Here is a 72,089-nt window from a genome sequence, read left to right on the forward strand (position 1 = left end):
CAACTTGAACCTTATTGTACAGTTACCATGCTTTTTAAATGTACATTTATTTGTGGCTATGGTGCCCATGGCTGGTCCATCACTTACTTGAGAGGGAAAAATAAAAAAATAAAAACTGATAAGAGAAGGGCTCTGCATGCAATGAACTTAGCTTACTGCAGCTGCTGTTTTCAGCTGACATGAAGAGATAATCACAGAGATCTAGGAGAGCTGAGATGAAAGACAAGACAAGGAGACTGAAGCCCTCCTACATAGTGTTTAAATTGCCCACTTTTATGGCACTTGTTTGACAGCCCTTGGTTACCGTCTACTTTGGTTGTTTGGAATAGAGAAACTTGAGCTTTCTGCTAAATAACTGCAGAGGTGCAAAGAAAAACAAATATTGTTTTGGGCCAAATATACTGTACTAGGCAGTGTGCCAGTTTTACTCGGTAAATAGTTAAAGTTGCCAAAAACATTGAGTTAAATGGAGTGAAATTTCCAAATGTAATTGTACTGAAGTATTTAAAAATATTTTTACTTGCGTTTAGAAATAGACTAGTACAGAGCCTCTAAGGGGAAACCTTGAGGTCAGACATTTCTTACATTGACTGTCTGGATTAGATACTGCTTTGTAAATGTCTTAGGCCCAATCATAAGTTGACGAGGGAGATACGTTCCCGTTTACACCTGTTTTTTTTAATCCATCTCTTTTGTCCACTTTCAACCACTTCTGTCCTGATTTCTTCAAGGGGAGGATCTATGGGCGGGTAAATGTAAGACTGTACGAGTTAATGACTTTTCAGATCTTTTGTTCTAATGGACGAAATAAGCTCATTCAATTAACATAGAAAAACACACGGAGAGCAGCAGCTTTTGTTTCTGATCTGGCAGCCGCAAGATCACGCCGAACACTTGAGTGCGTCTTAGAAATAAGGAATGGTTAACATTGTGCTTGGTACGTTTTTCATCTTCAAACCAAACTTGGGTCTCTAGCCAAAGTTTAAATCCCATTTGGCTAGCGCGCTTCCCATAATGTATACGCATTCCGTAGGCGGAGAGTAGGCCATCTTTTGTGGCTATTTGAACGCTTTTGAACACATCTACACTATGAAAGCAATCCGGTCGGATGCGTTTTCGATTACCTCTGGAAATGGTCGAAAGTGGACTAGCTCAAGACGTTTTAGACCATGTTTACACCTGTATTTAGCATCGTCCACTTGTGATCCGATCGACCAAAAACAAATCTTAATACCAGGTGTAAACGGGGCCATAGTGCCCATGATGCTAACATACTAAAGCAATAAGTCCTAAAGCATTTTCTTTTGTTCACAGCGATTTCAGGCAGTGGTGTCCCAGAATGGATTGAGTTCATTGCTGTGTGGTTACCAACCTCCAATGGCTTCCTCAATTGTATCTTCTACTTCTGGATCAACCATAGCTTTAGAAGGAAATTCCATCTGGTTCTTCAGAGACTATGTCTTGGACTTTGTCCAGGTTCTGACAGTGACTCTAGTTGCTTCAACTCTGTAGAATCCTCTGCGATTCCTGGATGGAACGGTAACAACTCTCTCCATGAGCGGTTTTCTAGCGTGTCGTCCACCTTCGCTCTGCTAATGCTCATGCCACATCAGACCAACATGCGTGAACCAGAGCCGGCTTGAGAATCCTTTTATTCTTGTGATCTGATGAAGTTTTAAAAGCCCTGGTCAAGACGTCATGAGCGCAACTGATATGTTATTAACCGTCTCGGACAGAGTTTTCTCCAATAAGTGTCTTTTTTAATCACAAGTTAGCATTCGGAAACGCTCATATTTCCATAGCTTCATGCTCTTTTAGTTTAATGCTATTTGTGCCTTTTAACTTCTTGATGGCACCTTCTCATGTTCACTCAGACCTGGTTTCTTAGCCTCATTGAAGTCTTGTATCTTAACTGAAATGGTTTTGCGTTGTTATTTACCATTTCAGGTTAAACACACAAGAGCCTTTGAAACATTTGCACACATTTCCTTATCTTTTTGTAAACCCAATATAAAGCAGCTGTGGAAGTTTAACCTTTAAATCTCAGATATGCAGTTTATGCAGAAGGGGAAGTAATTAGCCAGGTACGTAATGTAAAGGTCAGATCAAATATGCCTTTTGGCTTTAACCTTTTCTGTTTCATGACATTTCCATTGCATCTCTGAAGCAAACATTACTTTTTATGTTCAACTAAGTTGGCTTTTTGGTCAGGGTCAGACATAGGGAACATTGTACGGCCAGCATTACCGAACTGTAAATAAACCATATGGAGCTGGAGTGAATGCTGAATAAAGTGGTCGTGCTTCAAGGGCGAAGCTTTATGCATCTTTTTGTAATAGCATAACTGTAAATCTGGATTTTAAGTTAGTTTTATCATAAGCACTTGTTACAGAATGATGAATTTAAATTGGGGAAAAAAAACACATCCTGTGGTGGAGGGTGCATATGAAGAGCTGTTAATGACCTGGGAGTGTTTTGAACCCAGAAAGGATGATTTATTACAAAAAGTTGAAAAGTTTTTGATGTGTAAATAATTTTTTATATGCTTTATAAGTGTTTGTGAAATGTTAAGACTTCATTGTTGTAAAATAAAGCGTCAAAGCCTATTTACTATCTAAAGCGTCACTGTTTGTTTTGGTTTTATGATTGACTTAAAAAAAAATCAGGTGTTGCTAAAAAAAGGCATATATCATCTTTTTAATTGGCTGGTAGTATAGTGATTGTGCTTTGTGGAACATTAAGGTGTTGTAGAGCAAGTAGTTGAGGAAATATACCTGTTACTGTGAGAAAAAAAAAAGAAGAAAAAAAACACACAGATGAGCACTCAGACATGTAACTTGATATGAGGAGTGAGGTTCTCCATTCTACTCTGCTCATATATAATTCATGGACATTATATTTATAGTGGTTCATTTTGACCATAAACCTCATATGTGGGATGTGCCAAAGTTTGCCGCAGATGTTCCTGCACCCCAATAAACTATAGGCTATGCTGCATTTTTGTGGGCTGTTTACTGTACAGCTCAGGGGCATGAATGGGTATTTTATTGATCAAATATGTGAAAAAAATAGATATCTAGATTTCTAATTCTGATTAATCATTGTGGTCATTTTTGTATGATTGTGAAATGATAAACAAAACAAGGGGTCATGGCATAGTCTAAAAGCTCGTTCACATAAAGAACAATAACTATAAAGATACCATAACTACATGCACTAGTGGACAATTTCCTTATGTTTATTAAAAGTGAGCTGTAGTTTTGTCATCTGTCGCTTTAAATGCTCGAGCTCTTTAAAGCAGGATGGATTCTGATTGGCTGTCAATGTTTTTATCTTTCATCAGAATCATTTTGAAAGGGATTCCAACATTTATCTGTGCTTGGTGTGGAATCTGCCATTATTTTAGATTTAAAACTATTTTTAGAACTACATCTTTATTGTTATCTTCATTGGTGTGACCGGGCCTTAATTCAGGTGTTTTCAGCAGGAGGTTTTGCAAAATGTAAAAATGTTTTTTTTTTGTTTTTTTTTTGGGGTCCTCAAAATATGTAGGCTATGTATCGAGTTACTCAAGTGCAAATATCCTGCCTTGTTGGCAAAGTACACTAACTCCACCCAGAGTCTGTTGGGCCAGACAAAATGACTAAAGAAACCCAGGACCAGTGGTGGGGAGAATAACTTTTAACATGATCGACGCGATTTCGAATCCTCCTTTTTCTGAACTCATTCTTCTCCTTTTTCGCATATCAGATCGTAAAGGCATTTATAAAAAATTAGCAAATATTTGAAAAGTGGAAATAACCAACGGGTGCCTGCCTACCGGGTAGAAATAAAGTGTTTATTGGGTAGGGTTAGGTGTAGGGAGGGCTTTTGTCCCAATAAGTCGGCATCCATTTCATGATTTTTTTATAATAATTTACAAGTTGTTATTGCATACTGTGTTTATAATGTACTACAGTACACTGAGGTGCAAATAGGGTCCGGCACTATTTGCACTAAATATAAATAGCATCTAACAACTATTTGCACTATAATTGAACACTATTTGCACTTAAAGCAAATAGACTCTTCCAAATATGTATTAATTTATTAATTAATTTTTTTTTTTAAACATTTAATGAATGTGATATTATTGGTTTTATTTAATTTGCTTTCTAAATAAATAAATCATAAATAAATGTAGATTTATTGTAGATTGTAGTTTTTATATGAAAAAGTATTTTATCTGAAACAGTATTTTACTGAAGGTTTTATGGCAAATTTCTCTGAAAAGCTGCTTAGTAACCGAATGGTTGCATTATACAATTATATTTCTGTTGAAAATATTTCAGTTGTATACATCTAACATTAAGAATGAGTTGAATATAAATTTGAATATAGTTATGGTAAACAGCACATAAAAGCTGCAGCATATGCGCAGTGAACTTTCTTTTTTTGGGATGTGGGAACATCAGCTGTGAATCTCAGTGCTGGCTCAGCAACTTCTGTAGATCTGCTGCAGCACCATCATAGAGTTGCAGAAGATGAGATCAATTCAGCTCTTCTCCTATACGTTTCTATAATGCAGAAAATGGTGCAATGCTGTACCGCGGAGATGTTTATGTGATGCTAACTTGTATTAGCGCACAAATCATCCACTGTGGTAAAAATGTTGAGGTCATAGTATTGTAGGCTACAAGGAATCATGTGAAAAAGTCTTTATTTATCAAGAATCTGCTTTTGTAATCAGTCTATGTAAAAAGTGATTTAATGCAGAAATGTCTGCTCTCTGAAGGCTAATGGTGAAAAAGTAAGAGGATAAAGTCTTACATAAATCCTATTATCGTGGTCATATCAAATCAGCTTCCAGCGTCCTTGAAGGTCAGTTTAACGTTGAAAGAGAGTAAGGTAAGAAGCGAAACATTTAATACATCTCAAAGGTTTTGCTAAAGAAATGTCAAACGATTTACAGTATCATCCAGTGATGCAAACTACTTGACTTTTTTCCTTGAAGGGGTGGTTGATGATGATTTCACTTTTCTACCTTTAGTTAGTGTGTAATGTTGCTGTTTGAGCATAAACAATATCTGCAAAGTTGCAATGCTCAAAGTTCAAAGTAAAGGGAGATATTTGCTTTTAAAGAAATTGCTTTTTAAGGACGACAACCAACAGCTGGTAGGGACTACACGACATTCCTCCCGGGTTAGTGACATCAACCCTAAAATTGACATAAGGTTAAAACCTCCCAAGGTTTTTTTTCTCCATTAGGTCACCTGATGGAGTTTTAGGACACCATTAGGTCACTTGATGGAGTTTTTCGGTTCCTTGCCACTGTTGCCTTTGGCTTGCTCAGTTGGGGATATTTTGGGGATACTTAATTTAATTTTATCAATCAATAAATTCCTCTTGAAACAAACTTTGTTGTATTATTTAAATTTAATACTGTGAAGCTGCTTTGATACAATCTGTATTGTGAAAAGCGCTATACAAATAAACTTGACTTGACTTGACTTGACATAAACCCCGCCCCCGGGAACGCGATTTACAGATTATCATGATAGAATATGCTAATCAATGACTAGAAGATAACTACACATCAGCTACATAAAATTCATCAACTAACCATTCAGAAATGTCCTGTTGCATTCTACATGTTGTCACTTCTTCTTGAGTCTCTCCATCTTTGTTTGACTCCGGTTTGAACATAAAAGGCTAAAAGTTTTCGAAGTTTTCAGGACACAGACTGTTGTAGCTCCGCCCTCTGTGCTGGGAGAAGCAGCTTATTTGCATTTAAAGGGTCAGACACAAAAACTGTGCGATTATTGTAATGCTATTATGGGTGGTTGCCCTGCACGCTTGTAACAAACTACAGCTGGTCCAAAATGCAGCAGCCTCAGAACCAGGAAGTATGACCATATTAGCCCCGTTCTGTCAACACTGCATTGGCTCCCTATTAAACATCATATAACTTTTAAAATATTGCTGATTACTTACAAAGCACTAAATGGTTTAGCTCCGCAGTACTTGAGCGAGCTCTTAACGCATTATAGTCCTTCACGTCTATTGCGATCTCAAAATTCCGGCCAGTTGATAATACCTAGAATATCAAAATCGACTGCTGGCGGTAGATCCTTTTCCTATTCAGCACCAAAACTTTGGAACAATCTTCCTAACATTGTCTGGGAAGCAGACACACTCGGTCAGTTGAAATCTAGACTAAAAACACATCTCTTTGACCTAGCATACACATAACACATTATAGACTTCTATAATTCAATGTTAGGCTCCATAGTTTAGGTCAGCCGGAACCGGGAACACTTCCCATAAATCCTGATGTACTTGTTACATCATAAGAAGGATGACGTCTACACTAATATTAGTCTCTCTGTTTATCCGAGGTTTACCGCAGTCCGTCGGATCCCGGCCGTAACCAGATCTGATGATGGACCTGCGCCTGGACACGATGACAACGCAGTCCTCAAGTGTCAACCAGTCCCTCCCTTGTGAAGGCCTCATCGACACGACAGCCATCGGCACTGATCCTCAACAAACTCGTCTCCATACCGGCGTGATGACTTCGACTTCCAACCAGATGGAACTGGATAGATATTCTGAATGTTCTGATCCAATCTGACTTCTGACCTGTAATGCTGCCTGGATCATAATCATACACTGTTCGCTCGTTGGCCTGAGGAGAACTGGCCCCGAATGAGCCTGGGTTCTCCCAAGGTTTTTTTCTCCATTCTGTCACCTGATGGAGTTTTGGTTCCTTGCCACTGTCGCCTTGGCTTTTGGCTTGCTTAGTTGGGGACATTTAATATCCAACAATATTATTGATCTGCCTTACTTAAGGCGGACGATGACGCAATTTTCTTCTAGAAACAAACTTGTATTATTTTCATGTTATCACTGTGAAGCTGCTTTGATACAATCTGTATTGTAAAAAGCGCTATATAAATAAAGGTGACTTGACTTGACATTATACCACCCCTTTAAATATGGCTGTTTTGAATTGAAGATATGCATTTACGTGACTCATGGAATTAGAGTGTAAGAGACAAGTTTTACATTTTCGACAGGCATACAAATAAAAGCATATTTTAATGCAAATATAATTAGCAAATACTTCAAAATGATTATTTCCCAACTTGAATTAGACCTAGAGTTCCCCCTCCAATGTTCAAGACATGGTTTCGGGCTTGGGTTGTGTACAGTTGAAGCTGCAAGTTGTGTGGTATATACTTGAGTACTGCTAGTTAGTATTCATATTCAGACACAAGAAAAGTGATTTAAAAAGAATCTGTTTACCACCATTCCCATTGCCAAAATATCGGCTGAAAATTAAACCAGCTTATTAACAGCAAATCTGGAGACATTATTGCACAAGTATAGGAAGCTACAGCGACACCTTGGGGGGCTGCTAATGTGGAACTGATTGTTAAATCCTCCTTGTGTGGTTGAGGTTCAGCTGCTAGCTGGGCAGTGACTTTGTAGCTGTTTGTTGTCATGGTGATGCAATTAGGATGAGTGTAGGAGACTATTTTAGATCACGTGGAAGCCCTCATGCCATTTAGAGGGGCAGCAGAGCACCAAATAGAAACACTGGAAGGATGCTGTCTCCCCCTAATCAGCAAGAAGTACAGTGAAGGAAATTAAGCAAATTTACTCGTGTTTAGAGAATTGATCATAGCCTACTAGAACTCACATTAGACAGCATTCATAACCCACTTTTCTTGTTTTAATAGTTTTAATAAACAAAAACAAAAAAAGAATTGAACTGTCAACGTTAACGCATACTATTCATTTTAAAATCCCTAAAATAATTTAACGCAAATAAAACACTGAAGCACGTGAAATTGCGCCATTAACGTAATTTACGTCACGCAGTTACAGTTACATGATCTTCGAAGTCGGGAGCATCTACAATGATCAGAGATGGCAGAGAGAACAGAGACTCACGTTACGTTTGCAGCGAATGTTTCGCTTTAAAACAGGAGCTCTGTGGTTGTTTCTGAAGAGCGCGAGTCCGTGTTTTAAATACAGACTGAATGAAATGATAAAACATATCCCACCGCTTTATGGCCAGATGATAGCAAACTACTTTTCTCTGTGCTGGATAAAGCAAACCAGCGTCTTGCTAGTAAAGTTTTGATGCATGATAATTGCGATCAAAGTAAAGACGATTGTGGTGACGTAGCCTAGGCTACATTAAGCACGTGATTAACCGCGATTAAAATACTTATACTAATAAAATGGGCTACTAAAGTTCTAATCTATTGACAGACCTAATTAAAACATGTTTTAAAAAAAAAAGTAGATTGAGAGTGCTTCTGTTGTCTCTATATGACAGGTGGCTGGAGGAGAGAGTTGATCTTGGTGTCATTAGCTGAAAAGAAAATTAATTCCAGACGAGGGTAAATTACATTTTGAGTAACAGTCCACCCACAAATGTAAATTATGTCATCATTTACTCACCCTGATGTTCCAAACTTGTATAACTTAGGTTACTTTCTTTCATGGAACAAAAGATCATTTAAACGACATGAAGGTGAAGTGATCACATAATTCTCATTTCTGGCTGAACTCAGTTGTTCAGTGTGTTGACATTTCTACAAAATTATATTTAATTGTTTTTGAGCATTTCACAACACTTTCACAGTGGTGCTAAAAGGTTAATGCTCTATCACATTTGAAAATGAAGCCTACCACCTACAATAATATTGTCAGTGTTAACAAGAGATAAAAAAACGCATTTGCTGAAGCAACCATTTTAGTTTGCCTTACAAGTCTTTGAGCTCTTTTATTGTTACTTGTACCCAAGTGCAATGCTTTACCAGGTGAGCTACTGAGCAAGTTTACAAGCCATACATATGGAGCTATTGCAATTGCAAATGTCGAAATGTATTCGTTTAGAAATCCTGCACAATGGTGAAAATGTTTCGAGATCATAACATAGTGTATTGTGCAACTAATTTAACTGCGTGGGAAAAAAGGTTTATTAATCGATACTCTGCCCCAGTAATCATAATTTCTGTGAAAGGGATTAAGTTATTTTACTGCCACTAGTGTTCATTTCAGCTGGAAACAGCAGTGAATTTTATGTCTAAGGCTCATTTTTGGAGCTTTGCAAAAATGTAGATAGCCACTGAAATGACAAAGAACACTTCATAGCACATAATGGCCGTGAGAGCTCATCATAATTCAGGATTATTTGAGATTTAGCCATGTGTAGTGACATCTGATATCTTCATCTGTGCCAGCTGGACCTGCTTACGCAGCATTCTAATTATACTGATTGTAATGATAGCAATTCAGAGCCTCTTTTTACATTCTCATTATACATCTCTATCAAACATGGCCATTACTTCACCTTATTTAGGGAGGCTTCATCTGTCCTTTCTTTTATCTCAACTCTCCTAAAAAAATCTATGATTCTGTATTATTTCTTAATGAAAACGGTTGTTGTAGCAGCTTTTAGGGTATTTCACAATAAATATACCCCCCCACCCCCACCCCCACCCACCCCCACCCCACCAACTGTTGATAAACTACATGTTTACATACTGTATTATTATTCTCTTTTTGATATCAGATGCTAGTCTGTATATGATTTTGTCTTTCCTGCTCTCTAGTATAGTGAAATCACACACAAAAATGCACCCCCTTTATCATTATTACATTAAACTGGAATTTTAAAAGATTTTATTAAATAATAACAATAATAATTGTAAATTTGTAAAGCTCTGGAACAACTGATTTAATAACTGAGACTAAATACTAGAATCATACTTTTGAAAGCTGTGTAAAGCATAACCAACAAAGGTTCACTCATTTAAAATATATATAATTATATTAAATAATATATTTGTTTATGTTTTACTGAACTATACAGCGGTCATGCTGACACAGTGACACCTAGTGGCGTGAATGTAATATCACACAAAAGTTTTAAAGGGGTGGTATAATTCCCTCTTCAAAAGATGTAAAATAAGTCTCTGGTGTCCCCAGAGTGTGTATGTGAAGTTTTAGCTCAAAACACCCCACAGATATTTTTATATAGCATGTTAAAATTGTCACTTTTTGAGGGTGAGCAAAAACACACCGTTTTTGTGTTTGACCCTTTAAATGCAAATAATATGATGCTGTTCCCGGCACAGAGGGCGGAGCTTCAAGAGCTTGTGTCCTTTTACCTCACAGAGACATGCACTGAAAATTTAGAATGTAGAAACATGTAGAATGCAACAGAACATTTCCAAATGGTTAGTTGATGAATTTATGTAGCTTATGTGTTTGTTATCTTCTAGTCTTTGATTAGCATATTCTGTCATGATAATCTATAAATCGAGTTCTCGGGGGTGGATTTTATGTACATTTTTAGGGTTTGTGATGTCACTAACCCAGGAGAAATGTTGTGTAGTTCCTACCAGCCGTTAGTTGTAGTCCTTAAAAAGCTATTTCTTTATAAGAAAATATCTCCCTTTACTTTGAACTTTGAGCGTTGTAACTTTTCAGATTATGCTCAAACAGCAACATTACACACTAACTAAAGTTAGAAAAGTGAAATAATAATCAACCACCCCTTTAAGTAATTGATGCCATTGCGTTGTTCACAAAGAGACATTATTCAATTCCAAGAGCCATATCTAATAACTGGGAGGTTACTAAGAAAATGTGAGTATTAATTCAGCTGGTCATGTGATGTCAACAAGGCGGCCCCCATGAGGGGACTATAAATCAGCTTTTATTAGCCTTCTAATATGAATATCAGTATGTTAATTTCATGTGAATGTACATAATTTTAAACATTTTCTTTTCCAAAAGTGCCATTCATTTCTTTATATGTCAAACTTTTTTCATTGAGGAAATATTGAGTGACCTGTGGCTCTCAACCGGGGGGTCGGGTCCACTAAGTGCTCATTTCACAAGGTTTTTTTTATTCTTGTACCTCCATGCATCATTGATCTACTGAGGTCTGTCGGATTCAACAGCACTATTCCATCACGACAGAACGAACAAAACCTTGACAGCCTAGAAAAGCAAGAAGCGTTTAATAGCACTATCCAGCTCGCTGCTACAAAAGATGCTGTATTAAAGACCGTGGGTGGATTTAATTATCAATGCTGTCACGCCTCTGCAGTGAGCTTTGACCTTGGGTGTTTTTTTTCAGGCCTGTGTTCCTATGATGTTCTCTGACCCGCCAGGCTGTGGAGACGACGATCCGTTGCTGTGGTGACATATCGAGTCACGCCACATTTCGAGATGAGATTTCACAGTTTGTACGGAGTTCAATAAAACCCCTAAACATCTCACATCTTATCTTTGCACACTCTGCTGCCATTGACCATAAGGAACAGATGATGGTAGAAAAGGAGAGGATAAAGCGTTAAAGACCTGGACATGGCATAGGGTCTACAATGACTTATATTGTCTAATTCAGATAAAGATTCACAGGTTTTTACTACGAGATAGCACTCTAATGAACAAGAAACCACATCCGTGGCTGCATCATAACAGAATGGATTTTTATGCATCTTAATAAAATTCATAGAGGCATTGACTTGTGATTCATCTCTTGAATTATCATAATGCATCACTCCATATGGCACAAGGGGGAACAGAAAGTGAAGATCACCATCCAATTTCCTGTGTAAACATTACCAGCTGTTTAGTAGCGCTAATCAGAGATCCCAAACGCTCATTTCCTTAAAATAATAAATAATAATAATAATTCTCGGACGGAAATAAAGAGGGTCATTGAAGACCGGGACCACCTTTCTTCTGTTCTGATACTCCATTGTCAGCTTGGCTCCAACTCAATTGTTTTTGTCTGCATGTGCCATTATGCAGATTATGTACGTATCATTAGGTTTTACTAGGTTTTGCCCACGTCCTTCTGCCAGAGAAAGACATGCAAATATTTACAGGAATGAAGGACAAACGGTTGTGTGTTGCCATAAAGCACATAGAGGCAGCTGGGTTAGTGCTCACAAAAAGTGTTCAGTGTTTAATATATAATACAAATAAGAGAAGTTGGCCTTGGAGTTAAAAAGCTTGAGAACCACTGCAATAAGTAAATGTGTGACATTGATCATGTGACTCTTTGCACAGATTGTCAGGTCCTGAAGCTCAAGATACTCTTTAGATGATGCTCAAATCATGCTGGACAACATGATCATCAGGTTTGACAAACTTGTGTAGTTCATGTAGTTCAAGTGATGCTGCCATTTAAGCAAAAGAGTTAGGTAGATCTATTATATTTTAGATCTATTATATTTTAAACACTTGTCTGAGCAGACTGGTGGTGTACATAACACGTCCGTTTGTGTTTGTTCCCATGACAAATGAGTGTAAAGATGCATACTAAATGTATTTATTGCCACCTTGTGGCCAATTTTAATACTTTCAAGACTTTAGATTTTTAGACAAGGTCTCCTATTGTACAAACCCCATTGTATGGGATCACATTTTAGGACTCCCCATGTAATATTAGAAAAAGCCTAACCAATTCAATGCAGTGCCAGATGGTTTGTTCATGATATAAGTAAAAAACGCTGCATGACATCAAAACCACAGCCAATCAGAACAAATTTGATGTTTAATGTGCATCTGTAGATGAATTAGATTTCGTCCACATGAATTAAAAACAAAGCGACAAAAAAAAAATATGAAAGTTATGTACCAGAAGAGCTGGACGTCACCTTATGTATTGTTTGGTTAGGTCTCAGATTGGTGTAATTGTTAACCAGAAAGAATTAGTACACTTTGTCCAAGGTCCCAAGTATACATTTAAGTTGCTATAAAAATTAATGCACAAAACCCCTTTACTTACATAAGGTCAGCCAAGGTGGCTTGGCAAGGCCACTACACATAACAGAATGCAATGTTTTAGTTTATTAGGGTTTATACAAATACTCAACATGACAGCCACTTCCTCAAGAGCTATACCCAGTTTAGGTAAAGGTTGTTTATTGCAATTAATTGTTCCATTAAGACCACTTAATGAATCCTTTACTGGCTAAATGTTTAAATTTAGCCATTCACACAGACAATTAACCAGTCACTAAAAGCTTTTTTGGAAACCCAAAATGGATTTATGGCATCAATTGCAAATCCCATTTCATAGCTTTAAAAGTGTACTGCTTTTAGAAAAGGCTGGAACTAGCAAGTATACTAGTACAAGACATCATTGTGCAACATGAGGGGAGGAGGAAGAAAAAGGGCAGAATTTAACAGCTATAATAAAGACAACTTGAAACCATTTGTAATTTTTTTTTTTATTATTCTGTGAAGTGACTTTAGTGTTTCAAACAAAATCTGCGACGCACTGGACTGTGAAAAGTGATAAAGGTGGTTGGTTGAGGAAAGGACTAAACAGGTGCAAAGTTAAAGGATTTGTTGGTATATTAAAATGTTAAGTAACCTGGTTGCCTTAATTTTCAGGTCCTTAAGTTAATAAAGAAAGAGCAATCTTTCCTTGTATTCACTCTTGTTAAATTAACTCAATTAAGGAAACCAGGTTACATCAAGTTAAACCAACAAATCATCTGTTGAAATCTAAAAGCCATTACATAGATACAAGTCAAAGTACACTGAAGGATTAAGGCATGCTCTCCTTGGAACACTCATGAATCATTCACAGTGACACAGAACATGAAAAATAAGGGTAAACTTTGATCATGACCAAAACACACTGCAGATAGGTCTTTCACATGTCCTCAGTGTGGAAACAACTGTACACAGTGAACAGTCTGGTTAAAACAATTCAAAACAGTGACAGTATCTGTGACATGTAGGTGATTTAAAAATATAAAAACTAATGTGAAAGTTCACATTACCATTTATAATCATTTTTATTCTGTGAAGTGACTTAAGTGTAACAAACAAATCTGGGATGTACTGGACTGTGAAAGGTGGTTGGAGGGAAAGGACTGAACAGGTGCAAATGTTAAAATGATTTGTTGGTGTAACTTAAATGTTAAGTAACCTGGTTGCCTTAATTGTCAGGTCCTTCAAATTAATACAAAGAAAGATTGCCATTTCTTTGTATTAACTTGTTTTTGTTAAATGAACTCCATTAAGGAAACCAGGTTACATCAAGTTAAAATACAATTAAAAGCAATTGTGACAGTATCTGTGACGTGTAGGTGATGTGAACATGTAAAAACTACAGTAAAAGTTCACTTTGAACAGATATTAACCCACTGTGGCAACCCAAAACTTCACTCTTGTAGTCTGAGTGAGATAGCAATCAAATCCATACTGAAGTCAAGCCCAACTCCATACTGAAGTCAAGCCCAACTCCATACTGAAGTCAAGCCCAACTCCATACTGAAGTCAAGCCCAACTCCATACTGAAGTCAAGCCCAACTCCATACTGAAGTCAAGCCCAACTCCATACTGAAGTCAAGCCCAACTCCATACTGAAGTCAAGCCCAACTCCATACTGAAGTCAAGCCCAACTCCATACTGAAGTCAAGCCCAACTCCATACTGAAGTCAAGCCCAACTCCATACTGAAGTCAAGCCCAACTCCATACTGAAGTCAAGCCCAACTCCATACTGAAGTCAAGCCCAACTCCATACTGAAGTCAAGCCCAACTCCATACTGAAGTCAAGCCCAACTCCATACTGAAGTCAAGCCCAACTCCATACTGAAGTCAAGCCCAACTCCATACTGAAGTCAAGCCCAACTCCATACTGAAGTCAAGCCCAACTCCATACTGAAGTCAAGCCCAACTCCATACTGAAGTCAAGCCCAACTCCATACTGAAGTCAAGCCCAACAAGTGTTCACATTATGAAAGAGTCATTGTTTCTGCATCTCTGAGAGAGAGAGAGAGAGATATGGAAACAACCACAAGAAAATGCACAGTCATTGTTTCTGCATCTCTGAGAGAGAGAGAGAGAGAGATATGGAAACAACCACAAGAAAATGCACACTGGAGAGAAACCGAACACCACCCTGTCCAAAACAAACAATTACCGGTAAGTCAATACACACAAAAAAAGAGAGTTTTAAAAGGGGGGGGGGGAGGGCACAGAGTAAGCAAGTGTGGGACACAATTTTACCATCTGATACAATGCATTAAATGCTTGCAGTAGCCTAGTGAAAGAGAAGAAAATTGTGTCCATGTCAAAACCGTGATAACAGAAGCCATGTCCTAGCCGTGATGGTTGGGAACCGGTGTAGCTGGTTCAGGCTGGTCCAGGAAAGGCTTGAGGTGGTCCAGTCTGGGGCTCATTCAAAACACCTTAGCTTCAATAATGGCCTGGATGGCTTTCATCCAGAAGTGAAGCAGCTTAAGCTTTGTGCCGGTGTCAGAGAGAAGATCATCCCTCAAGAGTCAACTAAGTACACACAAACGACACTAATTTAGAATGCATGCGCCCACAAAACAAATTGTCATTGGAATCTTTCACTTGCATAATCTGCAGGGTCCCAGTGTAGACAACTGTGACTGAGGTCACTTTATACAACATTTAAGTAAACACAATGGAGTAACTTAAACTTCACAATTTCTACTTACGGTTTTTGCTCCACCAATGAAATTAAGTTCCAAACCAAGCCAAAGCAGGCTCAACCTGGGGCGCTGTGTCTCCAAGCAGCACATCTTGGCATTTTGCTCCTGCATGAATGAGCAGAACTGGTCATTTAATGACTCCAAAGAGAAGGCACAATTCAGAATGGCAAACTACAAGCTATATAATATCATTGCCAAAAATAACAGGTGGTAAAGAAATTAACATGATCACAATTAACTTTTCCAGAAGCCGAGGTAAACAGTAGGTGCACAGTGTCATACACACAAACGGTTTGACACAAAAATAATTCAATAAACTTTAAGATGCAACAAAACCCTATGCATGTTTAAAATAACTTTAAATGAAAGCAGTCAACTCTGGGAATGCCAGCTTGTTTTTCACTGTAAAAACTAAGTTGCATGACAAAGTCCCATTACTAGAGTTTTTCAATATATAGCATAAATAAACTTGCCTATTTACCAACAGGTTTAACATAGGATTTGTATGGTCTCTTACCTTTAAAGTTAGTCACTTTACAGTGCATTTCCATGGCAAATATAGCATTTCAAATTCAGCCAGTCACTGTGACTCAACTGTATTTAACAGTGGCATTTTGGAGGGCTATGGAGTCAAACTAACTTAAAACTTTGATCAGTGCACTTAAAGATCTCTTAAGAGACTAATGTCTACTAAACTTAACCAAAATTGTTTCCCATAAGGTAATTTGCAGAGTTCTCTCACCTGGTATTAGCACAACTTCACCATAGATGCTGTAGGTCCAATTTGCACAAATGTGAACATGCATAGATTCAGTGTTGGCCTAAATATATGGCCTTACATGGACTTTCTTAATGAGACATTTCACAGATGAGACCAATTACATTTCATCTGTTTTCCCTTAACAGATATCAGTAGAGTACACATGGCACTCATCACTAGCTGATTAGATATGCAAATGAGCAAGGTTGCACTCCAGCACTCTGCAAAAGTCATTAGCAAATTCATATAATGAAGATATTGAGTTGTGGTTTCAGAAAAAAAAAAAAAAAATCCTTTTATATACCTGCTTGCTACAAGTAAAAAACAATAGCAGCGGTTATATTTATTTTGAGATGGCAAACCTGAAACCTTTAAATAGTAAAACATAGGCCTACCACCACAAAATTAAAACACACAAGGGTGTATAGCTGATAATTACCCTTCAGATTAATTGTACTTCATTACTTACCAATTTATTTTGGGGTGTTTTTAAATTACGGTACTTGAATATGCTAATTGTGACTTAATTACATTTACAAGTCAAAAATCTAAATCTTTTTACTCCTACTCCTAACTAAAGTACAACAATGGGCTATGTATTTCACAGATCTTGACTTTTTGCAATCTTTCTTAAAGGGATAGTTCACCTAAACATGAAAATCATGAATTTTGGTAACCACACAGTTGACGGCACCCATTGACTTCCATAGTAGGAAAAAAATACTATGGAAGTCAATGGGGACCAGCAACTGTTTGGTTACCAACATTCTTTAAAATATCATCTTTTGTGTTCGACAGAAGAAAGAAACCCATACAGGTTTGGAACAACATCAGGGTGAGTAAATTATGATAATCTTTTTATTTTTTGGGGAACTATCCCTTTAAATAGCCTATTAAAACCATGTAATTCACCCATTCAAAGTCCATGATGATTATTCATTCTTGTGAAGATATGTATCAACAAAGAGATATAAGGGACTTTGGGATCAGTAACCACACCACAGACGAATATGTTTCAATCAGTCTGTGATTTTAACACCTGTTGTGTCATAAAAGGTTTCAGTCTTATTCATTATTTATTTTTTGGGGGGGAAAAAACAGGCAGCTTTACAGAGTTTGTGTATTAAAGTTACTTTATTATTTATCCTCTTTCAAAGTGTAGCCCATGTACAAAACTTTTCTTTTACATAACATGTTTGTTTTTAGACAGCCTACTTTTTTATGTAATGCTCAATTTCTTTGTGTTTTTTTTACACTTCTAAATAGAAAATTGATGATAAACACAACCCAGTCACACAATGTACACACAACCAAAAAGGTGTTTAGAACTTTTCAGCATTAAGGACTTTTGGGGTTGTGTAACGTGACGCCATTGTGCGTAAAACATGCGTGTTACGTTTCACGGTCTCGCGATGCTCTGCTCGTGATTCTGATTGGCTGCTATTGTATTCGTCACTGGCCGTGTGCTGAGTTAACTGAGCGCTGATTGGCTGGTTTGGTTGAAGCGAATGGATTCAGTCACTCATTTCTCGTGACTGGTGGTGTAATGGTGTGCCGGTTGGGCTACAACTAGGACAGGTTGCGTGTAATAATACAATTAAAATTAAATAAAAACAGCTTCAAGCAAAAAGATTACAGGTACGTTAAAACCTGCGCACTGGTTTCCACTGAAATCCAGCAGAGAAGCGACAGAGACAGAGTAAAGATGGGGGAAGAAACTGAGAGCTCAGTGAATAGAGAGAATCAGATCATAAAGGATGAAAATACAGGCACATCGGAGGAGAGCTGTGTGAAATACTACACAGTCGAAGAGGTTCAAGCCCATAACATGATCAAAGACACATGGCTCATCATCCACGATAAAGTTTACGATATCACAAGTTTCATGGAGGAGGTAAGACGGTTGGAGTTTCATCATGTCCTCCACACCTCAGCTCACACTGTGCAACCACACAACACTAAACCCTGCATGATTTTTACTTGACTTTTCTATCACATATGTATGTTTTACACGAGCTACTCTTACTAATTTACGCTGGAATGTCTCTAGACTCGAAACATAAGCTGCTGTCAAGTGTCAAGATAAGCAAAGTTTGTGTGGCCCGATCAGTGTGTTAGCATACTAGATTCAGTGCAGTAAACAACACTCTGAAGGATTAAACTAGCTAACACTGTTTATAATTTATTTTAATTTCAATTTCAAATTTTTTTTTTAAGAGCAAAATTCAATGAAGGCTTTGCATGATTGGGTATTAGCCACATAGCTACCCGGCAAGCCCAGTCACGTTGAACTTTCACAGACAAATGAACGATTCCAGTAATGTGTGGTTAATCTCTGACACATTTATTTTCCTTCAAATCCTGTGTCACGTTTTGGAGTTTTATACAACCTAACGTTACATTTCTTTTCATTTTAGTATGACACAACTACTGTGTTGCTTACAAAAGTGTGTGAAAACGAGCAAGTCGGTAATCAAATCTTGTGAATTAGTGCTGTAACTAACGGTTATGTTGGTAATCACTCGATTATCTTGATGATTAATCGAGTAATCGGATTTTTTTGTTTTTTGTTTTTGTGGAAATACAAATAGACCCAAGCAAAGACCTAAGCCTACACATAAATTACCAATTGGGTTAAAACATTATCGAAAGCAAGTAATCATGGTTTTATAGAGAAAAACAATATAAACAATCATCTTATGCACATATGCCTGCATAGGGCCTTAAATGGCCTGGTGGTCTTACACTTGATCAAATCCTTGTTTAATATTGTCCGAACAGCATTTCATTCAAATAGTCACTTCTCTATGATAGAAATGCTACAGCCACTGTCTTTTCTTGAACATGAAAAGTAATATTTGAAAGAAAGAAGAAATCATATTGCATTTACTGCACTCGTTATTTATATCTAATCAGTTTACAGCCGATTAGATAAAAAATCAGAAAGGTGTGTTCACACAATTTTTAGAGTCAGCATAAAAGCAGTCCATACGGTTGCTCCATTTGTTCAATAATACAAAAAATTAAATAAAAAGTGATGTCATACTACATTCATTTGTTATATAATGCATAGATTATAAAATACATTCTAATTACAATAAAACCTTATAATGTTGTAATATGAAAAACCAGTCAGTATGTAAGTTCATTGACTACGTTTACGTCTCAGGGCGGGACAACCTGTCGCTCACGTGAGATCGACCAATAGCAAACCACAACCATCCAATCAATTCCCTATGGACAAAATCAAGTCCCATCCTACATTTTGTTTTCTTGCTTGAGAAACCGTTTCACTCAGATAGGTCTCAATGGGGAAGAGAAGACTATCGCAACTTCAGTTGTTTCATGCCAACTTTAATGTAAAACATGTAATTCAATACGTTTTTTTTTTGTTAATAAGATGGAAGTGAGCTAATTAACAGGGCTCAACGCTAAAGATTTTTCCCACTGGCCCCGCCATAAAAATGAATAAAATTAGAAGTTTTGTTGTTTTGACTCATGTAACATAGTATTCTAATAAATAAGCCACCAAATTTTTTGATACTTGTGAAATTTCACTATTTTTGATTGATTCCAATTTCGATACCACAGCAAAAACTACTAGCTTAAGTAATATAAACAAATTACAAGCAACAGCTCAAATAGATACAACAGAACAAAGATACAAATGAAATAAAGTATTTTTTTTCAGGGAAATCTAACAGTATTTAGTATTTCAGTATTCAACTTAAATGTAGATTAATCCATGTTAAAGCTGTAAAAAATGTTAAGTCAAGCTCAGTGAGTGATTTTTCTCTTTGTCTTTTGTGATTGATTAACTTTGTCACTTTAAGACAGAAAGCACGGATCCAAAATACTGTTACACACGCGTTTTTTCCTCATACGTTTACGTACAGTTAAGACATAAACCTAAAGTTTTTATGTGAATACTTGCCTTTGGACATAGCTTTTTGTGTATTTATTTCGTTTCAAGCGCAAGAAGACGCCAAAGAGAAAGTTTATCATTTAGATGTATTTTTAAGTCTTGTCAATTAAAATTTTGTTATTGAATTGAGTTCTCTTTCATGTTGCCTTGCACTTGAATCTGAATGGTTAAAAATCAACAAGACAAGACTTAAAAATACATGACAATGATAAACTATCATGATTACGCGGCACTGTCCCGATTCCGTCAGCTGTCCCGAGCATCATTCATGCGGGCCATCGGGCAGTCCTTATTATCAAGCCCTGTTTATTAATAATTCCTGATTCAGTTAGTGAATATGAATTTTTTAGTAACTGCTGCAATCGAATCTGAAGTGTTTGATTCACTAAAGTAAACTGGTTCATAGTCATTTGTTCGGGAATTGGTGTACTTGCCCTTTGTTGTTTGTGATCCACCTAAAAAGTATTTAGTTCGGTGTTGTGGCAGAACCGTTAACAGGACCGAACTTTAGAAAAAAAACAGGAACTGAAATATTTTACTGAAGGCAGCATAAAACAGAAGTTGTGATGTAAATATCTGAGTGAAACGGTTTCTCAAACATGAAAAAATGTAGGGCGGGACTTGATTTTGTCCATGGGGAATTAATTTGGATGGTTGTGGTTTGCTATTGGTCAAACTCATGTGAGTGACAGGTTGCCACGCAGTCATGTCAGTAAACACGTCATCAGAGAAGAGAAGAGATGTTTCTGCAAGAGGGAGGGGAAGTTACTCTGATTAAAGATTACGAAGCAAAACTTTAAAAAAAGTGTGTGTGGATGAATGATTTATAATAAATACGGCAATATTCCATTGAAAAACAATAATTGTCTTTTTTGATTTCATAGTGACTAAATTTAGTTGGTTCCTGGTTTTTAACCTTGCAGTTAAATGTAGTTATTATTATTATTTACAAAAGGCTTGCAAAGAAATTTGACGTCAGTTGCTTGGATGGTACGCTTTCTCACCATTGTGTAACATCAAAATCAGAAATTGTAAAATGAGATCAGAGGTTACATTTTGTGCGACAGATGTTGTCTGGATTTATGGGATGTGCAGAATAGTTGATCAATGAAGAGTGCCTGTGTTCAGAGGATATCAACTTTTCTTTCTCCTTTTCTTTCATAGCATCCAGGAGGTGAAGAGGTCCTGCTGGAGCAAGCAGGTTCAGATGCGACCGAGAGCTTCGAGGATGTGGGTCATTCCACAGATGCCAGAGAGATGCTCCAGCAGTATTACATCGGGGAACTCCATATGGTAGTGCTTGTTTTTTTTATAATGCATTTCTATGGACAAAACACATCTGCAAATATGAGTAGAGTGATACAATTAATCATTTAAAAGATTGCAACTTTAATAATGCTTACTTTCCTGTTTTAGGATGATCGAAAGAAAGAATCAAAAAAGGTAAAAACAATTCCAAGAACTCTTTGTGAACCATTGTGAACCGATGCAAAAACATATCGACTGTCATGTATAAGTTGCGTTTTGTTAATGTTTCCTCGCTTTATCCCGTTTCTGTTCTAGGAGGTCTACATCACAACTTCCAAGGAGTCCAGGTAAGAAGTCCGATTCAGTTCTGCATGAACTACAGTGCTCATGTTTGGGTTTTTTATTCTTTAACCGATTGTTTGTCTTTTGCTCAGATCATTGACCACCTGGTTAATTCCTGCCATAGCGGCTGTGCTCGTGGGCATCATGTACCGTTACTACATGCTGGAACACAAATCGTCCTGAACTTTTGTCACCGCCGTACTTCTCTTGTCTGGAGGCCTTGACTTGTTTGAGAGAGTGAATCTATAAGATCGCTCTCTAAACTCCTGCTCATCCTTTCTTCTTTAGTTTCTACTCATCTGACTGGAAATGGTCTATAGCCCATTGGCTCATTTTGACTGGGTTTTTCTACCAGCCTTCACTTCACAATCCACAATTCTGTCTATTCTGTCTTTTTAAATGTACTTGGAAATGACTTCAACTCCTTTAAATTAATCTAGAGTGTAGTTGGAAAGGTCAGGTATGGTCCAGCTTTTGCTGATGGATCCTATTTTGTGGAGCATTTTGACAAATCGCATGTCCACAGCCTTCACATAGCTGCTAGTTGTCATGTTTGTCAGTGAATTGCCTTAGGTTTATTACCTGAGGATTTTGACCAAATGATTCAAGTGGAGTTGAAAGTTGCATCTCCAAGAGAAGAGCATGGAGTCATGGTACTAAAAAGAAATGTATATTTTAAATACAACATGGTTTAAAGGGATAGTTCACTTTGAAATTAAATTTTGGTATGTTTTAGCTTACCTCAAGGGCATCCAAGATGTAGGTGTCTTTTTTTCCGCAGTAGTTTCAATTTTGATATTTTTAGGTCAAACCGTTCTTGTCTGTCAGTCATATAATGCAGGACTGTGGTCACTGTCTCAAAGAGCATGCACAGAGTCCAAATTAAAACAATTCCCCATCGTCCAAATTAAACAATTCCCCATCGTAAGTACACATTGATGGCCTAAGACACGAAACGAGCGGTTTGTGTGAGAAAACGAACAGTATTTATATAGTTTTTACCTGTTGTACACAGTCATGTCCGAGTGATCTGACGTGTACGCAGACTGGTGCATAGATATATACACACTAGACGTTGCATTGGCTACGGTTTCGTTCCAATGAACTGCAGTAGCCAATGCGATTTCTATTGTATATATCTATACCCGCCCGCGCTCTCAGATCACTTGGACTGTGTACAAGAGGTAAAAACAATATAAATACTGTTCGTTTTCTCACACAAACCGCTCGTTTCGTGTCTTGGGCCATCAATGTGTACTTACGATGGGGAATTGTTTAATTTGGACGATGGGGAATTGTTTTAATTTGGACTCTGTGCATGCTCTTTGAGACAGTGACCACAGACCTGCATTATATGACTGACAGACAAGAACGGTTTGACCTAAAAATATCAAAATTGAAACTACTGCGGAAAAAAAGACACCTACATCTTGGATGCCCTTGAGGTAAGCTAAAACATACCAAAATTTAATTTCAAAGTGAACTATCCCTTTAAAGGGATGGTTCAGGAAAAAATTATCATTTACTCACCCTCATGTTGATCCAAACTGGTATGATTTTATTTCTTCTGCGAAAAACACAAAAGAAGATATTTTTGAAGAATGTTTGTATTTTATGGGGAAAAAAAAACATTTCTTCAAAAATATATTCTGGTATGTACAGGTGTGGCACGATATGAGGGTGAATTTTCATTTTTGGGTGAACTATCCCTTTAAGGAAAACTAGAAAATATTGTCATTGTTTCATACTGTCATAACACTTTTGCATGAATGTTGTCATTCAACATCAGACAATGTGCAAATGCTGAAATGTAAGAAATGTAGCATAGAGTTACAGTCATACAGTGCTTTACCGTTATGTATGCTTTTTTTCTTACAATGAAGATTTCTAGTGTGGTACCTGTATCTGCAAACTTGAAATTGACTCCATTACTCAGTCCATTTGTAATTATGCATTTGAGAAATGTTTTCGTTTTCTTTTCTTTTTTTTTTACCTTTTGTTTCAATGTTGGTAAGAGAATTTTTTTCAGAAGTGTTTGAGCTGTTTATGAGTACCTGTTCATATAGTCATTCTTATATGCTTCTCTAATGAATTGCTCTTAGCATTGCTTGCATGTTTTTTCTAGCTCGACTGGCTTTAGCTGAAAGGGCAGGTCATGAAAAATCATTATATGCAAGTGTTTGCTGTTCAACTGCCTTTACTGTTCCACTTCAAAACTATTAAGTAAACCAAAATGTCTACTTTTGTTTGCTTCTGTTGTGTACTTATGTTATTAAATCTTCCATTGTATGTTCTTCTCAAACAATATTGCATTTAATTAAGTAGCTTTTAATGAAACATAAGTGAGTCATTCATATATAGAGAATTTATTTATTTCTAGGCCAAATTCCCATGTTTTCTTCAGTGTCATATTTGCTTTTTTTTTTCTTTTTTTTATCATTCCTGCCCCAATATCTGTGTAAATTCCTTCTTTTCCTGCCAGGCTGTGTCAATGTATTCAGCTTTGTCTAACAATTGATGTTCAGATTTTCATGTTTGTGTGCATTTTATATGCATAGATGACATTGTCAAGTTTTCATTGGATCACATATTAATGTCATAATTTAATTCTAGCAATGGAACATATAAAAAACATAGTCCTGAATTGAGTACAAATGTTTCAATAAATGGTTAAAAATGCAAGTATGTCTGTTTACTATGTAATTATTGTCTATATATTGTATTTTAGACTAAATTAGGAACATGCATTTAACTTTAAAATGGGCAGATACAAGGGTATCATCCACATACAAAGTTGGTTGATAACAACGGCGATAATAATATCCTGGTTAACAATGACTTGTTTACTTAGGATATATGATGTATTTTATATTATTTAAGCACCTAAAACCTTATCAGTTTGACAGAACCTCAGGTCATTTTCACACAAAACTCATTCATTTAAAAAATATTACAAATTTGAGTGTTCATTGGAGTGGTCCAAGACCACACAAGATCTGTGGTTGCAAGGAGCTTAAAAAATACTTAGTAAGTAGCCTACATCTGGTTCATTTGTCTGTACTTACAGTCACATGAACACGGTAGCACCATCTGCTAATACTACTAATAATAACAATAACAACAATACATTAAATATGCTGGAAATTGTTATTCTAAAGAAGAAATCGCTTGGTAAAAAAAGTGCTGGGAAGTCATTCATTAGGAAGTCGGTTCATTAGGGAGTCGGTTCTTTCGGACGGATTGTTTCAAATAATCGGTTAAAATTCACCAATTCGCTGGCATTCACTCAATTTTTTTTCGAGGCGCTCAATTTTATTGTGTAGTTTGTTTAAAACATGCTGTTATCGCCACGTTTTCAATAAGCTTTATAAACAGCAAACTGAATGAGGTGCGACATTTCGCTGGTTAATGAAACGAACTGAAAAGCACGAGGTGGTGATGAAACGCGATAAATCTCACAAAAAGGGCCAATGAATGAACGAAAAAGACTTTTCCCTGCTTACGTTACTCACAAACTGTAGTTCCTTCGTTTACTAAAGCTTTGCGATCAAGTTGACTGAGTCATTTAATAGGACACCGGTTCAGGAATCGATTCACGAAACCCACAGGCGTGAGGCGTCACTTCCCTGTGAATGCTGGGATAGTAATGGCGGCCTACTGTACACATTGTTGACGTTAACCGCTATGCTATTTCACTTAATGATTTTTTGATTTTATCATTCAGTACATAACTTTAATTATACAGTGTAGAGCAGTTTTGAGGAACCTATCGTTTCAAAGGTAAACCCTTTTTTTTTTCTTATAAATGAGTAACGTTACGTTAGTGCCACAGTGCTGCTTTTGCATTAACACATTTGAGAGATTTAATCAGCTTCATTTTAATAAACGTACATATCGATAATACAGCGGCAGCGCTGGTTTTATGATCAAAATGCTATATGATCAGTTCAGTTATTAATGTTTTCGAACCTTTCAGCAAACTTACCTTGGCAACCAAAATACTATTGTTACTACAATTATTAATTGGTGATATTTTGAGGCGCACATCAAACATTAAACATTAAATTGAATCCTTAATTATGTTGCGATCTCCTTTAAGATTATAATTAGTCAAAAACATCTTCCTATCGTTTATTATTGTTGTAACAGTGGTGGCCATGGCTAACGTTAATGCTAAGTACTAACGTTAACGTTACGTTTTTATTTTAACAATAATAGCTGTAGTAACTGGTATTGTGGTAGAAACAGTGCTAGAAATTACTTTTTTTTAGTGGCAAGTGGCAAAACCTACCCGTTGTATTGTTTAGGGGCATTTTAGATATATTTATGTAACAAGAAAAAAAAAAAAAAAAATTGTATGTAGAAAGGTAACAGTTAAACATGTCCATTTTCCAGTTTTTACTTATTATTAGTTCCATGTACTCCTATTAATCACATATTGTATCAGCGTGTGTTTATTTGACTTCTAACACAAAGTCTGTATTTTTGGCCCTCGTGAGTAACCTTTGGCAATGGCTTTTTAGATACACCAGAAATCCATCAGCTGAGTGCTGTGATCGACACCTCAGCAGAGATGGAAGAGATGGAAGATGATTCCTCCCTGCATCGACTAGAAGGCAGTGACCCCAGTGTGCAGGTCGGGGGGCTGATAGTGAAGAAGAAGATCGCTTCAACAGAACAACATGTGTTCAGAGCACCCGCTCCACGCACCTCGCTCCTGGGCCTGGATCTGCTGGCCGCCCAGAAACGCAAGGAACGTGAGGGGAAGGAAGGGCTGGATGATCAACCCAAGAAATCCAAGGTGGTGTCCTACAGGGACTGGGAGGAGGGAAAAAGTGATTCAGGGTCTGATGATGAAACTGAAGAGGATGGCGAGAGCAGGAATGGGAAAAAAGAAAGGTGGGTTGTTCTTCATGAAAATTAGGTAACACTTTATTTTACAGTGTCCTTGTTACATCTGTACTTACTTACTATAGTAACAATAGTAGCCTAAATTATGCATAAAATGCAAATAACCCTAAAGCAAACTCTAATGCTAACATTATAGTAAGTTCATGTAGTACCGAACTTCATGTAGTGATCAATGTAATACTTAACAAAGACACCTTAAAATAAAGTGTAACCAAAAATTATTTGTGCCACGTAGACAGAGTCTGTAATCACGAAACATCTTAAGGCTAAAAGTAGCTCCTAACTTGCCGGTTTAGGAGAAACTCTTAAAAATTAGGGATGCACCGATATTAAAATTTTGTCTGATACCGATAATTCTTTGAAAGCCGATAACCAATATATTGTAATTTTTATATATTTTTTGAGAGCCTGATTACAAAAAAAAAAGTCTCACCATTAAAAGACATGTCCCATGCACACAATTATAATGGGTCTCATTCATGAAACACGAGGAGAATGAATTTTTGTGTAAATCGTGTGTAAAGTGGTTCTGGCGTACATTTTCGGATTCATTCTGATAATGAAACTTCAATTTCTGCATCTGCGAAATTTCTCTTTTTCATTCGCTTTTGAGAAGACATGTTGAAATCCTTCGTTTGGTGTCATAATATGATGCCCATATATAGTTGTCAGTCGGATTTAATGGGTGGGATTTATGGTAATTGAGAATGAGCGTGCACGCGAGTCCCATTTACGACTGATTGGAATTCATTAACACACACACACATTTCACTATCACGTGACGTTTACGAAGTATTTGTGAATCAGGAGAAGAGTTTTCGGGAAGGTCTCTAAGCGCAAATCACTCACATATTTACTCGTATATTTACGAATGTTTCATAAATGAGACCCAGTGCTTTTATTATAATTTTATGTAGCCCATGTGACAGACATGTTGCACTTTACCGTATTTTCCTTTTTGAAGTGATTTCAATCATATTTCAAGTGATTCAAAACCATCATGGTGAACAGTGCACATCTGAAGTGTCTCAGCCGAACGAAATAATCCATTATTTATTGGCTTTAATATATATCGGCCACATTTTCTTATCAGGCCGATAAAGATATGGTGGCCGATATATCATGCATCCCTATGAAAAATAATGGGCGTGTCATTCCTAATTTTAGAACTCCTAAATTTTTGCTCTAAGAGTATTTCACAAAGCATTTTAGTGCTAAAACCAGCCCCTTACAATCCTTTACAAATTATATATTTTTTTTTTAAATGCAGATACGCTTATGTACAGCCGGCTGAGCTGTAGTCTGTAGTCTGGGTTTTTATAAAAGGTGTTTATTGAGTTTGAACTGGTTTTGAGCAGCTTTTTATTTTTGTAACACAGACATAATCATACTGTGTGGCTGAAAAGACTTTGTGAAGCTGTTTTATAATCGTTGTCATTTAGGAATAAGATCATATGGGTGTTTGAATCAAGATTGTGACCTTTTAATGATTATTTGTGCAGCTCTACTTTTGGATATTATATTATTATTTCTGTAATCTTTTTTTTTTTATTATCTAGAACATTCCTAATACCTTCCATCTTAAATATCAAGTCCACAAGCAAATTAATAAATGCTATGCATCATGAGTTTACTGGGGTTTTTTTTGTGCCTCTACAGGAAGTACCGTGTCACTGGCTCAGAAACTCCGTCAAACCCAGGAGGGGTTAGTGAAGAGTTTAAGCTGAAAAATCAACAGAGAGAAAAAGACAGACGTGAACATGGGGTTTATGCATCCTCCAAAGAAGACAAGAGCAAAGACCGATCCAGAGACAAGGACAGAGACAACGACCGCTACCGTGACAGAGACAGAAGAAAAGACAGAGGTAAGTCAGGGGGTCTCTCTCCGCCTGTGAGATCTCAGCACAGAACTTCAGGCTCTGATCATGGTTTTATGGGCTGTGTGCAGAAGAGCGGGATGGCTGCCGCAACCGTGGATCCAGCAGCAGTCGCTCTGAGCGCGGTGAAGGCAGCGTGAGGAGTGAACGCTCTCAGAGGGACGGAACGTCCGAACGAATGAGTCGTGGTACTCGACGTGACGAGCCAGATTCACCCCGTAACAGAACCAAAGGTCAGTGTTATTGTTTTAACAATACTGAATGTCAGTTGTCATTTCCTGTGTTATTTGTTCCGGAGATTGACCCAAGTAGAACCTTTCTTTCTATGTATTATGTATGCATTCCTAACCTTAAAGGGAAAGTTCACGAAAAAAATGAAAATTCTGTCATTAATTACTCACCCTCATGTTGTTCCATACATGCAAGACACACAAATGAAGATCTTTTTGATGAAATCTGAGAGCTTTCAGTCCCTCCAATTGACAGCTACTCGACTGGCACTTTGACGCTTCAGAAAGTTCATAAAGAGAAAGTTCAGTTGTGGTAAACGGAAGCTCAAACATGTTCGCTTGAGGTGCGAGAACCAATGAGGTTCATTCTCGTGTTACGCATCACATTTGAGCTTCTGCAAGAACCAATGAGGTTTGTTCTTGTGCGTCAAGCAGGTTCGGTTGCGCTTCTGTTTATTTCAGCTGATCAATGGTTAAATGTGAATAAAAGCCTAAATTCAATCTGTTCATCATATAAAGAGATCGAGTCTCTTCAGAAAATTTGGGCTAAACCACTTAATTCATATGAATTAATTTTACGATCTCTTTATGAACATTTTGAAGCGTCAAAGTGGTAGTTGCGTAGCTGTCAATGGAGGGACAGAAAGCTCTCAGATTTCATCAAAAAGATCTTCATTTGTGTTCCAAAGATGAACGAAAGTCTTACGGGTTTTGAATGACATGAGGGTGAGTAATTAATGACACTCACCTTTGAACTATAACCTACTACTAGGAAACCTAAGAAGGAAATGATAGGTTGAGAAGAATGTTGTTCTATTCCTCAAACCCGACCCTGGTTTTACCCTAACTAGTGCGTAATAGTGTTGTCAAAAGACCCGGTACTTCGGTACCAAGTCGGTACTAATTTTTTTTAAACGTCACGGTACCAGGTTTTCTCAAACCCGGTACTTGATGCGCGTGCATGCCCGAAGCGCGTGCAGTTGCGTCCTCTTCAAAGCGCTGATGGCGATCGGCGGTGCTGCTGCTGATGTGGTGCTGATGTTTTTGCGCGTGCAGATACGTTATTTCAAATGGCGCGCGGCAAGTGCGCTCATAATAGAAGCGGCGCGCTCGCTTTTCCATGTGCGTTCATGGATGCATAGCAACGACAGACGCCACGGGAGTACAAACGCTTGTGCGAACTGCGCTCTCCATGACGACGAGGAAGTGTGACATAGGCCTATTAATTGATTTCTAGCCCTTGCATTAGCTTTACTACTAGATATATTTATGGAGATGAGAAATAAAAAGCCGTCATTAATATCAGTCCGTCAGAAAAGCAGTTCTAGTCTTATTCTTGGCTGGATTACTCTTAGCAGGTTTAAAAAGCCCTTTTAAAGTTAAATATGAATACAGTTTTGGATTAAATAAAAGTATAGTCAGTCAAATAAAACATATTTTATCTCCTGTATAGTTTGGTAATGCTACAATAAGATACCATTCATTAACATAATTTAATGCGTTATCTAACATAACACATTGAGTGAACAATATATTTTTACAACATGAATTAATGTTTGTGAATGTTATTTAATACAAAACACTTGATTGGTCATGTTTGTTCACTTCATTCATTGTGCATTAAATAATGTTAACAGAAATAATGTTAACTTTTGATTTTAAAAATGTATTTTTAAATTAACCCCTAAAGGAGAATAATTGCGACAGTATATAACTATTGTTTTTTTTGTTAGGTCATTTTATCTAATGTTATCTAACAAATGGAATCTTATTGTAAAGTGTTTTTAATACTACAGTTTCCATCTTTGTGATATACACTTTAATATAATTATGTCAATTTAATCTAAATTAAGCTTTGGTACCGAAATTGGTACCGAGAACCGTGGATTTTCACTGGTATCGGTACCGAATACTGAAATTTTGGTACCGTGACAACACTAGTGCGTAACATGATCCGCTATCTTCAGTGTTTCGGAGCGGCTCAGTTCGCAGTAAATGCTGCTCCACATGAAACATAAAACAGTTTTTTATGTAATATTTTTTTGTTTTATTTAATTTAATAATAATAGTAATAATTATTATTAATTATTATTATTCTCATTTTAAAGCAGTATTGATTTATAACCACACATTTTTGGCCAAATTGCAAAATACAAACAAGCACAGCAAACCTGTTTTTTATATTTTTTATTACATTTTAAATCGCTATCACATTTTTATCAGAAAAATTTACCGCATTTCACCCAAAATCGTGCAGGCCTAACCTTAGCTATAAACATAAACCTAAAAAATTTGATTGGTTGATAGCAATGCTGTTTCAGGACCAACAAGTGTTAAGTGTGTTTCATATGTCCACGCAGGGTTGGTCACTCCGTCACGCTCCAGCTGGGATGAAGATGACAGTGGATATTCCAGCTCACGTCACTCACACTGGGAGAGCCCGTCTCCTGCCCCCTCGCACCGGGAGACTGACCGCTCCGAGCGCAGCCATCGCTCAGTCCGGGACAGTGAGAGGAGAGACAGGTGTGACTCACTTCCTCAAAGCCTCAGTGATCAATGTGTGGTTGAAGACTTTTTGTGGTGACATGGTTTGTGTTGGTCAGAAGGAATATTAATAGATGTTTCCTTGTCACTTTTGTTGTTCAGGTCAAGTAAACCTCAGTATCCGGCAGATACTCCTCTACCAACCCCATCATATAAGTACAATGAGTGGGCCAATGACAGGAAGCATCTTGGCTCCACTCCACGCCTGTCCAGAGGAAAAGGTAAAGACCGTCCTCACAAGTTCTTTATGTGGAGAATGTGGTAAAATGTTGACCGTTTAACAATTTTTTTTAACATTTTAAACTTGTTTAATGTATATTATATCAGATTTATTCTAGATTTATTTATTATTATTATTTTATCTTTTTACTGTTTTAAACTGTTGATTATTAATATTTTTCCTATTTTATATTATTATATATTTTATAATCTTTTTTTTTTCATTAGTTTTACCCAGAGTATTTCTAATATCTTCCATCTTAATATCAAGAACACATATTAAGCAAACTTTTGTGGACAGTATTTTTTTTTTTTTTATATATATATTTAGAAGAAATTGATACATTTATTCCACAAGGATGCATTCAATTGATCAAAAATTATAGTAGTTTACACATTTACATTCTATGTTACAAAAGATTTGCATTTGATATAAATGCTGTTCTTTTGAACTTTTTCATCAAAGAAAAAACACTTTTCACATACACGGCACATTTTCAACTAATATTGATAATAATAAATGTTTCTTGAGCATCAAATCAGCATATCAGAATGATTTCTGAAGGATAATGTGACACTGAAGACTGGAGTAATGATGCTGAAAATTCAGCTTTGATCACAGGAATAAGTTACATTTTAAAATATATTAAAACTGGAAACAGTTCATTTAAATGTAATAATTTTTCACAATATTTACAATACTGTTTCACGATTTTCACAATACTGTGTTTACTATCTTTTGATCAAATAAATGCAGCCTTGGTGAACACACTCTGCTTTCAAAAACTAAAAAATCGTACTGACCCCAAACCTTTGAACAGTAGTGTGTATATACAGCGTCTATAGTGCTGTATTTATATGGCTTCTTGTTTTGTAGGAGATAAAAGGGAGGATAGAGAGGACGGCATCCTGTTTAATGATGAAGATGAGAAGGAACAGTGGGAGGAAGATCAGAGGGTGAGTGCTCTTTAAAGTCAGCAGGAAATCAGAGTTCACCCCTTTTACATCCTTCAGATTCTTAATATATGTTCCTGGTCTTAATGTGCGTCACTTATTGACGCATGTTATTTCAATGTTATCAAAGTGTAATAACTAGATCCATCTTTGAATTGATTTTCCATTTCCACTGAAATGTGATGTGATGTCACTGATGTGTAGGCCAAATGGCTTATTGGAAAATAATAAGCAATAGCCAAATATCTATCAAGTCATTGTTTTAGCAAAGTCACCATCAAAACTCTGGCTCCATTCTGGTTTATAATGCCCACTATTCATAATTCAAACAACTACTTATTAAATATTCGGTTACATTTCATATTAAGGGACTGAATAATATTAATTAACATGCATTTACTATATGGTTAGGTGCTTTTAATTATATCCGCATACATGCAGCATAGTGAAATATACAATCTAGCACATCTCATCTGCTTGATTACTTGATAAATGTGACTATAAGGCATGAAAATATGAAGATATTCTAAACATTAACCTGGATATTTTCTGTAAAGCTGCTTTGAAGCATAAATTTGACTTGACTTGACCTAAAACAAAGTGTTATCAATATCCTGTTTCATTTGTTAATCCATCATATAGAAAGTAAATTGGGCTTCGGGTTTTATTTCATGTTCAAGTTGGTATTTTGTCAAGTACTAACTAACTGTCATGTCCAAACAGCAAGCTGATCGAGACTGGTACATGATGGATGAAGGTTATGATGAGTTTCACAACCCATTGACGTCCACTTCAGAAGAATATGTGAAGAAGAGGGAGCAGATCCTACAGAAGCAGACCCAGAAACGCATCTCAGCGCAGAAGCGGCAAATCAATGAGGTACCGCAACACATCCTCACCCGTCTGCACTGTTCAGGGTCAAACGTTTGGAAGAATTAAGATGTCTTTGAAAGAAGTCTCTCATGCTCACTGAAAATGCAGTAAAAACAGTACAATTTAAAATAATTGAATAAATAAATTGAATAAAATAACTTTTATTCATCAAGGATGCATTAAATTGATTCAAGGGACAGTTAAGACATTTATAATGTTACAATTTTGAACTTTATATTCAACAAAGAATCCTGAAAAAACATAAAATATTAAGCAGCAAAAACTGTTTTCAACATTGATCAAATTTAGAACCATTATTAATAATTGAGCACCAAAAATAATTAATAACTGAGCGGCAAATCCTCATATTAGAATGATTCCTTAAGGATCATGTAACACTGAAGACTGGAGTTTGCTTGACAGTAATAAATTAGCCTACATTTTAAAATATATTAAAATAGAAAACAATTACTTTAAAATGCAATTATATTTCACAATGTTGCTGTTTTCACTGTATTTTTGATACAGTCAGTGCATGAGAATAAAAGCGAAAGTGATAAAAAGCAAGCAAGGAAGCCAAGACGGCACAGACAGAAGGCTGTTATAATTTTACGTCATCTTACATGAGAATTTGAATGCACAAATATTTTCATAATAACAAGAGCAGCCTGGAATGATAAAAAGGGATCAGCACAATTGATATTCAAATTGGTAAGCAAGCGCTGCTTTGTTTACCGTCTATATATCTGCAGTTCTAGTTTGGTTTTTGCTTTTTGAATGACGAATATAGACTATAGAAACGCCAATAATATACCTGATGATAAAGACAGTTATTTCCTCACACACAGGTGCAGAACACACTTGCTAGTTGGCAGTCAGCTGTAGTCTTTGTGATGTGTTTAAGAGCAGCTTTTTGGCCGAGATGCAGCCGTCGTGAGGCGTCAATAGAGTCAGCTTTCAGCGCAGCTAGTTCTGTGACGTCAGCTTGGTGTGTCAGCCTTAAGACCGAATGCACAGATCTAATATACTGATACACATCCGCTGTTCACTCCACTGTTTGCTCACATTTGTGTTTCACTCCAGGATAACGAACGCTGGGAAACCAACCGCATGCTCACCAGTGGAGTGGTTCAGCGCTTGGAGGTGGACGAGGACTTTGAGGAGGACAATGCGACCAGAGTCCACCTTCTTGTCCATAACCTTGTGCCACCCTTCCTGGATGGGAGGATTGTCTTCACTAAGCAGGTACAGACGTCTCTATGCATGGATGTGCTTATTGGTGAGTCACCAAACTTGTGAGTCTTTAATTGATGATTGTACGTTTGTCCTGCGATTCCAGCCAGAGCCGGTCATTCCAGTGAAAGACGCAACCTCAGACATGGCCATCATCTCCCGCAAGGGGAGTCAGCTGGTCAGGCGACACCGAGAGCAGAAAGAGAGAAAGAAGGTGCGTATCTGGTTTTTATTGTTTCATTTGGACTCCACAATCACTCCAGGACAGTAGTGTAGATGTAATTGTTGTTGCGTTTGGTTCTTCCACTTGACAGGCACAACACAAACACTGGGAGCTCGCTGGCACCAAACTGGGTGACATCATGGGCATCAAGAAATCAGAGGATGAGGGAAAAGATGGAAAAGCTGTTGGAGAAGATGGAAATGTGGATTACAGGTAGATATTGTGTCTCACATCTGTCTATCTGTCTATCTATCTATCTGTCTGTCTGTCTGTCTGTCTGTCTGTCTTAGTGATTCATTTTCCCAATATATTGCTTTGATTTATCCATGCTCTCGTCATTTTCTGATTAAAATAAACATATAACAGAATTTAATATTTCACAGTATATCTGTCAGGGGACAAATCTCTAGATTCATTCACTTTTGTAGACAATTGGTTGTGATCCAATTATGATACCTTGATGCATTTCAAAGTATTAAAAGTATGACTTATTCAAAGTATGACTTGTGTTGTATAATCGACCGTTCAAAGGTTTGGGTGAATAATATATGTTTTGGAAATAAATTAATACTTAAATTCAGCGAGGATGCATTAAATTGATCTAAAATGACAATGAAGACATTTAGAATAAATATAATACATTTACAAAAGATTTGTTTCAATAAATCCTTTTCTATTAAACTTTATATTCATCAAAGGATCCTGAAAAAATCTATCATGTTTTCCATAAAAGTATTAAGCAGCACAATTGTTTACAACATTGATAATAATAGTACATGTTTCTTGAGCAGCAAAATAACATATTAAAATTATTTATGAAGGATTATGTGAAACTGAAGACTGGAGTAGTGATGCTGAAAATGTAACTTTGCATCACAGGAATATATTACATTTTAAAATATATTCAGATAGAAAAGTTATCCTAAATTGGAATAATATTTCACACTATTACTGTTTTTACTGTATTTTTGATCAAATAAATGTATTTTTGGTGAGCTTAAGAGACTACTTTTAGATCTTTTAAAAAGTATTGTAGATATTTTTCTTTATATATGTGTGTGTGTATATAGATATAGATATAGATAGATATAGATATATAGATTCTTTCTGGGCCTCTTCATCTTTCTTATCTTCCATCTTTTCAGAGCGGAGCAGAAGTTTGCTGATCACATGAAGGAGAAGAATGAAGCGAGCAGTGAGTTTTCTAAGAAGAAGACTCTATTAGAGCAGAGACAGTATCTGCCCATCTTTGCTGTTCGCCAGGAGCTTCTCAACATCATCAGGTCCGGGTGACATTTAAATCGATTCACTTACATCAGCTTCCTTACACAAGCTAACACTAAATGTGTCTGCCCATTCGGCATGCTGATGTTTTCTTTGTGTTGTGTATCTTCTCTGGCAGGGATAACAATATTGTGATTGTGGTGGGGGAAACGGGCAGTGGTAAGACGACCCAGCTGACGCAGTATCTTCATGAGGACGGCTACACCGGCTATGGCATGGTGGGCTGCACACAGCCTCGCAGAGTGGCAGCCATGAGCGTGGCCAAGAGAGTCAGCGAAGAAATGAACAGTAACCTGGGAGAAGAGGTTGGTGCTCAACATCTTGTGTGCTTGGAGCAATTTTCTGTCCATGTACTTTACAAAAGATATGGATTTTAAGGGACATACTGCCACCTGGTGGATTTGAGGTGACTTGTATGTTATGTATTTTGCCCTAAAGAGATTATCAGGGTTATTATCGTTAACAAAAACTAAACTAAAACCATTTAAAAAAAAAATGTTACTTGAAATTAAAATTAAAAATGCAAAAAAGGTCTGCACTCTAAGAATACTGTATTTGTTACAAATTGGAGATAAAGAATTATACAAACATTTCGGCTCTTTGCCCTCGTCAGTAGTTACTTAAAATAAAAAGATATATATATATATATATATATATATATATATATATATATATATATATATATATAATTGATATACTGTGTGTGTATATATGTATACATATACATAATCTATGTATTCTATACAATTATATAATTGTATTTTTACCATGGCTTTATTTATGGTATTATTTATTAAATATTTATTTATTTATTTATGGCTTTATGGTATTATTTATTGCTTTAATGTGTATACCAGGTTGGTTATGCCATCCGTTTTGAAGACTGCACATCAGAGAAGACCGTAATAAAATACATGACGGACGGGATTCTTCTGAGGGAATCTCTGCGGGAGTCAGACTTGGACCACTATAGCGCTGTCATCATGGACGAGGCCCATGAGCGCTCCCTCAACACTGACGTGCTCTTCGGGCTGCTCCGAGAGGTGAGCCACGTCTCCAGCTGTCTGTCCTCCTCACACACTTACACATGCACCCAGGAGGATGGTTTTGCATACTGTTTTCACTCTAGTGAACATAATTGGTTTTCGTACACCAATTTGATGTGCATAATATACATTTAAAGAGTACTGTTGAGTTTAGATGTTGATACTGATGAGTCACTCTCTCCCTTCTTCCTTTATTTTGGATTATTTAGGTGGTGTCTAGACGCTCAGACTTGAAGCTCATTGTCACATCTGCCACCATGGACTCTGACAAATTTGCAGCATTCTTCGGCAATGTTCCTATTTTCCACATTCCCGGCAGAACGTTCCCTGTGGATATCTTGTTCAGCAAGGTAAGGTGTTAATTGCATCTTTAGTTAAAGCGGGTTGGTGTGCTATAGACTGACGCTGAGTGCTGGTGTGATTCAGACTCCTCAGGAGGACTATGTGGAGGCGTCTGTGAAACAGGCCTTACAGATTCATCTCAGCGGGATGGGGGGCGACATCCTCATCTTCATGCCTGGTCAGGAGGACATTGAGGTGAGGAGATTCTAGTTGTACAGAAGATGTTATGAATGGAATCACAATTTATACACTATTGATTATTATATACACGCTGCCATTCAAAGATTTGGAGTCGTTAATATTTTTTAAAGAAGTCTGTTATGCTCACCAAGGCTGCTTTTATTGGATATATTATTAACATTTCAAAATAACTATTTTCTATTTGAATATATTTTAAAATGCAACTTATTCATGTGATGGCAAAGCAAAATTGTATCACCTGATCCTTCAGAAATTCTAATATGCTGATTTGCCGCTCAAGAAACATTTCTTATTATCAATGTTGAAAACATCCCATCAGTAAAGCCAATGAAAACTAGCGGGCTGGCAGAGCAGAGAATGGGCCCAGGACAGTGTGACAGGTTTAATGCATCCTCAATAAATAAGTATTAACTTCTTTTAATATATTGCTTGCCCCGAACTTTTGAATGGTAGTGTGTCACGGTTTCCACAAATATATGATGCAGCACAACTATTTTCAACACTGATAATATTATTTCTTGAGCATCAGATTAGCATATTAGAATGATTTCTGAAGGATTATATGACACTGAAGACTGGAGTAATGGTGCTGAAAATTCGGCTTTGTCGTCATAGGAATAAATTAAGTTTTAAAATATATTCAAATTGAAAAGTTATTTTATAATATTTCACAATATTACTGCAGCCTTAGTGAGCATTATAGATTTGAAAGTTAAAAAGACAAAAAAACCGAAGAAATCTTATATATACACACACACACACACACACACACACACACACACACACACACACACACACACACACACACACACACACACACACACACACACACACACACACATTTTATATATTTATTTAAGTCCACTTAAAAGACATGATTTACAGGGACATAAATACTATAGATGCAGTCAAATGCATGTACATTAGGGGTGGAGCCGAACCCGAATACGGTATTCGGAAAGCACAAATAATGTGTTTTTTACGAATACTTATTTCGAACAAATACTTTTAAAAATATTTGTATTCGGGAACAAGAAAAACTTTATATCAAAAAGCTACGTTTCCTCATGAGACATGGCGACCGGCGGTGCTGCTGATGTGGTGGCTGAAATATTTTGGATTAGGCTAATGTCACGTTGTCATAAGGGGTAGTTCACATAGCGCGTTTTTTGCGCGTGCAGATTTCAAATGTAGGCGCGCGGCAAGCGCGCTGCATAGCAACGACAGACGCCACGGGAGGGCAAGCGCTTGTGGAAAGGAGAAAGCGTGCGAACTGCGCTCTTCATGATTACGAAGTATCAGCAAAGAATTAATTGATTTCTAGCCCTTGCATTAGCTTTAGATATATTTATGGAGATGAGAAATGAAATAAAAAAGCCGTCATTTTGTCATTAATATCAGTCCGTCAGAAAAGCAGTTCTAGGCTTATTCTTGGCTGGATAACTCTTAGCAGGTTTAAAAAGCTCTTTTAAAATTAAATATGAATGCAGTTTTGGATTAAATATAAGTACAGTCAAGTCAAATAAAACATGTTTTATCTCCTGTTTGGTAACACTACAATAAGATACCATTCATTAACATTACTTAATGCGCATCTAACATCAACACATTGAGTGAACAATATATTTTTACAACATTAATGTTTGTGAATGTTATTTAATACAAACACTTGATTGGTCATGTTTGTTCACTTCATTCATTGTGCATTAAATAATGTTAACATAAATAATGTTAACTTTTGATTTTAAAAATGTATTTTTAAATGAACCCCAAGGAGAATAATTGCGACAGTATATAGCCTAACTATTGTTTATTGTTAGGTCATTTTATCTATTGTTATCTAACAAATGTAATATTAATGTAGTGTTTTTAATACTACAGTTTCCATCTTTGTAACCGTGATATAAACTTTAATATATGTAAATTTAATCTAAATTAAGCTTTACCGAAATTGTTACCGAGAACCGTGGATGTTCACAGGTATTGGTACCGAATACTGAAATTTTGGCACCGTGACAACACTAGTAGCTCTGTTAGCTTGGTAATTTAGACAATATGCTGTTGACAGAGTAACATTAACGTAGGTAATGGCTGTTATGTTATTTTCTTTTCAATGACGTTCCTTGTTACATGTTCATTGCTGGATTTATGGAAAAACATCAACCAATATTGCATATCCATAATTATTATAATTGATATATAATTAAAGAATACTTACACTATAACGTAAATTAGAAGTGTAACGCAAAAAAATGGATTTTTACACCTATTTTGAAATTTACTCGAATACAAATACAAATACAAATACTTTTCCTCTCTCAACAAATACAAATACAGATACAAATACCGGCTGCTTTGCACACCCCTAATGTACATAATCATGGACCAGTGGCATACAGCAGATCTTTACAATATTTAGCATCACTCAATTGTTATGGATACACACACACACACACACACACACACACACACACACACACACACACACACACACACACACACACACACACACACACACACACACACACACACACACACACACACACACAGTCAAAGCAGAAAGTATTCAGACACCAGATATAACCAGATATAATTTTTGATATTGTTTTATTAGTGGGTGCAGGACACTATAGTTCATTTATGTAAGCGAGGATAGCAAAATAAAGTAAACTGTTACATATTTTACCCAAATATTCTTCATACAGTGACTACCAGTAAAATGTATAAATATTTGTGACCAAAAAATTATTCAGACACTTTGACCTGACCATGTTTTGCTTAAGTGTTTTTTCTTTAATTGCTAATGCGACCTTTTTACACCACAGACTGAACACAATTAAGCATTGCTTGGTAATTGGTTGACCTAAATTGGTATTATCTAATTGTGTAGTTAAATTTAACAGCTGACAGCTATTCAACCAAATGTATTTGTCAGACAGTCAAACAGACGGATGGACAAAACCAGTGAAATCTCAAATTATTTGATAACTCTGAGTTCTTGTCATATTTTATTACCATTTTCTAAACTATAACAAATAAACTGTGATAATGTGAGAAATGTTTTAGGTGTCTGAGTACATTTTGGTATAGAGATAGAGAGATAGAGATATTCACGAAATCTGACTCCAACTGGCATATATATATATATATGCCAGAAATATACCAGAAATATGCAAGAAACATACAGATTTCTTGGAATATCAGAAGTTTGAGGTTAGTTGGAAATATAGTGTTTGGTAAGTTTGTGCTGTCTAATGATGCATCGCATAACACACATGATGTCTGTGTTCCTGCAGGTGACATCAGATCAGATTGTGGAGCGATTGGAGGATCTAGAGAACGCTCCGGCTCTGGCAGTGCTGCCCATCTACTCCCAGCTGCCCTCAGACCTGCAGGCCAAGATCTTCCAGAAGGTAAACATCTGTCTCTGTTGGACACTGGAATATCCTGATCATGAGACGTTTGTGAACTAAACCTGTGTGTTTACGTATAGGCTCCTGATGGAGTGAGGAAGTGTATTGTTGCTACAAACATCGCTGAGACGTCTCTGACAGTGGACGGCATCATGTTTGTAGTGGATTCTGGTTACTGCAAACTGAAGGTAAATTAAACTGCTATGAATGAGCAGTCTTTAATAGAGGAGTTGCACATCTGATGCTAACAGCAGTATTACTTTGTGTTGTTTAGGTGTTCAACCCTCGCATTGGCATGGATGCGCTGCAGGTGTACCCCATCAGTCAAGCCAATGCAAACCAGCGGGCTGGCAGAGCCGGCAGAACAGGCCCAGGACAGTGTTACAGGTAAGATCAGTCAGTTCCTCCCTCAATGCCCAACATCAAAAAAGACCATCCAAAAACATCATATGTGACCCTGGATCACAAAACCAGTCACAAGTCGCATGGGTATATTTGTGGCAATAGCCACACAAGGACAACACAAGGAGTCTGACAACAGCCGGTATGATCTGATCTCACCATCATCGAGTCCGTCTGTGATAACATGAAGAAACAGAAAAAACTGAGACAGAATAAATCCAGAAGAACTGCGGGAACGTCTCCAAGATGCTTGAAGAAACCTTCCTGCAAAGCTACAGTACTGGGAAAAGTACTGGCACTTGTGTTAAAATGCTGTAAAGTGAGAATGCTTTCAAAAATAAAATCACAAATTAAATTTATTTATGATTTAACTTCTATTAACTAATTCAAATCAATATATGGTGTAACGACCCTTTGCGTTTAAAACGGCTTTTGTCCAGGAACACTTGCTCATAGTTTTTCAGGTAGCTTTGCAGGAAGGTTTCTTCAAGAATCTTGGAGACGTTCCCGCAGTTCTTCTGGATTTAGTCTGTCTCCATTTTTTCTGTTAGAATGTTTGGAAATGTAAACTGATATTTACTACTGACACACTACAGCAAAATATATAAATAACTGACTTAAAACCATTTAAGCCATTTATGGGGGGTATTAACATGCCTAAGACTTTTGCACAGTACTGTATATATTTTTTTTATTATTCCAAAGTTTTGACCGATAGTGTATTTTACTAGCCTAGAAATCTAGACGCACCCTAGCGGCAGCAAAATGTATTTTGCAGCCAGGGTAGTCTAGCAACTCTCCATAGACTTTCGAGCTGCAAAAACCTAAATTGGGTCAGGCCAATCACGTCGCGTATAGAGTATGCGGGGCGGGCTTAACATATGACGGCAGAGTTGCGACGGTTCCCTGGCTGCTACTTGAAAACAAAGAAGAGCTGCTGCTGGAGAACAGTCTTTCGAATCGGCTTTGGCCGCGACTCTGGAGGACTTGGAGTTAAGTTTTTCTTTGAGAAAAGAGCATAGAACAGCACTTAAGTCATTCTTTAAAAAAGGAAGATGTGTTCGTAGTTTTTCCGGCCAGATATGGCAAAAGTTGAATCTATCAAGTAGCTCTGCTGTTGGGAAAACGCTCTGGTTGGTTGAAGCGCTGTCCTATTGCGTGCTGAGGGAATTTGAAAGACAGCCGTTTATCCCGCCCCTCGGATTGAGCCGTGTCTATGGTGAGTTGCCAGACCTAACATCTTGATGTAGGTCTGGCTTGCCAGGCTAGTATTTTACTACAAAAATAAAATATCAAATGCTATGTACTGCAGTGCCTTTTTGTTATTTCAAAAGACAGAGATGCTTCAAAGCAGGCTGGAAATTGAAGTCGTGCTGAAATGGAAGTAGCGACAGATCTTTTCTTCCATATTGTGTTGTACATCTGAGTAGGGCTGGGCGATATGGATTTTTTTTTTATCACGATATGTTTTTCCATATTGATCGATCTCGATTCTTATCACGATATGTAGTTTTTGCAGATGCTGCCAGTGTAAGGGACATCCTGAAGCTTGAAGAAACAAGAGATTCACTGAAACTTTAGAATAAAGTTTAATAACATGAAAAATTAAACAATATGCCTTCCAATAATGAGCACAAAATATTTTTGTTAAGGTCTTCATGCAGACAAAGGATTCACATTACACTCCCACATTGTAGGAATCTTTCCATTGGTCAAGAGAGCAGCAGGGCCCACAACTGGCAAAAGAAAATTCAGCGCTCTTTCGCTCATATAGAGTTGTATATGCTTTCAAACAAGTGCAAACTAGTAAGTGACTGGTCAGTGGTCACTTTTCAATATATTTTACATTTTTTGATTTTGACCGGCAGAGGTTTCGTTTTCCGGACATTTTGATGATTTGCCGGTCAAATATCGCCTCTTAATTAGTCAAGTTGAGGAAAACTGGAGGCAGGCTATGTAACTTAAAAAATGACATAATCAGGCCGTATAGAATGCAACATGTTTATTAGCCTAACTTTCAAATAGACGGAAAAAAACATGAACGTCCGATTGGCGTCAATCAACGCCAATTGTTTTTACTATGGTTTCACATTCATAGTTTAACAAACCAATCCCCCTTCCCCACATAAAATATCTGAATAGTAGCCTATTGTTTTTACTCAAGCGAACTTAATTATACTCTCTCAGTATGTCTCATTTAGCTGGTAACATTTAAATTGGCCACCGTGAAATGACTCCTTGTCAAATGAACTGGAACAAACAAATGACTAGGCCTATATGTCTCGCGTCATTTTAGGCTACTTTTTACGCTGTTTTGCAGTGCTGAATTGTGCAGCTGCCGACTTAAAATCAAAACTTCCCTGTTGCCGCGTTTCCATTACAGATTTGCGCAAATGTTTTGCGCTATTATCTAAATATCGATAAAAAAAAAACTATTGCGAAATGACGGCGTTTCCATTAATGCTACTTAATGCATTACTTGTTAGGCGACTAAAACGTCCTTTTTTTTCTCTGACGTGGCGTGTTATCCGAGCATTAATGGCAGGGAAAGACCCTTATACTGCGAACGACACATATAAGGAGTTTCTGGGTGTTTCGCCCTCATTTCTGCTCCGAGGTTTTGATTGTGCCATTTATTTGAGATTTAGAATCCAGTATTCCTATAGGCTAATTATTGTTTCTTTTATGAATTTAATAAAGAACTCTGTCTCGTATTCTGTCCAAACGATCAATGTAGGCTACTTTTGTGTCCATTCGTTTTTCCTTTTTTAACCCGTAATTGAAAAACGAAAAATGAACGGTTGTTGTCTTTTTAAAACGCAAAGTTGAACACCAAAATTTTAATTTGAACTGGCTACACAAACTGCTGCGCAAAAAAGTAAATACCGACGAATTTTCAGATTTTTGTTTATGACTTTTTGCCCCTTTATTAAACATTTAAAATATTCACAAATTAAGGAAAACATGTCGATTTTACTGGTTTTCTAAGGCCAAATTAGAACCTGGAATTGATGATTTTCCCGCAGTGCTGAATGAGAAGAGTCATTAATATTATTAATAAACTATTGTTTTCTAAGTGTCGGCTAAAATCACATTTCCATCTCCACCACTGTTAAGCAGATGCGCTTTTAGAGAGAAATGCACCTTTCATATGGATTGCATAATCAGAAGGTATTAACTTTCGATTCGAATTTGTTCGTTTTAAAGTGGACATTTCAAGCTTTAGCCTAAATAGGCTATATTTTGTTTCAGTTCTCGCGCTCCAGTTTACGGAGATCATGAAAGTGCGTCTGATTGTTTTATTTTATTTTACAAAAGCACAACGTTTTCTTGTTATTGTGAGTTTACACAAATAAAAGTAGTTGAAAATAATGTATTATTATTTTCTGTATGACCAGAAATGATAGAGTATTTTAAGTTGTTTCCACTGTTATTGCAAGTGGTCACGCCCGCGCCTCCGTGCCATGCAATGCGCGCTCCACACTCAGCTTTGTTCCTTTTTTGCATAAAAGCGTCTTCTAAATATAGCCTATTAAATGTTATAATATAATAAAATTATATAAAATTATTATTATTTGCGTAGCTATACATGGACCTCACACACACCGCGTCTTCTAAGTCAGGTGACTGTAAATGCGCAAAAAACTGTTTCCATATCAGTTTTGCGAAATATTCCTTTTTCGAATTGCCTGAAAAACCTCCTCATGCGAGCATAAAAACTTTTTTGCGATAAACGGGAGTTTTTGCGAAATTGACGTGTTTCCATTGTGCGTATTTTTAATTCGCAATTTCAATTTGCGCAATTTGAAGGGTCGCCTAATGGAAACGCGGCTAGTGTCTCTCCACAACTTGCAATGCGCATAAGCCGCGTAACCTTGTCTTCCGCAAGGCGACTTCGCTGCTTCGTCTTGATCCGATTCTGCTTTTTCTCCGGTGGTGGTGGAGCTGTCTGGACATCTGAGGCTTCAGGCGTTCCTGATTCACCATCGTCCGTCACGTCTGGCCTCTGAAAAAAGCTTTTACAGGCGGCTAGTCTGCCTGGGCCTGGCCATATTTGAAACGTCTCACTCATTCGTTCGTTGTTTAGGTCTATATTACAGCCGTTTTAGGCGTGCGCTTTATTTGAAATGCAGCATGCGATGTTGTTTAATAACTTTCAAACGGTAGAGCCTGTTCCTTTATAACATAGCCAAAGGTCGGTGTATTTTTGCTTTATACATTTTAGGCTTATTCTCAAATTCATTTTGGCATTACGGCATTACATGACAACGGAAACCTGAGCCATATCGCATTAATTATATACGGCAGCCGGCAGACTGATACTGTTGTTGTTGCGCTTACTTTTTCATGTGATATCGAATAATATGTCCCAAGCATATTATCGAAATCGTTAAAAAATTTATCGCGATCCCGTATCGAGATCGAATTATCGCCCAGCCCTACATCTGAGTGTAACAGATTATCGAAAAATAAAATTTGTAGGGCAGGACTTGGTTCTATGCAATGGTTGGTGATTGGATTTTAAGATGTGGGCATTTAAAAGTGGAGGCAGATGAACGTGAGCTTGTAAGGGCCGGAGTTTAAGCACATCAACTGATTGGAGAAGTCCTGTGAAATTCACCAGAGAGAAAGTCTGTCATTTCACCAGAAGATTGACAATATTACCATAATTTGATTAAAAATTACACGGTCAAAAAAACAAACATGCACGGATAAATATTTATTTCATGCTGACTTTAAGGTGAGTCAGACTTGAGTGATGAATCAGTTTTTTGTTCCGGTATATTGAAATGAATCATCCAAAGGAAGTGAATCATTCAGGTGTCTCTGTGGTGTTAATACAGACTCTCTTTGCTAATACAGGCAGATGATCAGTGTGTTCATGAGCTTTATTCTTTTTTTTTTTGCTCACTCTTTTCTGAAACCTCTATCAGTGAGGCTGGGCGACTGCAGGAGGGGGACGGGACGGTAATCTTAAGAGGATTTAACGTAGTTTATTTTTTGTTTACACCTCTGAGGATTTGATTCAAATGCTCCTGTGGGCTTTTTGACTGTGACCTTTTTCAAATCTGCACAGCCCCAAAGATGCGATGACACACTGTCTCGCTGTTTCACTGTCACACAAGGGATTGTTGTGCCTCCCTGTGAGTGTTTCTGGTTGCTTGTGAAAGTGTGTGGCTCATGTCGGATTAGTTGCATGCATCCTTTACCAAACATCTGTGCATCAAGAATCAATTCTGTTCAGCCAGACGCTTTGTAATGTGGCCAAGAGCTGTGTGTGTGTGTGCGTGTGTGTGTGTGATGAATGCATAACTCAAAAGCTCTGGCTGTGATTGCGGCACAAGAGCCAGAAGGACAGATATACATAAATGCATACGCTGTACTACAGAGCTTCCCAGAGTTCCTTCTTCACGCCAACTTCTGAGGGATTACTGATTTTGTTGAATAGTTTTCTCAGATCTGTCTCTATGGAGCAGCAAGCAGAGCTGTGATATTTTAAGATCCTCAGAGGTAGCTTGGAAATGACTCATTGTTAAGAGCTTCCCTCTAGCTCTTCTAAAGGTTGGAGGTAGAAAACTTTTTCATTAATGTGCTGCATGCATATGTCATGTATACGTCTTTATTTGGACCTTTTGCATTGAATGTTTACACAGATTTTTTATTATTTATCTTGCCCAATTCTCTTTATTTTATTCCATGACTTGCTTGTAAAATGAAGCATTTAATTCTTCAAACTGGTGCAGTGAAGCAAATCACTGCCAGTCAAAACATATTTAATATGTAAATATCTCAGGGGTTTGTGGGTTTTTGGACCAATGAGATTTCACTGTGGGCGGAGCTACCTAGATCAACGCAACAGCACTAAAATTGTCTTGCAGTGTCACTTGCTGGGGTTGGAACTGGTAATGACTAGCTCAAATGACGCTTACTTCACCTACTTACACTATGCCCTAATAGTATGAACTGTTTTTGTGGTGAAAAATACATACTTTTGAGTGTGTAGCGGAAGAGTAGGCAAGCTTTGGGACATACTACTTTGTCATAATTGCATCTTTAACAGACCGCAAAGAAGATTTTTAGCTGAAACCGTGGTCCTTGGTGATTCGTATAATGCAAGTCAATGGCTACCGTCACTTTAAGAGTCAAAAAATACATACAGGCAAGACAAAATCAATACCCGTGGCTCCTGATGATACATTGAGGTCTTATGAAGCGAAACGATCGGTCTGTGCAAGAAACTGAACATTATTTGCAACAGTATATTACCTGTAATCCACAGCCTCAGCAAACGGTCCTGAACGGGTTCACGGCAGTCGAGCAAGAGCTTCTTGTTGCATAATGACATATGCTGAGAAAAATAGTAACTCCAGTCTGATATAGGCATATTTTAACCACAGTGTTATTTTAGTATTATTCATATACTATTATAGTATTAGTAATATTTTTAATTCGCTGAAATTTCAGCTGTAATTTTAATCTATTGTAAGTTTTTGTATTTTATTTTTATTTTTGCCAATTTTATTGTTATTATTTTTAAATATTTCTTTTCAGCTTTAGTTCGTTTTTATTTCAGTTTTAGGAAATGTAGTACTTCAACTTAAAAAAAAAGTTCCCTTGGCCAGTTTAAGTTTGATTGACCAAGGATAACTGCGAGTCTAGTTATAGTTTTGGAAATCTAACTGATCCATCTCTTTTCATATCCAAATATTACGCAGAGCTCTCTGCAGTGTGTTAGCACCCTAACAAGGAATACACCGGATTTTTCGCTCGCCACTGTATCACATGGTGTCGGGGTGGGACATTTTGTAATGTTTACTGAAAATGAATGGATCTTTCTTTACATTTATGTCTGTTCATTTCAGGTTATACACTCAGAGTGCCTACAAGAATGAAATGCTCACCACCACTATCCCAGAGATCCAGCGCACTAACCTGGCCAATGTTGTGCTGCTGCTAAAGTCACTGGGAGTGCAGGACCTTCTGCTCTTCCACTTCATGGATCCACCACCTGAAGACAACATGCTGAACTCCATGTACCAGCTGTGGATCTTGGGAGCTCTTGACAACACAGGTGAGACCACTGAGGCAGCGTAGGACCACATCAATCTCTCTCTTTTATCGTAAGAAACAGTAGAGAGTGAATCTGGTCTTTAGAGTTGAACTGTGTGAACTGTTAGATGGTATCAGGAATGATCAAATAATGTGTACATTTATAATGTAGTAGTTTTTTCCAGTCAAAAAGTCTTTTTAATAAATTTGTCTAATTGTAATGTACATGATATAGAGCTTTTAAAAATACTTTTATTTTGGACGTTGTTTAAAGCAGCGTTTCTCAACCTGCGGGTCGTGACCCAAAAGTGGGTTGCAAAGCGGCTTTGAGTGGGTCGTGGAGCGTGTAGTCTAAGAAACGACAACAACAAATGAAACTCTCAATGTTTTTCTGATGCGAAACTTTTATTTTGAAAGATGTGCATGAAAGCTGTTGACTCTTCTGTCAGACACAGTTTAAGTAAAGAGTGCCTGAGGAAAAAACGTGCTGACCTAATTCAGTATCTGCTGTCAGATGAGATGATGTCAGGAATCATCTTATTTTTGTAACTTGTCACAAAATTAAAAGTCTCTCACCTCAGAAAACAAACTTTCCTGAGATTAAAATCACTTCACTATATCCTATATTTCTTTTACTGCGTTTTAGTTTATGGGAGGCACTTCCAGTTTTGGTGAAGTTCTATGGAAGTAAAATAATGTCAAATGTGTTTGAAATAAAAAAGCCTGTTGAATTGCACTACTTGAAAAAAATAGGCATTGCATTAACCATGCTTGCATTTTAATGCTTTGTATTTTTAGGGCTTGCATTTTTATGGGCTGAAATTCAACATGGTTGAATATTTAAGCTGTGAATATTTCAATTAAAAACATTTCAAACACATTTTCATTATTAAAAATTCAATAATCCATATTCACCTTTCATATTTCACTTCCAAAATATTCAGACTGTTTAAAAATACAACCTATAATATTCAACAGGCAATTTTCGGTCCATTTTATTTCGCTTTGCAAATTCGCTTCCACAAATTCAGTGGTTCAAATTCGACAGTAAATTCAACATTGACATCCAGGAACTGCAGGAAAAGCAGTAGATTGCCGAGCATACTCTCCATCTGCTGTTAGTCGACCTCACCAGCAGGGGGTGCAAAACCATGTTGAATTTCAGCCCATAAAAATGCAAGCCCTAAAAATACAATGCATTAAAATGCAAGCATGGTTAATGCAATGCCTATTTTTTTTCAAGTAGTGCAATTCAACAGGCTTTTTTATTTCAAACACATTTGACATTATTTTACTTCCATAAAGTTCCACTCAAAAAGACTGAAACAAATAATTTCAAATCATAAGGTTGCGCTACAAATAATCCTCATCCGTCAGTTTGACTGAAAGAGCTGTAAAATGTCTAGAGAATACCGTAACACTTGGTATTTTAATGTGATGTGGTATAAGAATATCTCTTTTCAACCGCTGCATTTTTCCCCCATTTATTTTCTTTTTTCTTTTGTATTCTGCTGTAACAGTAAGAAAAAGAGTATTTAAACTGTTAGTGTCTTGAGGACTGTTCCACAGGTTTGTTGATGTTTATTTGAACAAGCATGAAAAACATTGTTCAAACCCTTTCCAAGAAAGATCTTATTTGTATTTTACAAAATTATCTTTAAAGGTATAGCGGAGGATCTTTCCAAATTTTAGATAAGACCCGCCCTCTCCACTTTTTGAAAAGTTTGATTGATTCACCAGAATGATTGACAATTAGGAGGACCAATAGTTTAGACTACCCACCAGGAAGTAAAACATCCTCCGCTATACCTTTAACATACAGTATCCTGAAAAAGGACTTTTCTTTTTTTTCTGCTGAGTATATATTCACTCGCCAGTGTTTGGATATATCAGTGTTTAAAGATAACTGATGGTAGTGACATTATTTTTATTTTAGGAAAAATCTCTTGCGTGTAACTTGCATTCTAGTTGAGTAGACTTAAGCTTGTGAAGTGCTGCAGTGAAGTATTAAGGTCTTACGCAAAGTTCAGCTGTAGCAACTGAAGTAAAACTGTCTTGTGTGACCAGAGAGGGATCTCAATCTCATTTCCTGCGTATCTCTCAGGGGTTTGTGGGGGATTTGACTATGTGGAGCGCTTTTCCCTCTAGCTCTCGTCTCGTGTTAACAGCAGATTATTTCTGATTAAGGCTTACCTGCCCAAACATCTTCTCTGCTTTTCACGGCGCTCTCTCACTAATCTTCTTAGTCTGTCATGTAATCTTTGAAATCTGAGCTTCTGAAAAGTTTGATCAGAATCTCAAAGTGGAGTCATTTTCCCACCATCAGCACTTTGGAAAGAGGTGCTTTCTAATCCCTTTTGACTTTTGCCTGTATTTGAGGATGCTTTCTTCTCGTCTCTGTCTCAAGGCGCTCTGACGCCCACCGGGCGGCTCATGGTGGAGTTTCCTCTGGATCCGGCTCTGTCCAAAATGCTGATCGTGTCATGTGACATGGCCTGCAGCGCTGACATTCTTATCATCGTCTCCATGTTGTCAGTGCCATCCATCTTCTACAGACCAAAGGTACGTTACTAGGCTCTTTACTACAACCTACTTACAAGCAAATGTGCTGTACATGCGGGTTCAGTTTTCGAAGTGCTCAAACTGCCGTTACTCGTCTAGGGTCGAGAGGAGGAGAGTGACCAGGTGAGAGAGAAGTTCTCAGTGCCTGAGAGTGATCACCTGACCTACCTCAACGTTTACCTGCAGTGGAAGAACAACAATTACTCCAGCATCTGGTGTAACGATCACTTCATCCACACCAAAGCCATGCGTAAGGTATGTCAACCTGAGGCGTCACTCTCAACCAATCAGATTCATGAATTCCATGACATGTTATTTAAAATTTCCCCTGAAGTACACTTACAATAGTCAAAATGGATTTGCATGAAAAATGGTCAAAGTCTTTGACCATTACAGCTAATGTGCATATTCTTTGCTGCTGTACCTTTAAGACTTCTATGTAAATATTCTCTTTGCATGGGAAATGAGTTGTAATATAAGTTGCCGCTGTCCCATCTTGAAGTTCTTTCTTTCATACATTCATTATTTATTTAATCAAGGACAATGCACATTAATAATACATATGATTAATGCAAAATGTGCTGGATTTAGCCACATTTAGTCCCTGTGCAGGTTCATTTATAAAGGTTTTAATTTATAATACATTAATTTATTACACAAAAAAAAAAAAAAAAAAAAAAAAAATATATATATATATGTGTGTGTGTATGTATGCATGTATGTATATATGTATGTATGTATGTATGTATATACAGTATATCTTCATATATATATACATACATATATATATCTTCATATATATATATATCTATATATATATATATCTTCATATATATATATCTTCATATATATATATATATATATCTTCATATATATATATATATATATATATATATCTTCATATATATATATATATATATATATCTATATATATATATATATATCTATATATATATATATATATATCTTCATATATATATATATATATCTTCATATATATATATATATATATATATATATATATATATATATCTTCATACATATCATATCTTCATATCTCTTTAGTGTAATAAATTAATGTATTATAAATTTAAACCTTTATAAATGTGTATAAATATTCACAATTTATTTTGTAATCAACCAAAATTTCTAAATGCCAATCGTAAAATCAGACTTAAATAAGGAACTTTTCAAATGTTGTGATCCTTCTGAAGGATATTCACAGATGTTATTTAATGGCTTTTTTAAATATGTATGTCAATCTAACAGGTTTAACTGTACATTTTCTTTGAAAGTGCAAAATTAAGCATGCTTTTTCTTTGATTAGATATTGCACTAAATAATGTGTGTGTGTGCGTCACAGGTGCGTGAGGTTCGATCTCAGCTCAAAGACATCATGGTGCAGCAGAAAATGAACCTGATCTCCAGTGGCTCTGACTGGGATGTGATCAGGAAGTGCATCTGTGCTGCGTACTTTCACCAGGCTGCTAAATTAAAGGTTCACAGCTACTTAGCATTTCTGGCATTGTAATGATTCAGTTTCATCAAGTAACACCTGAAGTGTCTTCATGCCTTGTATTTGTGTGTTTAGGGAATAGGGGAGTATGTGAATGTGAGAACTGGGATGCCCTGCCATCTGCACCCCACCAGCGCTCTGTTCGGGATGGGTTACACCCCTGACTACATCATCTACCATGAACTGGTCATGACCACAAAGGTACTTCCTCCTCCTCAGCCCTTCAATGTGAAGTGACATAAGTTAGTATGAGACGCTTATATGGGTGATGCAAATTTGAATTTAGCTTCCTCTAGTTTCCTTAGATTATTTCCTGTCATTTTTCCACTGTTGTTTTTATAAACTATTTGTATTTATGGTTACACTTTATTTTAAGGTGTCCTTGTTTCAGTGCAATTATACTTTTGAAGTACTGAGTAATATTAAATAACAACATGTACTTACTATAAGGTTAGGATGAGGGTTTGGTTTAGGGTGAGTTGCATGTAATTATGCATAATTCATAGTTATTACTATAGTAAATACATGTAGCATGTGTAACAAGGACACTAAAATAAACTGCAGAAGTCACTAAAAGTTGCATTTTTAGTTGAATTATAGGAAACCTTTTGAAACATTTGTTGTGTTGAGCTCTTTCAATTACTTTACTGTAATTAGTGCTGTCAATCAATACAAAAAATGACTAATTAAGCTCACATTAATCTGTAATTAATCATGATTAATCAAAACTAACAAAAGTTTTTTATATAATTTTTGTACTGTAATAATTTCACGTTTAATCTCCAAATTAACGTAGAAACAACATAAAGACAGTAGCCTATATTTTAAATATTTTTTAATGGCATCTTTTTATGAAAGAAGGCCAGTATCACAGATACCCATACCGCTACTGATGGCTCTATGAAATTACCCCCCCCCCCCCCCCCCCCCCCAAAATAAAAATAATTATCAGAATAATATCAAATAATAATAATTTAGCCATTGATTATAGGCATTCAGCATTACAGTTGAATTGATTTATTAGGCTTTAAATAATATAACAACTTTTAATTTAAGTGAACTTAATGCCTGTGCGCTTTAACATATCAGGGCTCAATTTTTTCTATTGGCCCAGTCAGACTGGTTCAGATTTTTACTAGCCAAGTCAAAATGCTCAAAGTTATTGTTTTCGTTGTTTTGACCCATGTAACCTTGTAAAACAGTGCTTTAAGATTTCCAGGTAGTCTAACAGGTAGGATATATACTGCAATTGAATAAAGTTATCAAACACTTCACAGTCTTCACTGCTTAAATTATAAATTAAATATAGATTAATCCTCCTTAAAGCCACAAACGTTGTTCAGTCAAGAGCAGTGGGTGAATTAATTTGTCTGTCTTTTGTTCTTTGATTATCCTTGATAACAGACGGCAGCAGGTTTATTAGGCTGCTGTCACTTTAAGACCTGACACACATGATGCGGATCTGATACACAATTTCTCATAACTCTTTACGTTCATTTAAGACTCTACTTGCGAGGATACTCGACAAAACTGATTTGCAGAAACTTCCATACTCTGTCACCCCCCCCCCCCTTCAAAAAAAATAAAAATAACCACATTAAAATCTTCATGATATTCACTATAATCAAATATTATTGAGTATATTGTGAATATTATATCCCAGAGCCCTGGTGAAGAGTTATTTGATGACACGCATGTGTGTTTGTGTTTCAGGAGTACATGCAGTGTGTGACGGCAGTGGACGGCGAGTGGCTGGCTGAGCTTGGGCCCATGTTCTACAGTATCAAACATGCAAACAAGAGCAGACAGGTGAGAAACGTCCTTCCTCAATATCACAGATTCAACACTTTACAGGACATATTCGCCTCTATTTTGGTCTCGCTCACTTCTGGTCCCTCTTCCAGGAGAACCGAAGGAGAGCCAAGGAGGAGATCACCATCATGGAGGAGGAGATGTCCCTTGCACAACAACAGATCCTGGCACGGAAAGAGGAGCAGGACAGGAAGAACAACCTGGGCAGTGTCAGGTACTTTAGCCATCACAAATACTGCTGTCACTCAGGGTTTAGAGTCACTTCCTGCTCACACTCATGAAATCTGAATCATCCTATTTAGTAGGAAGCCATCAAACGGCTGTCGTGCTGAAATACTAATGTCGCAATTTTTGGGAAGACTATTATCCCCCTCACACCCTCCTCATCTCTTTCCTCACCTAGCGTCTCCTTGTCTTCTCCATGATGAGCTTTTCTCACCTCCCGTCTCCACAGGAGAGAAAAAGAAATAATATTGACTCCTGCCTGACCCCCATTACTGTAGCAATTTAAATTGTACCGCCTCGGACGGGGAAGAGAGAGACAGACGCTAATTTTTCAAACTAATCCGGGAAATTAATTTTACACACACCTGTCAGCTCCACAAAAGTGGGAAATGTGTCCTGTAAAATAACACTTCATTAATTAATCAGGACTTTTTATCTCTGTATCAAAGCCTTCGGCTGACTGTCCGCTTGATGGACGTCCTGACAATAATCACATTAAAAGTGGGGATTAGACTTTTCATTTGCATGATGGGGAGATGGATAATTAAGGTGCCGGCCTCCCTCTTGGGTTCTGATGCCTTCATGGGGTTTTAAATAAGCTGATAGGAAAACACTGTCTGATCTAAGATGAGATCACAGCTCATCTCGTCTCACCTGACCTGAATCCTCCCGGACCCACAGGTCACTTAGAGGACGTTTTACATTTCTTCTAAAGAAAATGCTTTGAAAATCAGTGCCATATCCACCTTACTTTTCAATGCGTAAAATAAGCTAGTTTTCGGGTAACACTTTGCAATAAGGTTAATTAGCGTGAACTAATAATGAACTGCACTTATACAGCATTTAGTAATCTTTGTTAATGTTAATTTCAACATTTACTAATAATTTATTAAAAACTTGTTAACATTAGTTAATGCACTGTGAACTAACATGAACAAACAATGAACAGCTTTATTTTAATTAACTAACATTAACAAAGATGAACAAATACAGTAACAAATGTATTGCTCATGGTTAGTTCATGTTAGTTAATTCATTAACTAATGTTAACTAATGAACATTATTGTAAAGTGTTACCAGTTTTTGTGAATGTGCAAGGCTTCCGATTCATTAGCCACTATAGGGAAATAATGAGAAGAGTAAAAAGTGCAGTTACGGTAAAACTGTTTGCGCTACAAAAACTAGTGTGTTTATAATTAAGATGATACATTAAAATAATATGGTGAGAAATACTAGTTTGTTGTATCAAGCAGCATAACAAGCATATAATTAAAAATAGGTAACACTTTATTTTACAGTGTCCTTGTTACATATGTTACATGTACTTGCCATAGTAATAACAGTAAATTATGCATAATTACTGTCCTAATCCAACCCTAACCCTATAGTAAGTACATGTAGTTGCTTAATATTGCTCAATACTTAAATATATATTTACACTGTAACAATGACACCTTAAAATAAAGTGTAACCAAAAAATATATAATGCAATGCAATACAATGCGGATTGAGAGATGAACATATAAATGTTCCTCAAAAGCCTGATGGATCATATTTGATACTCACATTTTAACACGATTTTACAAAAAAATGATGTATGGATAATCAGGTAAGCATAAGTTGCTTAGGTCCCAGTAAGTGTTCATCTTGAAATATTACTAACAATATAAAAGTTGTTCTCATGTTTACTTTATAAAAATAATGAAAGATTTCACAGCAAAAAGACACGTAAACCACTTTTTAAGAATGATACTAAAAGGCCTTTTACTAGCTAAAAAAGTATAAACTATCAATCGGATGACACAAGGCACGTAGTAGATTGTGTACAACAGGTTTTTTCAGCAAAGTTTTGATCATATTTAGAGGCCTTCGAAATATGTGCATCAAATATGATTCATTCAAACTCAAATCTCAGACTTAAGGTCCTTGCACACTGAGTCCGAAATTGTCGCCCGAAATTTTCGCACGTTAAAAAATCGATACGATCTCATGTTGTGTCAATCACGTTTACACACTGCCTCTGAAATTTTCGTCCGTTGTAAAAAAAAAATCGGATCGGGTTTGATTTTCTGCGTTTTTCGTAGCAGCGAACACTTTGTGAGGCGTTTTGACAAATCAGAGCAATTCAATGACGAATACGAAGAAACGTATATGAAAATTTCGGATTCAGTGTGCAAGGACCTTTAGATTTGAAGGAGAGATTCATGCAATATTAATGATGTCTTAATAATAATGTCTAAATTCAATTGCGAATTGTGGCAGAGCGTGTAAATGTGAATCAGAGGATGTAAAAATCTAGTTAATTGGAATGTTTGATTAAATAAAGGTCTAAAATGGCTAAATGTTGAGCATCAGAAAGTGAACTGATGGAGGTGTGAGTGTGTGGAGCTGGAGGGTCACGGCCTGATGGATGTGTGTGAGGAGGAGAGCGCTTGTGCACGGCTGTAATTAAAGATGATACATCGCCCTGTCAGCTACATCAGACCCGTGTCCCGCAGGTCCCCACAGACACAAACTGGCCTTTCTTCGCTGTCTATTCTTCTCATTTAACCTCAGAGCAAATCGCACAACTTCTGATGCATGGCACATTTACAGTCACTTACACAACCTTTCTATTTAAATCAACATATTGTAATAAAAATGTCTTTTCTCATTATTTTCAATCAGGTCAATCAAGATCTGCACCCCAGGAAGAAAAGAAGAAGCGCCTATGACGCCAAAACGGACACCGGCCCGATTTGGCTTATAGTACCAATAATTTCACCCGCATAATATTGCAAATATGATGTTATGATGTTCAGTTGGTGTTTTCAGTGCAATTTTTTTTTTATATGATCATCATAGTGTTTGTCGCATGCAGCTTCCAGGGTTGGCCAGCAGTAGGAGCAATTGTATAAGGAGAAAATTTCCAGTCATCATCTCTTCCTCTCAGACAAAGTGTATTTTTTTTCTTCTTTTTTTTCTTTTGGACTGTCTGGACTCAAAAAAAAAAAGAAAGAAAAAAAGTGGATGCTTGCACTGTTGCACAGCACCTGATCTTACATTGATTCAATTCTTAAATTCAAAAACAGACACCTTCGTCATTCTTAGTTTTGAAGGCACTTGAACTAAAGAAAACAATCTTTATTTGACATTATGAGTATACTTAGCCCAACAACAGGGTTTTTTTTATGTTTGAAGTGTTTGTAGAAAACAGAGCCGCCAAATTTATTCATGTGCTTCTGTAATATTCACTTTACCCTGGAATTGTAATTCGCATCCTCTCATATTTCGGCTTGTGAAATGCAGCAGTTGTATCATTCTTTCAGAGAACACAGAGCGTCCATGAATATTAACTTCCTGTACTTTGATAGGTTAATCCCCTGTGGATGAAGCATGTCTTTGTTATTCTGACAAAAAACATTGCTAGAATATTTCATCATACTGCTGGAATCAACACTGACCAGGCGGCGGTCAAACCCTGTGTCGTCTTTGATGCAATTGGGCTGCAAGTCATTGAACAGATCTACTGTGTACTGACAGAGATAACAGGCCTCTGCTGAGAATCCACAAAAAACACCTGATCATCTGCTTTCCTCTGAGGGTCATTTCGCTTGCTTTCTGATTTTCAGGCCTCTGCTGTTCTGTTTGTATTTCCGGAAGCTTTGAAATAGTTTGTTGAACTTCATTAGTGTACAGCATATCTGTATATTGTGTTTCTTTCTTTCTTCTTTTTTTTTTAATGATTTAGATACGCAGAAGTCAAAACATGTCTAGACTCTGGCAAATTATGTTTTCACTGGAAAGTAGGAATAACCATATTTTTGAAAATGTAAAATTCATTCTGTGATTAAATTTTATGGTTTTATCTTCAAGATTAAAGAAGTGAACACAGCGTTACTTTGTAATGTGGTAATTGGATAACTGCATTTTAATACATATGGACAAAACTTTGTCAAACATTGCATGAAAAAACAGGAAAACTGGTCTCATCGCTTTCGCTTGTCGGAGAAAGTGTGGCAGTATTAATATGGACTTTTTTTAGAAACTCTTTCCCGCCATTGACGGAATTTTCTTCTGTGATTTCACTGGTATACGGTAGGGGGCGCTAATACGCAACAATCCGTATTAAAACACATGCAAAGAAAAAGCAGAAACGAGATAAAAGCATTTCTTATGCATGTTGTAGTCTTTGAAAGAAAAGAAAAAACTGCTTTTTCTTCAAAATGTTGCTTTTTTTATGATATATGAATTTATAAAAATAACATCTATTTAGTCATCATTTAGCAACAATTAGTCATAAAAAAAAAAAAGCTAATTTATTGCTCACAAATTTAAATGACTAGGGATTGAAAAGTTTCCTCTGAAAATATGACAACCGGCAACTCTAATGAACAATCCAGTCAGTACAGTAGTAGTTATCAGTTAAGCCCGAAGTTAGCCCAGCATGGCACATTTTGGATGGCTTCATGATTTAAAACACATGATCCATAATCATCAGTTATTCATCTTCATAGAAACCATAAGACAGGGGTGTCAATCCTTCCACATTTCTGCAGACTCGATCTTCTATCCTAATTAAGCACACAAGAGATTTCTTTTGAAGGTCGCCGGGATTACTTCAGTTACAGGCAGGTGTGTTGAGTTAAACTCTGCAGACGCGGCCTTACAGGGCCATAATCCCATAATCCAAAATGAGCAATGTTGAAACTGAGTTATTGTGTTTGAAGTGGGCCTGTACGCACCGGTGTTGTTCCGATGTTGTGCGATGTCAACCCTCAGAAGTACCCACACTTTTTTCTCTTCCACTTCGAGCACTGGTTATTAGCCTACTACTACACTGATAGCTTTACTATTAATGATCATTCTAATTTCTTATGGAATATTGCAGTATTTATAATAAATGTTTTTGTAAATTCATGTGCCCTGCCCTCATAATCTTTAACTCTTTCCGCCATAGATGCAATTTGTTTTCTGTCATTTATAACAAAGTTTCCCTTCCATTGAAGGAATTCTCTGCATTCCGTGTTTTCACTGTTATGTGGTAGGGGGCGCTATTGCACATCTGAAAGATTAAAGCTGCCGTCGGCAAGTCTGGCAGATTGGGTCGATTAGCCAAAATGTTGAATGTTTACAACTCTCATGCCCCTCCCCACTACCAGCGAGCACCCTCCCATCGAGGTCGTGCTCGTCAGTGCGTCACTGTGCGTGTGTACCTGATTTTCTGTGAACGCGTACGTCTCTTCAGCATCTATCAACACCACCCAGATAGCAATTACATTTGGCACGGATCCGTTTTAAGCCCCTTGCCTCCGTTTCTATCTTAGAGACGTTTTCTGATTGTGAACCAGATCCGTGCCAGACAGAGGTTTCAGCTTAAACAATCTAACTGCCATCAGTTCAGTATTTATATCATTTTACAGATCTGGCCCAGATCACTTTTCCCATAGGTAACCGAAAGACATTAGCTGTGTCTGACACTGATTTGGTCCAGATCTGCAATATGAATCTGAGCCGATACTGTTTTCACATAGGCTACACTGGTGTGGCCCGAATCTGTGATACATATCTGAGCCGACTGCATTTAAAAAAGGGCTAAAAACTGCTCTGGCCCATATCTGCAAAACGGATTTGAGCCAACACTGTTTTGACAGAGACTACCTGATGTGGACCACATCCGAAATACTTTTCTCAAACTGTGTGAAGAACTCCGTGGAATAAACATTTTCAAAACAACATGGTTACCTGTCTGCATATTTATTTTTCTATCTTAGAGCATGAGATAAATGCATTGTCATTAAGCTGAACAATATTATCAGTGTTTAAAAACTATACAGCAACAGGTCCGTTACAGCACACACTGTAAAAAAAAAAGTGTAATTTTACAAGTAATTGTCTGTATTTTTTTTCCAGATTTTTACCGTTTTGTCATTATACAGCAAATATTTGCAAATAAAAGGCATTTGCCGTTGCTGCACATTCAGGGCTTTGTGTGTGTGAGTGCGCGCGCGCGCGCGAGATGACGCAGATTCAAATTCGCCGCCATTACTTTTCCGCTGTTTACTCCCGCCCACAACGGTTAACGTTAGCTGATCAGGATCGAGTTTGGGCAAGCGGGAGATTTGAATTCAGTCTACTCTCGTGAAGTAGACTGTGAGATCAACAGTGGTTCAAAGCAATCGTGTTCGTCAAGAGCAGCCGTGAGCAGGAGCTGTTGTCTGTCAGTCCGTTTGGATTCTTTGGAAATAACACCCTTTTCTGTGAGCCTTGTTCGTCAGCGGACATCATGCCAACCGATCACCGGCTGAGGTAAGAGTCTCATATACTAAGTTACATGTGAACGATATTTTATATTACATTTGTGTTACGTTTACAGTTTTCAAGCTAACGTTAGCATTCTTAAATTATGTTCTGTCATAACAGGCGAGAGCTGGAGGGCAAAACACTGAAAATGTAGCATGCGTCTTTACATTTTCCATCTGTTTTAAGAAAGATCAGTTGAACCCACACCTCAAAAGACCTAAAACAAGCTTTCGTAGACTTGTTATACATATCAAAGTCCGTTTAATTGTGAATAAAATCTTCGTTAATACGCGATAGTATCTGTCAGTAAATCAATCTCTTAAATGGCGGGACATTTTGAATCACTGTCTGGAAGCTGAAAATTCTTCTCTTAAAAAATATCCTCGGTTTTAACTAACCAATTTTTATTACCATTTTTAATAACCACAGTTATACTACAAAAACAAATAGGCCTACCATGTTTTTTTTCTTGTTTTTTTTCTTTGTGGTTAAACCACAGTTAATTTTCGTAAGGGTTAAACATGGCTAACGTTATCTCAAGACTGTTAAGAAAACGAATTCAGTAAATACTGTACTTGATACAGGAAAGCACATGAGACTAGAATATGAACACAACATGATAAATTGCATATTCTGGCTGCATCTGCTTGCCAACACGTAGCTATAGAATGCATATATGTGCATATATTAGGCTTATAAAATAAAAGTTGATAGAATGTTTGTGTTCTGATGAAGAAATGAACGTATCTACATTTTGGATGGCCTGGGGTCATCATAGTAGCCTTTTTCATAGGATACTTTTGATCATTGGTTATGAAAATTGCATTGATCCAGATGAACAGACAGTTAACTTACACCCCTAAGGTTAGGTGTCTCAGCTCAAAACTTCACTGTTAGCCTTTCCTGCTCAGCTTCCAGATCATAGTCAGTTTAGGTTTTGCATTGTCTCAGTGGAACATATTCTTACATGTGTAAATGTAATACTGAGTTTTTTTTTTTTTTTTTTTTTTGTGATTTCAGGTCAAGTGGAAAGCAGAATGATCATGGCAAACAAGGTATGGGAAGAAGTAATTTAAAATATTGTAATGGCCGAGTCTTCTGATTCCATATGATTTCACTAAAAGTGGCAGAAAATGTAATTTGTTTTATACTATATTTTCCCATATGAATATTCATTTGATCCTTGTGAGGCCACTGCACAAGGTTTGGTTTTACTACAGTAAGACCACGATTGTGTTAGATTCCACCCATCTATTTAATTTTTTTGTTGTTGTTGGTAGCGTAACTAGGCTTTTTCATTTAGAAACATGACTTTTCCTATCACTTAATGACACATATCTCTACCTTTCATTCCAGCTAAAGGATCTGACGGTTGCTGCTTGCATCTCAGCCTACCTGATGGAAAATTCTTGCTGGATGAATGACCTTCAACTCAACCTTGCCAAGACAGAACTGCTTATGGTTTCAGCCAAACCATCCTTGCTGTGTGATCCTGCTGATTTGCCTTATACAACATCAGAAAGATCCGGCCCTTCCTATCGGAGCCACACAACTCCTTGTCTAAGCTCTTGTTCTATCCAGACTGGACTATTGCAGCTCTTCCAGCATCAGTCAAACCTCTGCAACTGATCCAGATGCTGCAGCAAGACCTAAACTCACTGCTTCAGATCTATGTGTCCTCCAGAAGCTTGTGTTCTGCAAGGGAACGGTGCCTTGTGGTGCCATCATCCCAAAGAGACACACAATCACTTTCACTGACCTTTCCCTGGACTGTTCCCTGCTGGTGGGATGACCTGCCCAACTCAACACATTTTCAAGAAACTGCTAAAGATCCATCTTTTCATAAACACTTGACCCAATAATACTAAATCTTTGTTTTAATAAAAAAATAAAAACTTGTGCACTGTGCTACACTAACTGGGACTTGTCACTGCACTTGTTGCTTCTATTGTTCTCTTAATTTTCACTTTGGATAAAATGTAATTGTAAATGTTTAAAACAAGTTATATTAGAGTATACAGCAATTGCCTTTTAATGTGGATATTTTTACATGTTCTAAATTCTATACTAAGCTTGTATTTCCTATCATTCACGTATCTTGATGTTCAGTGTTTGTTTAATGAATACTGTAAGTGTGCAGGTATTCCGTACTTGTATGTTTAGTTAATTTAACAGAAATTCACTGTACATTTGCTATTATTAAGTACTTAATTAGAGATTGCAGGTCTAGTTTCACAACTTTGACCAAAAATTAAAACTGTAAATATACAAACTTTATATTTGAATGTATGTACTTATTGCATTTTTATACATAACTTCATAGTTATTTTACACAGAAAAACTATATAAGATAATTACTGTAGATAGACAGAGCATTATTATAAAATAACTTTATGTATGCCTAGGTAGCATAGGTTAATATGATACCCTAACTGACAAAAATGCCGAAAATAAGGCAAAAGGACAATCCAGTGCGATTTAAGTGGAATCGTAACACATCCGGCACAGCTCCGGTAGGCGGAATCGTTTCACGCACCCGTTACGCATCTGTAACGGGATGTTTAGGCGGTGCTGGATCGGCGCTGGCACATATCCGCAACAACCCCTAAAAACAGACCAGAAACGGCTTCGGCCCGATGTGCGTTTGGACTCAGGAACGAGTCCGTGAGGCGGATGCGTGCCAGACCCGGCTCTATCGTTTTGCGGTTGCGGCCCTGTTCCGTTACAGCGTCCAGTGGCTATCTGGGCATGGACTCGGAGGTAGGCTGCCCTGGCTAATCTATCCATAGATAGCAATAACCGAGGAATTGGAAGCTTGTTAGTAGATTTTCTCTCCGCCATCATGCTTCATGCAATCTCCAGGCGAACTTCAGGCGTGGCGTGTGCATGTGATATTAACGTGCGCGAGTGAGGGGGGATCTGTGGCGTGTACACGACCTGTGATTGACAGTCAGATCTCACACCCCCCTGCGCTGATTGGACCTGATGAAGCGGGAGCGCTGGATTTTTGCAAAACAAATAACACGCTCCAGGTGGAGTTAGAAGCTCGGGTTTTTTTCTAAAACCACCTTATTTATGTTGTTCTGTCGGATTATAGTGTCGATTACACTGAATATGATCAAAAAAATGTTGCCGACGGCAGCTTTAAAGAATCTCAGGATCAAAACCTGATAAACACGAAGAAGCAGAAACAAGCGATAGAAGCATAGTGAGCTAACGCAATCATCAAACAATAAAGCATAAATCAAAACTGCCTAATGTTGCCAGATGAAATGCCTTTAACAAAATATGATTTTTGTTCAAAATGTTTTTAAAAAAAATTTTTTTTATGAAACTTACCCACATTCAAGTGTAGTGTTGAAGCTCCCGCAGAAATGCATTTTTATGGCATTTTCAGCAGGATAAAAAGCTTTTTAAAAAAGTATTAATTTAAAATATATATATATATAGTTTTCGATGGTTGCACATTAGTAACACTTCTGCGGATATTTTGCCTCATAGCAACCAATGCTCTCAAGCTAGGCATTTTCAGCTGGCTAAAAACGCTTTGCTGGACACATACGCGGCCTTAGTCAAAATATCGTATATATCGCTGAGTGATATAACAATCAAGCAGAGGTGATTTTTTATTTAGTGCAAATCGCTTAATGTGAGTGTAGGCTACTGTATCTATGTATCCGAGTAAGGTTATACTTATAGTAGTAATTGTATACTTTGTTATTGATTATTAATACGTTAATTTATTTGAATTATTCGTATGTTCAATGTTCACAAATGATATCACATTGCAGTATTTATTATAAATGATTTATCCATGCACATCATTCTTTTTATTATTATTATTATTCATGTGCCATTTTTTGCAGTCTCTTCTCTTCTCTTCTCTTCTCTTCTCTTCTCTTCTCTTCTCTTCTCTTCTCTTCTCTTCTCTTCTCTTCTCTTCTGGTGAGGGCGGGGCAACCTGTCACTCACATGAGATCCACCAATAGCAAACCACAACCATCCAATCAACCTGTCAAGTCCCGCCCTACATTTGTTGCTCTTTCGAGAAGCCACTTCACTTGGATACATTATACCTCACAATAAGGAAGACTATCGCAAATTCGTTTCATGCCGACTTTAAAGTGAATGCACTGAATGTGTTTGGTTAAGGTTGGATATACAGTTGTATAGTTCGTTATTAATGATTATTTTGAGTAATTAATTCATATGTTCAGTTTATATTGTTACAGTTATGGTTAGGCACTGATGAACATTTCAATTTAGGCCGTAAGGTCAGTGATAAACAATGCTTGTGGTTCAGATTCTCTTTTATTTCCTGCAGATAATCTTTGCTGCAGAATAAAATGAGTAGGAACAGTTCATAACTCTCCCAGAGCGGTCAAGCTGTCTTCAGGCTACATTAACTTTGGTCAGTGAAAACACTGACACCTGCAGGGCTGATCTGAGAACAGCAGTGGACTGAACTGTGCTCATGACTGAAGCACTGAGCTCTCTGTAACCTCTATAAACATGCTTTCATAAGATTTGCTGCTATCCTTTGATCAAAAATTCATTTTAAGTGTCATAAGTTATTTTCCTATTAATTGGTGTTTTTTTTTCCTTTCCAATTACAGCTGATATTCCAGAGTGCAGTAAAATACCCGGTGAACTCAAAGAGAAGCCGAAAGATCAACTCTGTATCACTATTAGTGTGATCTCACCAGACAGACTTCCCAGAATTCAATTATTCACCACAGCCAGGGGACATTTAATCAGACATCCATCACGCAGAGGTGAGGTAATACACTCTGATTATAATTATGATTGATGACCCTGTGTGAGAAAATGTCCTTCGATTCAGAGTGTTTGGCTTTTTGTGCATTTTGCAAGGCATTATCATGACCAACACAAGAGGAGCATAATGGGCTACATATTACATGATGTTAACCGATTATAATGTTTGTTTTAAGGCTAGACACTACAGACAGAACCATTGTTTTTTTTCTTGTTTTGTAAAGAAAATTTGACAAAAGAAATCATAGTTTAATACTACCTGTTGTTTGAGTTTTAGGTCATTGTTTAATGAGTGACAAAGTGTGTTGTTGGGTGAAAGCCTTTGCTAATGTTATGGTAGAATTACTTGATTTGAGACACGTACCCCCGGTTTCACAGACAAGGCTTAAGCCAGTCCCAGACTAAAATGGATGTTTGAGCTGTTTTAACTGAAAGCATCTTGCACTGATGTATCTTAAAACATGTCAGTGCTATTGTTTTGTCTCAAAATGCACATCAGTAATGTTTATTTTTTCTAAGGCACATTTATAAAAGCTACTTAAATGCCCTAATTGAACTAAGGCCTAATCCTGGCTTAATCTAAACCCTGTCTGTGAAACTGGGCTGTAGTGTTTTGGTAGTTTTAGTGGATTTTGAACGTAAAATGAACTGCTGTGCCAAGCTGAAAGTTGGTCATGAGAACCAGTTTGAAAAGTTTTGAAAAAGTGACCCAAGTAGTGAAGAAATGTGTCCTAGCACAGTGTTTCTAGTGGGTCGCAAGACCAAGTGTGCAGTCAAAGAAACAACATCAACAACAACAACAACAAAAAACGCAATTCTACATGTTTTTCTGATGCGAAACTTTTATTTTGAAAGACAAGCATCATAGCATGTGTTGTTGACACTTGTCACTTAGTGCTTTAGAAAAACGCGTTGTACCGATTCAGTATCTGCGGTCAGATGAGAATGAGATGTTGTCAGGCTATATGTAAGTCTCATTATTCTATCCATCGTTAATTTCATAACTTGTTACGAAATAAAAAGTCTCACCTCAGAAAAAAGAACTTTCCTGTCCTGTCAGTCAGACGCAGTGTTGGGCAAGTTACTTAAAAAAAGTAATTAGTTATAGTTACTAGTTACTTCTCACAAAAAGTAACTGCGTTAGTAACTGAATTACATCATTAAAAAAGTAACTAATTACCAGGGAAAGTAACTATTGCGTTACTTAAAAAAAACAAAAAAGTTTAAATATAAGACATTTCTTGGATACCCCCAATATGAAATGTTAAATTAATGAAATTGACACTAAATAGAACATCTTATTATTATAAAACATTGTACACTAATCTACACTATTTTAATGTTGCTGTGGGACAATGTGAGAGACACCTATTAACTTAAATATTAAAATATTATCATTACTATAGTGCAACAATAAAACAATAGATGGTTTAGAACTTTTAATATTTATTGCACAGACCACAACTGGCCAACAAATAAGTCTAAAAATAAATGATGCTTCTTAAGAAATGTACCAAAAATAAATAAATAGTAGCCTAATAAAAATATACATACACATACACTAGTGCATATAATTAAAATAAAACTCACACACCTTTACAACTGGTAGACATTCTGTATAGCCTACTTGAAGTATTTTCTTCCTCACAATAGTAAGTTTAACAAAAAGTGCTTTCAATATAATACTGAACAATGTATCAACATAAATAATACAATATAATCTTTTGGGGGTTTATTTTTATAACCTACAGAGAACGTCATCATCAGAGGTTATTTTAGCCAAATTCTAGTCGTGTTTGCCGCACGTGTTCACAACCGTCAAACAAATAGGCTATGTTTGAACGTTCCCTGCAGGTTATTTTGGAGTTTATGTTATATAAACTAATTAAAACATTGCATATGATACCAATATGCTACAGAGATTATTCAAATGCTGATATGTGTAATTTATTTATAAATAAAGTATTTATGCTCGGACACATTCGGTCTCTGTCGCGCACTGTCGAGCGCGTTCTCGGACACACTCGGTCTCTCTCGCGCACTGTCGAGCACGTTCTCGGACACACTCGGTCTCTCTCGCGCACTGTCGAGCACGTTCTCGGACACACTCGGTCTCTCTCGCGCACTGTCGAGCGCGTTCTCGGACACACTCGGTCTCTCGTGCACTGTCGAGCACGCTCGCGGCATTCGCCTCGCTTTTGTCGAGTCCCGCGCCTCATAAACACACACACACCAGAGAAAAAAACTTTGCAGCTCCTATGGCTGAGAGAGAGCCTACTCGGATGAAAACCGCTTCAGTGAGCTCAATTAAAGTAACGCCGCATTTGTATTGACAGTAACGGTAACGGCGTTGTAATGGAGGAAGCAGTAATTAGTTAGATTACTCGTTACTGAAAAAAATAACGCCGTTAGTAACGCCGTTATTTATAACGCCGTTATTCCCATCACTGGTCAGACGTTATACTGTCCTTGTAGCGCGCACTGTTCAATTGCACGCGCAAATGCGGTGGCGCGCGCTGTATAGCTTCAGGCAAAAGAAACTACGAGCATATACACTATATTGCCAAAAGTTTTGGTACATCTGCCTGTACATGCACATGAACTTTAATGACATACCCTTCTTAATCCGTAGGGTTTCATATGGAGTTGGCCCACCCTTTGCAACTATCACAGCTTCAACTCTTCTGGGAAGGCTTTCCTCTAGGTTTAAGAATGTGTTTATGGGAATTTTTTACCATTCTTCAAGCGCATTTGTGAGGTCAGGCTCATCCATGTCTTTATGGACCTTGCTTTGTGCACTGGTGCGCAGCAGCGCAGTCATGTTGGAACAGGAAGGGGCCATCCCCAAACTGTTCCCACAGCGTTAGGAGCATGAAATTGTCCAAAATGTCTTGGTATGCTGAAGCATTAAGAGTACCCTTCACTGGACCTAAGGGGCCAAGCCCAACCCCTGAAAAACAACCCCACACCATAATCCCCCTTCTACCAAACTTTACACTTGGCAAAATGCAGTCAGGCAAGTACCGTTCTCCTAGCAACCGCCAAACCCATACTCGTCCATCGGATTGCCAGACAGAGAAGCGTGATTCGTCACTCCAGAGAACACGTCTCCACTGATCTTGAGTCCAGTGGCGGCGTGCTTTACACCACTGCATCCCACGCTTTGCATTGCACTTGGTGATGTAAGGCTTGGATGCAGCTGCTCGGCCATGAAAACCCATGCCATGAACCCATACACTGTTCTTGAGCTAATCTGAAGGCCACACAATGTTTGGAGGTCTATAGCTTTTGACTCTGCAGAAAGTTGGTGACTTCTGCTCACTGTGGGCCTCAGCATGCGCTGACCCCGCTCTGTGATTTTACGTGGCCTACCACTTCGTGGCTGAGTTGCTGTTGTTACCAATTGCTTCCTAATTGTTATAATTGTTATAATAATCTTGAAGAAGTTCAAGATGACGGTCAATCTCCCTCGGTCTGGGGCACCATGCTAGATCTCACCTCGTGGGGCATCAGTGATCATGAGGAAGGTGAGGGATCAGCCCAGAACTACACAGCAGGACCTGGTCAATGACCTGAAGAGAGCTGGGACCACAGTCTCAAAGAAAACCATTAGTAACACACTACGCCGTCATGGATTAAAATCCTGCAGCGCACGCAAGGTCCCCCTGCTCAAGCCAGCGCATGTCCAGGCCCGTCTGAAGTTTGCCAATGACCATCTGGATGATCCAGAGGAGGAATGGGAGAAGGTCATGTGGTCTGATGAGACAAAAATAGAGCTTTTTCTAAACTCCACTCACCGTGTTTGGAGGAAGAAGAAGGATGAGGACAACCCCAAGAACACCATCCCAACCGTGAAACATGGAGGTGGAAACATCATTCTTTGGGGATGCTTTTCTGCAAAGGGGACAGGACGACTGCACCGTATTGAGGGGAGGATGGATGGGGCCATGTATCGCGAGATCTTGGCCAACGACCTCCTTCCCTCAGTAAGAGCATTGAAGATGGGTCGTGGCTGGGTCTTCCAGCATGACAACGACCCGAAACACACAGCCAGGGCAACTAAGGAGTGGCTCCGTAAGAAGCATCTCAAGGTCCTGGAGTGGCCTAGCCAGTCTCCAGACCTGAACCCAATAGAAAATCTTTAGAGGGAGCTGAAAGTCCGTATTGCCCAGCGACAGCCCCGAAACCTGAAGGATCTGGAGAAGGTCTGTATGGAGGAGTGGGCCAAAATCCCTGCTGCAGTGTGTGCAAACCTGGTCAAGAACTACAGGAAACGTATGATCTCTGTAATTGCAAACAAAGGTTTCTATACCAAATATTAAGTTCTGCTTTTCTGATGATCAAATACTTATGTCATGCAATAAAATGCAAATTAATTACTTAAAAATCATACAATGTGATTTTCTGGATTTTTGTTTTAGATTCTGTCACTCACAGTTGAAGAGTACCTATGTTAAAAATTACAGACTTCTACATGCTTTGTAAGTGGGAAAACCTGCAAAATCGGCAGTGTATCAAATACTTGTTCTCCCCACTGTATATGTATAGTGGGTCGCGGCTTGATGACCATGGGAAAACGTGGGTCCCATGGCCATACTACTTGAGAACCACTGTCCTAGCAATTAAAAAAAGAAGAAAAAAAAGAAAACACTAATCAACTGAGTAAGATTGGAGATCTCTGTTAGTAAATTTTTTTTAACCTATTTCCCCTGAAAATAAACCGAGTTTATAGTATTTTAGCAATGAAATAATAGACAGACCACCATACACTATTTTTCTCTCCCCTCTCCTGATGGTCTCTGGGAGAAGCTCCCCTCACCCTCTTTAATGAGGCAAATCTCTGATATTGGCTGACATTTTAAAATCCTCTTCCTGAATGGCAGTGCCAGCAGTCATCTTTACAAGAGATTTCCGCTGAAGGTCTTTGTGATGATGGAGTGAATTATAATGGCCTTGGTGTCTGTGCGAAGAGGAGCCAGTGGCTTAAGAGTAAAACCTCACCTCACAGATGAGCTCTGGGATCCCAAGATGCTTTGGGTCTTGAAGCCTGTTCATTTTACAAAGGGGTTTAGACCAGATGTCCTCCGCTCTGCTCTGAGATTTAGGGTGACTGAAGAGTGAAGGATCATGTCATGTATTTGTCAACAAAGAGAAAAGCAATAAATAGTGAGTCTCCACTCAGATTTTCAATGGGAAAGCCTAATGCCTAAAACATTCAGTTCTGCTTTGGTAACTGACACAGGCAGTTTCAAACAAAGACGCAGATCTTCCAGCAACGCTCAGTAGTGGTGTTTTGTTCCTGAATGAATCAATGGCTGTATCCGAAAACTTAGGATACATGACACCGTTTTCAACTAAAAACTTAAGGGTACGTTTTTACACGGCAACGATATGCTTAAAACTGGGGTTTTTCCTTTGAGTTTTTCGCTTACAATGTCAAAATGATCACCATTCACGCGGATTCACGAAAACGACTAAAAACGCTGTAAGTCTGCTGCCAGGCCATTAGATGGCGATGAAACACTATAGATTGAACACGTAATACGCATGTGCATGATGCGTTTTCAGAGATTCGCGTTTTTGATGTTCACACGGAGACCGTTTTCAAAAACGTGCACTTTGAATCGTGTCAACAACAAAAATGCAAATCTCTGAAAACTATGATGTCATGCACATACGTATTACATGTTCAATCTATAGTCGCCATCTAATGGCCTGGCAGTAGAATACAACGTTTTTAGTCGTTTTCGCGGATCCGTGTGAATGGGGATCGTTTTGACATTGGTGTCGTCTGTACGCGAAAAACATCTCCGTTTTAAGCATATCGTTGTCGTGTAAACGTACGCTTAGGGCAGCTGACTTGTTGCCTCGCTGCCCTATCAGGCAATGACTTTGCAGGCAGCGTTTGCGCACAAAGGTTTGTCACGAAACTGATTTTGGACAGATTTATGAGGCAGTGTAACAGTTTAATGATCTACAGCAAAATAGAGAGAGTGTTGGTGATAACTAAGAGCATGTTTAATTACTACAGTAGTAATTACATGTTGCAAATTACATCAAAAGTGGAAAATGTTGGTTTAGGTCAAAAACATACATTTCCACACAAACTGACCACCAACCGCAACTTTCAGACGCCATCTTTATTTTTCAATTGTCCCAGAATGGAAAGCACAGGATTGTGGGATATCAAAGGCAGCAAAGGATACATTTATGCTGGCTTCAAAAATCGATCAAATGAAGGTATCTCAAGAGACTTGAAGTGAAACTAACATTACATTCGGACATGCTTTGATGCCTTCCTAGCTTGGAATGCGTCCTCCGAAGGCAGCATTTGTCAGTTT

At 37.4% G+C, this 72,089-nt stretch overlaps 3 protein-coding genes and 3 long non-coding RNA genes across 6 annotated transcripts in view; 3 read left to right on the plus strand and 3 right to left on the minus strand.

The window, feature by feature from the left end:
• Window positions 1–2,615, plus strand: part of LOC309492699 (adenosine receptor A2b) — a 3,848-nt gene extending 1,233 nt beyond the window's left edge. Inside the window, exon 2 of the mRNA XM_082161692.1 lies at window positions 1,315–2,615. Coding sequence (XP_082017818.1) covers window positions 1,315–1,643 — 329 coding nt within the window. The 3' untranslated portion in view covers window positions 1,644–2,615. The remainder of the gene's footprint in view (window positions 1–1,314) is intronic.
• A 12,226-nt stretch (window positions 2,616–14,841) lies between these two features.
• Window positions 14,842–16,442, minus strand: LOC309482211. The gene is made up of 3 exons (XR_014200259.1): window positions 16,241–16,442; window positions 15,505–15,603; window positions 14,842–15,325 (listed from the first exon to the last, which is right to left on the minus strand). It is a non-coding gene; the product is annotated as an uncharacterized lncRNA (long non-coding RNA).
• Window positions 16,443–17,757: 1,315 nt separating this feature from the next.
• cyb5b (cytochrome b5 type B) lies at window positions 17,758–24,455 on the plus strand. Its single transcript, XM_082162651.1, has 5 exons — window positions 17,758–18,152; window positions 21,348–21,476; window positions 21,600–21,626; window positions 21,747–21,778; window positions 21,866–24,455. The coding sequence occupies exons 1-5, from the start codon at window positions 17,964–17,966 to the stop codon at window positions 21,954–21,956; spliced, it is 468 nt and encodes a 155-aa protein (XP_082018777.1). The 5' UTR covers window positions 17,758–17,963; the 3' UTR covers window positions 21,957–24,455.
• Window positions 24,456–25,392: 937 nt separating this feature from the next.
• dhx38 (DEAH (Asp-Glu-Ala-His) box polypeptide 38) lies at window positions 25,393–58,564 on the plus strand. The gene is made up of 27 exons (XM_082162288.1): window positions 25,393–25,553; window positions 26,297–26,672; window positions 28,344–28,549; window positions 28,633–28,794; window positions 31,152–31,314; window positions 31,438–31,556; window positions 32,432–32,511; window positions 33,232–33,387; window positions 34,465–34,626; window positions 34,721–34,828; window positions 34,929–35,050; window positions 35,983–36,120; window positions 36,240–36,426; window positions 36,979–37,164; window positions 37,377–37,517; window positions 37,594–37,704; window positions 41,007–41,123; window positions 41,204–41,311; window positions 41,398–41,510; window positions 48,389–48,597; window positions 50,983–51,137; window positions 51,237–51,392; window positions 52,501–52,635; window positions 52,729–52,854; window positions 54,367–54,462; window positions 54,558–54,679; window positions 57,358–58,564. The coding sequence occupies exons 2-27, from the start codon at window positions 26,347–26,349 to the stop codon at window positions 57,437–57,439; spliced, it is 3,786 nt and encodes a 1,261-aa protein (XP_082018414.1). The 5' UTR covers window positions 25,393–25,553; window positions 26,297–26,346; the 3' UTR covers window positions 57,440–58,564.
• LOC309493174 lies at window positions 48,771–50,976 on the minus strand. The gene is made up of 2 exons (XR_014203823.1): window positions 50,385–50,976; window positions 48,771–50,230 (listed from the first exon to the last, which is right to left on the minus strand). It is a non-coding gene; the product is annotated as an uncharacterized lncRNA (long non-coding RNA).
• On the minus strand, window positions 58,381–58,972 carry LOC309493175. Its single transcript, XR_014203824.1, has 2 exons — window positions 58,759–58,972; window positions 58,381–58,670 (listed from the first exon to the last, which is right to left on the minus strand). It is a non-coding gene; the product is annotated as an uncharacterized lncRNA (long non-coding RNA).
• Between the last annotated feature and the right edge of the window lie 13,117 nt (window positions 58,973–72,089).

Source organism: Leuciscus leuciscus (genome assembly GCF_965113295.1).
Source record: "Leuciscus leuciscus genome assembly, chromosome: 2".
NCBI classification, from domain to species: Eukaryota; Metazoa; Chordata; class Actinopteri; order Cypriniformes; family Leuciscidae; genus Leuciscus; species Leuciscus leuciscus.

Coding starts and splice junctions, on each gene's coding strand:
- cyb5b (XM_082162651.1), top strand. CDS start 17,964: ATGGGGGAAGAAACTGAGAGCTCAGTGAATAGAGAGAATCAGATCATA. Junction 18,153..21,347: donor TCACAAGTTTCATGGAGGAG/GTAAGACGGTTG, acceptor TTTCTTTCATAG/CATCCAGGAGGTGAAGAGGT. Junction 21,627..21,746: donor GAAAGAAAGAATCAAAAAAG/GTAAAAACAATT, acceptor TTTCTGTTCTAG/GAGGTCTACATCACAACTTC.
- dhx38 (XM_082162288.1), top strand. CDS start 26,347: ATGGAAGAGATGGAAGATGATTCCTCCCTGCATCGACTAGAAGGCAGT. Junction 37,165..37,376: donor TCTTCGGGCTGCTCCGAGAG/GTGAGCCACGTC, acceptor TGGATTATTTAG/GTGGTGTCTAGACGCTCAGA. Junction 41,124..41,203: donor AGGCCAAGATCTTCCAGAAG/GTAAACATCTGT, acceptor GTTTACGTATAG/GCTCCTGATGGAGTGAGGAA.